The sequence below is a fragment of the Lotus japonicus genome, chromosome 1, assembly GCF_012489685.1.
Source record: "Lotus japonicus ecotype B-129 chromosome 1, LjGifu_v1.2".
Lineage (NCBI taxonomy): Eukaryota > Viridiplantae > Streptophyta > Magnoliopsida > Fabales > Fabaceae > Lotus > Lotus japonicus.
This window is the reverse complement of record NC_080041.1, coordinates 29276135-29347309: the sequence shown is the minus strand read 5'-3', so window position 1 is coordinate 29347309 and position 71175 is coordinate 29276135. Positions and strand designations below refer to the sequence as shown.

Sequence of the window (71175 nt, the reverse complement as noted above, 5' to 3'; positions counted from 1 at the left end):
AGTCATCAATAAAAGTCACAAAGTATTTATATTTAGCATGAGATAAAACAGGAGACACACCCCAAACATCACTATGAATGATATCAAAACACTTAGCAGCACGGTGACCATGAGACGGAAAAGGTAAAGATTTGCTTTTAGCCAATTTGCATGTAGAACAAGAAATTCAGAAATAACAGTTTTAGTGCCCAACAAACCATGTTTTAACAAATGAGACAAAACTGTGGAATTCGGATGACCTAACTTTCTATGCCAATCCTCACACTTATTAGGAATAGCATTACAAGCGAAAGACGAAATACTAGGAAAACAAAACTGGAGTGGAAACAATCTGCCCACTTTAGGCCCCCTCGCTATCACCTTCCTCGATGCTTGATCCTGCACAGAACATCCAACAAGAGAAAAATTAACATTACAATTATCATCCACTAATTGGCCAACTGAAATTAAGTTGGAAGTAAGTCCAGGGGACACAAACACATCTCGAAATGAGGAATTAATATCGCCAACAGTGGAAATAGGAAGCATATTACCATCTGCAATCTGAATGTGTTGTGTGCCATTGTAAGGGTGAACATTGTGCAAATGTTCAGAGGAACTAGTCATGTGATTGGAAGCACCAGAATCAACAAACCAAGGTTGAGAGATGGTATTGGACTTACCCCGAATGCCCAAGGCAGAAAGAGCAGATAATACCATTTGCTGCACACTCTCCGGAGTCAAGGAACCATTTGCAGGAGCTACCTGAGGATTGTCCACGCCTGCAGAAGTGGTAGCAGCATGTAAAGCCTGGACCGGTTTCCGCGGTGGTCGGATAGGACATGCAGAGATGATGTGACCACGTTGCTTACAATAGTTGCAAAATTTAGTGGTGCAATTTCGAGCAATATGGCCGAACTGCTTGCAGGTGTAGCATTGAACTTGTTTCTGATCTCTACCTGTCCCTTTTTGTTGAGCAGAATAGGCAGCCGCTGCAGTAGTAAAGTGGCGATCGCGTGACATTTCTCCATTAGTCAAGAGACGCTGCTCCTCTCGAAGCAGTTCCCCAAGACAAATATCCAAAGAAAGGGTTGGAGACCGATTCAGTAGAGCGGCACGCGCAGCTTCAAATTCAGGTCGGAGCTTCATGAGAAATTGATCCCTCTTACCAACTTCATAGACCGCTTGCACAGCAGCAAGAGAATCTTTGGAAACATCAGCATGCAAAATAGCAGAGTGGTCATCCCACAAGTTAAGAAATCCAGAATAATAGTCTTGAATGGAGAGATTCCCTTGATAATAGTTGGCGATGTTCAGCTCCAATTGAAAACGCTTTGCAGCATTATTCTGATTGTAAACACGTTTCAGGTAATCCCACATCTCCTTTGCAGTTGAGAAGAAACTCAAATTGTTAATCATTTGATGGTCAATTGAACCTAAGATCCAAGAAGCAACTTGGGCATCCTTTGTCTCCCATGCCTCCTTTGCTGCACTAACCTCTGGAGCCAAAGTAGTCCCATCCACATGGCCCCACAACCCTTTCCCTTTCACAAACAACTTGAGTTGAAACTCCCAAGCAGCATAGTTCTTTCCATTGAAACGAACAGTGATGTTGTTTGTGTTGTTGTTGTTGTTTTCAGTTGTCATTGCAAGCAACAGAAAGAAAGCAAGAGGGACAAACCAGAATTTCAAAACAGCACCGACGGCGCAGAAATAGAGCAACGAACCAGGTAGAACAACAGCACCCAAAACAGGGCAGGGAACAAGAAACAGGGTAGCGAACGACACGGCACGCACGATCCAGAAACAGAGCACAGAACCAGATAGAAAAAACAGCACCTAAAATAGGGCAACGAACAAGAAATAGAGTAGCGGAGGGTACGACACGAACCAGATGTGCAACAGTAGAACAAGAGGCACGAAACGACGGCAAGACGGCACGAGCAGGTTGTGCAAACACAAAAACAGAAGTTGCGCAACGACGACAGGCACAAACAGGATGTGCGACCTAGGACGAACCAGAAAAAAACAGAGGGCAAGAAAACTGATTGGGGTATCACGTCAATGGGCTCTGATACCATGTCAAAACGTTTTCTGGCTTGATGCCTTTCTCATCTTATTCCACACTAATATATAATACAGCAGATTTACAATTGTTAATGACATATAATTGTACTTCCTAATTTGTGCAATCTAAAATATGAATATAAATATCCTACAGTAAACCTATTGATTCTATTCTAAATAATACAATGTATAATAGGAAACACAACTAATAGCAGATTATATCTGCCTTAACAAATGGTACATTGAATGACAATGTACGTTAAAATTCATGTCTTTGAAGAACTAGTCCACATCAACACAGCATGCTCAATGAACGAGAGGGCACACTTCAAAAGGCACAAAAACAAGCTGAACTCTCTCAAATACATCTCGTCAAAAGTCATGTTAGCATAGCCTGCTACACCAAAGAAGAAGGTTTAACTGCATACACTTTCTATGCTACTGTTCGCATAAATTCCTTTGGAAGACTCTTTGTCCAAAGTTGTCAGCGTCAAATCAAAATATAGCAAGGAAACAATCAAGAATAGATCTGTTGACAAAGTTCTCATTCAGTCAAGACAAGCTCGTCGTCTACTAAGTAAAAACTTGGAAGGAAAGAGTTGTTTGAACTCAATCAGCATATTAGAAATGAGACTAAGTGTCACATCTTCTAATCAGAAAGACAAGAAACGTAATATATCTCAACAAATAGAATGCAAACATCCAATTTTCGGTGGTGAAGGTGAACGAACCGAAACAATGATGATTATCGTTCTCCAACGATCCCAATATAGTAGCATCTTCTAAGTTTTAGTGGCAGGCAAATATTAATGGCAAATACTCCCTCCGTTCTTTTTTATAAGATCCCTTCAGACAATTGAGCTTATTAAGAAAACATTTAATGAGACTAGTTAATGTATTCGTTTTACAAAAAAGAATTCAATCTTCCATTTTTACCCTTAATTGTTGCATTGATTATTTTTCACTATTAATAGTTGTATTAGTTGTTCACATTATTTCCGCTAGGAGAGTTAGCCTCACCATGATGTGGATATTCCCAGCTCGAACAGGATTGCCTCCGAAGGAGGACACCTGTCTAACACCAAAAAAAAATTGTTCACAATATATCTCCACAAAAATTTAGAATTTGAAAAGTTGAATTTGAAAATATGAAAGACACATAAATTTTATTTGAAAAGTTAAAATAATACTCCACAAAAAGAAATTTCAGTACCCACCAAAAAAATTTAGAGAACAGAAATGGTACTTTTTGAACCTCTGCTGCTTTTTTTTTGGCTTAGTTAAGTGTTTTGTCACTAATCTTTGCATATACCTGGTTTTAGTCCCTCGTCGGTAGAGCTAGGTACGCGGGTTGGTCCGCCCCGCGCAAGCCCGTCCCGCACAAGCCCGCCCCGTGCTGGCCCGCTCCGCATATGCCCGCATTTTAGCGATCCTCTATTTTTCGGGCTATAACACGCACTAGTCCGCGGTCTCGCGGACTGCGACTCGCTTACCCAGCTCTACTCGTCGAAGCAAGTGTGGGAGGTCAACGCCGAAGTGCTTACGTGCTCCGTTTTGCCTACGTGTACTTTATTTTTTTATATTAAAATTCCACATCGGATATGTAATTATTAAAAATAAATAAAAAAATTAATTAAAGTAAAAAACTCAAAAAACCCAGATTGTTTTTCTTTTAATAATTAATTAATTAATTTCAAAAAACCTAAATTTTTTCTTTTAATACTTTTTAGGCTTAAATAAGCTTTAGGTCCTTGAAGTTTTAAAGTGAATCAAATTAAGTCCCTGGAATATTTTTAATTAAATTGGGTCCCGACGTGTGCTTCAGTCTTATGTGGCTCGAATTTCGCCCAATCAGCATTTCCACGTGGATTTATTTTTTATTTTTAATGCTTAGGTGAAATTTTTAATTAATATTTTTATTACACGTGTGTAATTAATAAATAATACTAAATTATTAATTAAAAAATTCCCTTATATCTTTAAATTATTAATTAGATCCCATATTTTTTTTTGAAAGATATTAATTAGATCCCATAAATCCTAATTAAACTACTTTAAAAAAAATTAGACATTACATCTTCATCTTCACCAAACTTCTAAATATACATTTCTTCATCTTCATCAAAGACATCATCAAATTTCTTCATCATCTTCTTCTCCATACTCTTCCATCATCTTCACTTGCTGACATACCCAAAACCTCAACTCCAATCTCTTTCTTCACTTTCTTCGTTAAGATCAACCTCTTTTATCATCTTCCCAGAAAAACCCTAATCACCTTCAACTTCATCTTTATCAATCACTTGCTGCATGCCTAGAAAACACCCCACTGCAAATCCCAATGCAACCCCCACGCCCACCCATCCCTTAAACTCCCTCTCGTCCAACCCCAACCATCGCACAACCACGCTGAGCCATCACCCTAAACCTCTATTGAAATGGGTGGTGCCGCAAAGCTTCGATCCTTCATTTTGTGGGTTTGAGATTTAATTCTAGGTTTAGGATATTTTGTGGGTTTGAGAATTTTTCCTGGGTTTAGGATTTTGTCTGTGTTTGATTGATGATCGGAAAATGGATTTTGTGATTTTAGGTTAAACGTTTTTAATTTATGGGATGAAGAAGAAGATGATGATAAACATGAACATGAACATGAAGAGGAAGAACAAAGGAGATGATTAAAAAAGATTTTTTTTGCTATGTTTTATTTAAATTAATCTTTTTTTTAAATGAAAAAGAAAAAAAGCCAACTGGACTCATTAAACGATGTGGCCATGCAACATGAGCATCCCGGAGCTCCGACGTTGACTCAGGTGGTCGGAGAGACTAAAACCAAATATTAATACAAACGTTAGGGACCACTTCCCACACTTACGTCGGCGATGGGCTAAAATCTAGCATTATGCAAATGTTAGGGACCAAAAACTTAATTAAGTTTTTTTTTTCTAAGTGCTAACAATGGAGAACGAAAAAAATCAGAAAGAAAAATTTGCATATTAACTTGAATAAATCATTGTGCTCAAAATGAAGATATAGCATTCATGAAAACGATTGTACATAGGTTGGATTAGATGAATGTTTAGGTTAATTAGGATCCGGACCGATCAAAACTGTTTAGGTTGGGTTGTGTTGAATTTCGTGAATTTTCGGGCCCGAACCAACCCAATCTGATAATCTTCGGGTTGGTTTGGATGAATTGATTGAATCGCTATTAAAATAAAAATAAATATGGAATATTGAAAAATAGTAGAAAATAAGTACTCTAAGTCTCCAACATGCAATTACATCATAAATTCATAATTACCATCTACACACATTCATACAACAACACTTAACTAAACAAATACTCCAAAAATATGACAAATAATTACAAAAAAATTAGTCTTCAAGTCTCTTTAAAAAAAAGTCTCCAAATCTCCTAAAATCACTCTAGTACCATACTAGTAGGTTAGGTAAAAATTAAAATTATATTATTATTATATGATTGAATTTTGAGTTGGGTCGGGTTGGATAGATTATTATGGAATCTGTTATATGATCCAAAGATGATTGGATCGAAATAAAATTCGTTGTCACCTCCTCATAATTAAACAGCTTCCTCCGGTAACAGAACTGGTGAGAAAACTAACAATATTGTTATTGCTCAAGAACCAGTTTGGGAGTTAGGAAGAGAGGGTGAGATCAGAAGTGATTCTGCTGGGTGAGTATCAACCTCTATTTATAAGGGAAAAATAGCCCGACCCATGTGATGTGCCCGCAAGGGGGACAAATCGGAGGATTTACACTACGTTGGGCCACGTTGGCCCAACTCTCATGCGCGCGAGACCCTTCTCTTTATTAGACTCTTTTTCATACACAAGAGAGGTTTGATATATAAACTTTTAAAATGTCCAAAGCACAAGCAATGTGAGACTTAAAACTTTTGAAATATCAACAATTTTTCCAACACTAAGAACTTGAAAGAGTACAGAGAACTTGAACGATGTCATCTTTTTATTCTCACCATTGAGAATTTGAAAAGTCACACTTTAATTAATAGTTGACGGTAACCAAAATTAAAATTTTGGAATTGAAAAATAATTGATACAATGGATATATGTTAAAGAGTTAAATGGTTGTGTACTGTAAGTGTAAAACATTTTTACACAGACGTTCAATAACTGACTGTCATATATTTAAATCATTTATGATCCTTTTTATTTCAATTAAATTAAATGCTCTGATTTAGCAACTTATCATTAGATGTGTAAGATTGGATACTCTCACCACCAATTGTGTGTGAGGTAGTCAATATTATTTATAGTAATAAATTGATAGAATATGCTAAGAATATTCTGAGGCATATTACAAAATAAATCAATAATTAAAATAAAGGAATATCCCGTAGGATATTACGCCTATTTATCTCTAACACCCCCCGTCAAGCTTAGCGTTGGATTAAGACCAACTCGAAGCTTGGACCTAAAAAGGTCAAACAAAGGACGAGGCAACACCTTAGTGAGAATATCAGCAAGCTGGAGAGAAGTGGGCACATGGCTAACAACTAATCGACCAGAGGAAACCATTTCACGAATGAAGTGACAATCCAAGTCAATATGTTTGGCATGCTTATGAGCAACAAGATTCTGAGCCATAAACAAAGCACTCTAGTTGTCACTAAGAAGAAGAGGAGTCGCAGATAACCGAACACGAAGCTCATGAAGAAGATTGAGCAACCAAACCAGGTCAGAAGCAGTATTAGTCATAGCTCGGTACTCAGATTCACAACTAGAGGGAGCAACAGTAGGTTGTTTCTTGGCACTCTAAGACAATAGATTATCACCAAGAAAAATAGCATAGCCGTAAGTAGAGCGACGAGTGTCCATGCAGCGAGCCCAATCAGCATCACTATAACCAAGGACAGCGGGGGAAGGGGTACGAGGAAACGTAAGACCAAAATGTTGCGTGCCACAGACATAACGAAGAATTCGTTTGACAGCCTGAAAATGATCCACAGTCGGAGCCTGAAGGAACTGACTAACAGTGTTAACATCAAATGACAAGTCAGGGCGAGTAATAGTCAAGTACTGCAAGGCCCCAACCAGAGAGCAATAATGCGTAGGATCTGAGTAAGCCTCACTAGAACTGACAAGATGAGAGCCAGCAGCCAAGGGCGTAGAAACGTGATTGGCCTCAAGCATCATAGCACGCGAAAGCAAATCATGTGCATATTTGGCCTGTCCCAAGAACAAACCATCAGCAGTGTAAGTGATCTCAAGACCAAGGAAGTAGCCAAGCTTACCCATATATTTAATAGCGAACTCATCATTAAGGCGAGCAATAAACTGAGTCAGAAGAGAAGGATCACTATCGGTAAGGATGATGTCATCCACATACACAAGCAGATAAAGAGTAACATGTTCTTTGTAGAAAAAGAACAAGGAGGGATAAGCCCGACTACATGAAAAACCATTACGCAGGAGAAAAGAGCTCAAGCGCTGAAACCAAGCATGAGGTGCCTGTTTGAGGCCGTAGAGGGCCTTGTTCAACCGACACACATGAGTCGGGAAACGAGGATCAACAAATCCAGGAGGTTGTTCCATATAAACAGTTTCAGTGAGATGACCATAAAGAAAAGCATTTTTGACATCCAACTGATGAAGCTGCCAATTATTAAGCACGACAAGAGAGAAAATAAGGCGCACAGTAGTAGCTTTGACAACAGGACTGAAAGTAAGAGAGTAATCAAACCCTGGAATCTGAGTGAAACCCTGAGCCACCAAACGCGCTTTTAAGCGCTCAACAGTGCCGTCACTATGGAATTTAGTGCGAAAGACTCATTTACTTCCAACAACATTCGTAGTGGAAGGACGAGGAACCAAAGTCCAAGTACAATTTTTATGAAGGGCAGAAAGTTCATCCTCCATGGCTGCCAACCAATGAGGATGCTTCATAGCAGATTTGAATCCCTTAGGCTTAGTAACAGTATGTAAAGCAATAAGAATACCAGTAGGCTGAGAATGAACCAAGGCATAACGGGGATTCGGCTTAAAAATACCATTCTGAGAGCGAGTCTGCGGACGAGCAACAACAGGAGCAAGTGGAACCTGAGCCACAGGAGAAGCCGACGGAGCCTGAGTCACAATAGGAGGGGTGGCCGGCTGTGCTGGGGAAGAAGGAGCTGGCGAAGGGGAAGCAGCATCCGGAAGAACCGGCGAAGGTGGTGCATCATCAGGAGGAACCGGCAGAACATCTGGGTAAGCACAAGACGGACAAGGCAGAGAACTAGGCGGTGGGGAACTCTCCAGAACAACAGGAATATCAGGGAGTGAAGATGGAGAAGATCCCGCAACCGGTTCATAAAACGTAGAAATCACCAAGTCTTGGGGAGAAGAGTTTGAACCTGCAAAAGGGAAGCAAAATTCATCAAATTGAGCATGACGGGACACATAAGTGCGTGAAGTCGTCGGATCGAAGCATTTGAATCCCTTGTGGCTGCTGTTGTATCCTAGAAAAATGCAAGGAGTGCTCCGAGGACTAAATTTATTTTTCATGTAGGGGCGCAAGCACGGAAACACCCGACATCCAAAAGGATGGAAATTAGCATACGTAGGTGCAACCTGAAATAGGAGTTGAAATGGAATCTGAACAGATAACACCTTAGAGGGGACACGATTAATAATGTATACCGCAGAACTGAAGGCATCAACCTAATAGGCAGTAGGGACATGTGAGTGATACAACACAGCAAGGCCAAGTTCAAGAACATGTCTGTGTTTTCGTTCAACCCGACCATTCTGGGCCTGAGTATGAGGGCATGAATAACGATAGAGCACTCCAGAAGAAGTAAATAAAGTTTGTACTTTGTTATTTGTGAATTCAGTACCGTTGTCACTTTGAAAAACTTTGATCGACTGAGAAAACTGATTTTCCACAAACACTTTGAAGCGAAGAAGCACATCATAAAAATCAGGCTTACGCTTCAATGGATAAAACCAAGTAAAACGGGAGAAGTCATCAACAAATATAACAAAGTAAGAAAAACCATCAACAGAAGCAACGGGAGACGGTCCCCACAAGTCACAATGAATAAGGTCTAAAACTGCAGAAGCTCGCTTATTATTATCATAAAATACTAATCGTTTACTTTTGGCCATCTGACACGAAGTGCAACAAATGGGCTTAGGCAAAATATAGGAAACATTTAAACAACCATGTTTATGCAATTGTTTAATAACATCGAAATTGGCGTGTCCTAATCTTGAGTGCCACAATTCAAAGGAGGCACGGGGTAATGGAGAACTGGTCGTAAGCAACGCCTGCGAGTCCTGATTCAGCACATAAAGTCCTTGATCACATCTGCCCCTTCCCAGAACGACGCCTGTCTTTCGGTTTTGAATCACGAAAGAATCATCCAGAAAAATGGCTTTAGCATGATGGTCACAAGTCAATTTGTTAACAGAAACAAGATTTTTAGTTAACTGAGGCACAACCAAAACATTAGATAAAGGAACATAATGTGAAACAGAACGAGAACTAGTATGAGTAATGTGTAAACTAGCCCCATTACCCACAAAGACACGGTCATTACCAGAATAATCCTGAGAGTCCGTCAATTGAGATAGAGAAGGAGTCATATGAGAGGTGGTACATGTATCCATATACCAATCAGAACGGTTAGAGTTATCCAACGAACAACCTGCAGCAAACGATTCGGCAAGATTTGCAGACTCAGAAGAACGATCCCAGCGAACCGGACACTTATCAGCATAATGACCCTGCTCACGACAAATTTGATAGCGAGGCGTATAAGAACCACGGTGGCCAGAGCCACCATTGTTGCGTCGCTGACGAGATCCGCCATTAGAGTTGCCACGATGACCACCACGAGAACCTCCACCGGAGTTACCACGGTTGCCATTATGGGAAGACTGAGTACCAGAGGAGCGAGGCTGATTGCTCGCATGGAAGGCAGCAGGCGGAGGAGGAGTCACTGATTCCTCAAGAGATGCCTGAAAAATAGCATGGCTCTCGACCTTAGAAATAATGTCAATAAAAAAAGGTAGGGGTACCTGATCAAGTTGTCCCGTGGAGAAATTTGCATATGACGGGCCAAGACCACGAAGGAACCAGTGAACTTTATCATCATTAGGCACAGGTGCACCAATAGCAGCCAGCTGATCATAGATAGTGCAAAATTTCCGCCCGTACTCAGAAACTGATAAAGAACCACGACGCGTGAGTTGAAGTTCATCATGGAGACGGAGTTCACGTGCCTTGCTGCGTGAGGCCTAAGCAGAGTGTAAGGCAACCCAAACATCACGAGCAGCCGTTGCGCTTAGAGTCTCAGATAAGGCCTCCTCAGTGAGGGAGGAAAGAAGCAGACTATTGACATTACGATCACGAGCCTGCCACTCAGCATAAAGCGAATTTGGAGAAGGGGCACCAGTACGGAGAGGTTGAGTAACAGTTTGTGCAAATGTCTGTTGAGTAAATTCTGGCGGAGGATCGACGGTAGGGTCAACAATATCATACAAGTTCTGATTCTGAAGAAGAGCAGTAACCTGTTTACGCCAGAGAAGAAAATTATCGGGTTTAAGTTTCATCGTAAGCATATGCACCAAAGTGTTCATGGAAAAAGTTGGAGGAGTTGCATCGGAAGCCATGTGGAAAACGAGATAACAATCGCCCCCCAAAAAAAAATAGAATTAAACTGTGGTCAACCCTTGGTCAAGAGATGTAGTCAACCTGGTCAAAAAACTGAAATAAATTAATGAAGACCAAACCAGCGTGAAGACCGAGAGATGACGGCCGGAGGCAGATGTTGTTGCACCGCACAAGACACGAGGTCTGGCAGAAGGGGGAGCTGTCGGGTAGCTGTTGTAAGAGCCGGCGGCGTGGAAAGTGTGATAAGATGCTAGCAGCGCGAAGCACGATGCGGTCTGGCGGCGCGAAGCACTAGGTGGTCTGGCGGCGCGAGGACAAAACGGTCTGGCGGCTGGACAGAAAGACGACACAGGTGACAGCACGGAAAGCAAGGACAGAAAACGACGGCGCACGGAAGGCAAGGTGGGGACGCGCACAGGACACGAGGACTGCAAAGGAAAAGGAAAAAGCTGTTGCACAAAAATCAAGGCACCTTCACAAATGGAGAAAAGAGGGTGGCGGCATAGGGAGAGCCTAGAGGCTAGGGTTTCAATCAAAATCTGATATCATGTAAGATTGGATACTCTCACCACCAATTGTGTGTGAGGTAGTCAATATTATTTATAATAATAAAATGATAGAATATGCTAAGAATATTCTGAGGCATATTACAAAATAAATAAATAATTAAAATAAAGGAATATCCCGTAGGATATTACACCTATTTATCAATATTTACACTGACAGTGCATTTCCATTAAATTCTATGTTAAAAAGTCTATTTTTTTTATGAAGTCTAATAATGTCTCTAGAAGTCTTATATTTATGGCTAAATAATTCCAAAGTCTAATAAAAATTCATTAAAAATCGTTTTTTATTTTTTCATTTTCTTGGTCAGCCATTAAAACACACATCAATCTGCCAAGTGCCAACTGCCACCGGACCAAAACCTAGAGCCATAAAACAGACACGCCAGACTTTGCTCCATAATTTCATTGTCTCATCTTTTTCCTTTCATTTTCTATCTTCCCCTTTTCTTTCTTCCTATTTTCCCCCTTCATCACTTGCTTCACTCACACCCTTTTCTTCTTGAAATCATTGCAAGTTTGTAACTTTTTGCCCCTTTCTGATTAAACCATTTCCAACAAATGGATTTGAAATTCTGGGTATTAGCATCATCTTCATTGCACACAGTTTTGCTCTTTCTGGTATTTTCTTCCATTTTCCCACTCGCTTTCTCGGATGTCAATCAACCCCACAACGCCAAAAACCCCCGCAACACAGAGAATCGGCTTGGCTCCTCAGCTGTTTTCAAGGTTCAAGGGAATGTTTACCCTCTTGGGTATGTGACTCTTTGCTCTTTGTTCAACTTCAAACTTCATCCTCAACTTGCTTATTCATTTTTCTGCAATTTTTTTAGTATAATTAAAGTTCCTTTTTTTGTTCTAGTAATTAACTGTGTTCTGATTTGAGCTCTGCTTATGTTTTTATAATTTTTTTATGCATATCCACTTTATAAAAACAAAACTGATTCATGTTTCAGATTAGTTCTTCTAAGGGTTAGTTTCTTAGGAAATTTCAGATGTACCAACCATTCAATTTCTGAGTTTTTGAGGAAAACAAAGAAAGTAGTTTGACTCAACATTTTAACTGTTTTTTGGGGTCCTTTTTTGCTGTTTCTCCTTTTAAAGCTTCACAAGTTTCTTCTCTTTGCACACAATAAGTCACTTTTGGACCAGCTTTTTTTAGAAAAAAGAACATGATTGTTTAATTTCTAAAGTGAATCAGATATTTTTGTTAAGTTTAAATTACACTGATTTTGTGGAAAAACATATCTTTCTTCTTTATGCAGGTATTACACAGTGTTTATTAACATTGGCCATCCCCCCAAGTTTTACGACCTTGATATTGACTCAGGTAGTGACCTCACTTGGATTGAGTGTGATGGACCATGTAAAGGTTGCACCAAGGTAAAAACAAAACTTAGATTAGCTAGGCCTCATTCCAAAGAATGAATTGCAACCAATCTTTTTAGTTTTTAGTTTTTACCCCCATCATCATTAGTTCTTCATGTGGTTTTGATGTTTGCAGCCTCTGGATCAGCTTTATAGACCCAACAACAACCTCGTCAATTGTGTGGATCAGTTGTGTGATGGAGTGCGCCTATCAACAGACAATCAATGTGCTGCCCCAGATGAACAATGTGACTATGAGGTTGAGTATGCAGATCATGGATCATCTCTGGGTGTGCTAGTCCGAGACCACATTCACCTCCATTTCACCAATGGCTCAGTGGTGCGCCCTAAGATAGCTTTTGGGTGAGTCTTTTGCTGCTATCCTTATGTATGAAAGTAGCTGCACTTGTATTTACTACTTAAGATAATTGGTAATGGTGCAGTTGCCATGGCTAAAAAGAAGTTATGGTCAAATTGTGCTTGATAGTAAATAGGGCAACAAAATTTAATTGTATCGTTTCTGGATCAGATTTTGTTTCCTCCGAATCAATTCTGGCATGCTGGTAGCCAGAAGCTACTCTCATAGCCTTCTCAAAGAATTGATTTTGATTTCAAAATCCATTGTAGAAGGATTTACAATAATGCATGATACAATGGCTTCCAATTTGAACTGCAAATTTCCTATTCATCTTCTTGAATGATTTGATAGTTCATTTATCTGATGCATGGCTAGGTGTGGATATGATCAAAAGTATTCTGGTCCTATCACCCCACCTTCTACAGCAGGGGTCATTGGCCTTGGGAATGGCAGATCAAGCATTGTGTCCCAACTTCATTCTCTGGGTCTGATTCGCAATGTGGTTGGCCACTGCTTAAGTGCGCAAGGAGGAGGGTTTTTATTCTTTGGAGATGATCTTATTCCGTCATCAGGAATTGTTTGGACACCCATGTTGCCTAGTTCTATGGAGTAAGTTTCAAAACAATGACAATTTTTCGCTTCTGAGGTCCTTTGTTCCATACACGTATCATGTGTTTTCACTCATGAGATCTTACACATTCCATTGCTTCAGAAAACACTATAGCTCAGGACCAGCAGAACTTCTGTTCAATGGAAAGCCTACTACTGTTAAGGGTCTTGAACTAATCTTTGACAGTGGGAGCTCTTACACATATTTCAATGCCCAAACATATCAAGCTATAGTTGATTTGGTAAGATGGAAACTTAATTCTCAATCATCAGTTCCATTGCCTTATATGGCCTAAAGATAAATGTTCCACCATCTTCAGTTTATAATCTCTGATCCATGATTCAGGTAAGTAGTGATTTAAAGGGAAAACAGTTGAAAAGAGCAACAGATGATCAAACACTTCCAATATGTTGGAAGGGTACAAAGTCTTTCAAATCTGCAAGTGATGTCAAGAACCATTTCAAGCCCCTAGCATTGAGATTCACAAAAACAAAGAACTTGCAAATGCTAATACCGCCCGAAGCTTATCTTATTGTCACGGTGAGCACCTTTTAAGACTATGAGCAACACCATTACCTCTTTAGTGAAGGGAAAAAAATGAAATTGTCTTTCATACTGTCCTTTTTCTAGAAACATGGCAATGTTTGCTTGGGGATTCTAAATGGTTCTGAAGTAGGGCTTGGAGATCTCAACATAATAGGCGGTAAGGCATGCTGCATCCCAGCAGAATATAAGTAATCCCACTTTTCTTGTCCTTTTTTATTCGATAATCTGATGTTAATACACTTCCTTTTTCATTAAACAGACATCTCTCTACAAGATAAAATGGTGATTTATGACAACGAGAAGCAGCTTATTGGATGGGTTTCTTCCAACTGTGATACGCTTCCCAGGTCATAACCCTATATCTTTTGTTCTCATCTATAATTGTGAACGCCAATTAGTCTTACAAAAGGTTTTTTTCTTTTTTATTTTCCCTGTTAATTAACAACAGTGTTGATCGTGATTTTGAAGGCCGTTTTTCACACCCACAAGCAGCTAATATCTTTGCTGAGAGGTGCCCAGCAACTTATGAAGTAACAGACAGTTAATGAGTCATTTGGCAGAGGATGTTCAGATAAATTAGATAGCATATATAATTCCATTGTACAACATATGTACAAAGGTTTTTTTGTCAGCATATACATATACTTCGTAAGCTACAATTAGTGAATATGTAAGCAAGCTACAAGCTACTGAGTTCACTGATCCTTCATTGTTGCTTCCATATACCTCAAGGATGATTGAGAGGTGATTGTCAGTATTTGTAAGTGTACGGATCATACTGTAACTACCATAAAAGAGCATACGATTTAAAAGATCCCAACTTATTGAAATTAGGAACATTATTCCCGGAGTGCCATGTTTCTGTTGATTGATTTGGAACCACCTTCAAAACTATAATACAGGAGCCAATGGCAAGATGCTAGAAGCCTTGATTTGCATACTGCAAGTGTTAGAATAACTTTCATCAGTCATGCAAGTTGGTTGCAAGAGATCATAACATGATATTGGGCAGAAGATTACAGACAAATTGGTATATTCAAAATACAAACATGGGTATATTGTTCAAGTTGGTGTATTAAGCAAGTGAGAAATGTTACCTTTGCTTGGCAAATATTTGTTATTGCCTCAATATGAAGGTTTTGAAGCTCTTCAAGGGCCATAACATCCATCCCAGCAATGTCTTCACCCTATTGCGCAAATAAAAGTGATGTCATTTGCAATTTTTCTCTTCACGTCATGAATTCAGAAAACTAAGATTAAGATTATGTGCCATATAGAATTCATAATCTTCAAGATCCATATTATGCGAGCAAGTAGAAGATGGCAACCGAGCAATCAAACTAAGGGCACCAACAAAAGCAATAACTTAACTAGTAATTTCTCTATTGAAATCAAATCCGAAGAATAGTGAGGGAGGTTTCCTAATTCAACCAGTAATTTGCCTACCGTCAGGAAAACTGGAATGGAACCCTTTAATTTTTTCAGTCTTCTTCAAACCCTAAGCCATATTCGTTATTCTTGCTGTTACATTGTCTTCCTAAAAAAAATCCTAACCATAGCCATTTGAAAAGGATAAGTGCTGTTAGAGGTTTACTATAATAGATTCCAGTTATCTACAACTTTATTTTTTTCATTTATGAAATCGCAGGTTTCCTTGATTCAATGTCTAAATTCCCATTTCAAAAAAAAGTCCAAAATTCCAAATAGGTAATAGAATCATTAAGCCACTATTGACATTTAAGTCATTATCCATCATGCAGCTGTGCTTGGAGTCGGTTAATGCATGTATTTTTTACCTGTCAATTTTTTTTAGATAGAAAAATCTAGTTAGTATTAGTTATAGTCTGATAGAGTTTGCTATATAGATTATTATATCACGAGAGTACATCTGATTGATGTTCCCTTTCCGATCTACGTATCCCAATTATCTCTTTCTTCATCATCTCTCTTTTTGATAAAAACAAGCCCATTTAAACTTATTTCTCACCCCTGATCTAAGTTAAAAAGACAACCAGAAATTCAATCAAACAATGCGTATTATGAGAGCTAGCAACACTCCCCTTTTAACTCTCACTCATTGATTGGTTGAAATTTATGTGGCTCCCACTAAGTTGGATGTGTGGCTCATATTTTTAGTGACCCTATATAAATTTCAACCGATTATGGAGTGTTGGAAAGAGTGTTGAATAGAGTATAGCTAGCATTTTTCTTAATATTATATTGCACATTGATGAAATATGAGAATGAGATACCTTCATTCTAGAAATTAGCCTTTCTAGCTCTTTGCATCTTCTTCTTTCTCTTTGAAAACCAGCCTTCAGTTCTTCCAATGCAATCATATCTTCCATGCTCCCTGAAGTTTCATCCTCTTTGTATTGTTTTCTAAAAGAGTAACCATTAGATGGGGGAAGTCTATTTTTAGCCTTAGTTTGTATATCATTAGGCATATGAACAATGGACTTATCCTCAATATTAGTGCCAGACTTTCTCATTTTTGCTACCAGCACATGCATGCTTCTGAGTTCATCTTCCAAATCATGTTTCTGATGTTTTATTTCATCAAGTGCTATTCTTAGGTCAGCTTCTATTTCATCTTTGAGTGATAGAGCTGCTTCTAATGCAGCTTCTCTTTGGAATCTAGCACTAAGGTTCTTCTTCAACTCCTCAGTAAGAACTTCAGTTCCAAACTTTTCCGGTTGCCCATCTCGTTGAAAACTATTATTGCTACTTTGCTTGGAATCATATGAAGATATATGACAAAAGTTAGATTTGCAACGGGCCTCTTTTGCGTCTTCCAAATCCCCAGTGAGTTCTGCATTTTCATAAGTAAGTTTAGTTACTTCTTCAGCCAGGTTTCGTAATTCAAATGCAGCAGCTGATGCCAACTCTTTTGCATATGAAGCTTCCTCTGCAAGCTTCTGGGTTTGAATTTCAAGCCCATCTTTCTCTTCAACCAATCTCACATTTTCTTGCCTTAAATTCTCTATTTCAGCTGCCTGCACATTGTAATGGTATAAGAGTAAATCCCAAAACACAAAATACCAAAAGAGTTTAGGAAAATGTACTAATGATTATCTGTTATGCCAACAGTATTCAAGTTCCTGAGAGAGAGAGAGAGAGAGAGAGAGAGAGAGAGAGAGAGAGAGAGATAACCTGCATAAGAATTTGGGAATTTTTTATTGAATCACTACTTCCTTGGTTGAAGTGTGCTGGAGAAACTACTGCATTCATGTTTTTTACCATATGTGTTTCATCACTCTTTCTCTCTTTAAAATAGTCAATCTCCCTATCATAAAACTGTTGAGAATTGGTTGAGGTTTCATCAAGCAACAAATTTATCTGTTTCCTTAGTGAAAGAATTGTTTCTTGCATCTCCACATTCTCTGAATTCTGTAGAATGTTAGCAAATGTTAGAGGTCGCAACAAGTCCCGTAAAAGCAAGTCATACAATTATGTGATGTACCTTCAACTGCAGTTGCTCTTGAAGTATCCTATTGTCGGCTGACTTGATCTTGAATACTCAAATAACAACAGGACAACCTTAGTATGATACTCACAGCATTTCTTCTAGGTAAATGCAATTGAAACCATCATAACTATCAAGAAGATAAGGCAACCAACCTCAAGTTCACAAATTTTTTCATTGAGCTCAGTGGTAAGCTTGGACAGGGTCTACAACAGAGATTAATTGTTATGTTAGTTGAATTTTATCAATGAATAACCTAGGATTTTAAAAAAGTAAAACAAATTGTTATCAACATTTCAATAAAAGCTATCCTTAACAACTATGTGAACCAAACAAAATATTAACAGAGACTACAAAATGTTTTTGCCATAACCTTGGGTAGGATAGGTCTTATCTTTACCCAAAAAGGGAGAAAATAAAATAAAATGACAGGTCATCATGGGTCAAGCATAGGACACTGTAGAAAGTACCATGAACAAATAGAAGCAGTGCCCATTAGGTTAATGGCCATGATCAACTACAGAAATTTCTATCACAAATAGTCTAGCAACACCCTCCCCCTAGATTTCTTGTTCAACTCTACATTAACCTTCAAGACTATGTATTATTAAGCCACACAATAAAACAACTTATTTATAAAACAATACTGAATAATACATAAGTCCCAAGCATTAAAAAGAAAAAGCAAATCCAAATACTTAACTCCAGAGCGAGGGATGTTTAAAAGAAGAGGACAAGTCATAGTAAATAGAGGAAATGAGGGCCACAAATATAAGTAACGTTGACCGTGGGATAACAAGAATGAAATGAGGATATGGCGGTTGATGATGAAAATCATTAGTTTTAAAATGAACTCAAGAAGCTTGATTAAGATAAATGATCCGGTCATGTTATTTGACTATTACTTTATTCCTATTTTTGGATTAAATATACCTACCTGTTTACTGTAGTTGTAGCATACTGCATTAGACACAATTATATTCTTTTGTTTATCATGATGACCATGCACTGGACTATAAAACATTTATGCTTATCATGATATTTGGTTCTATTGAACTCAACACGATGCAAGTTTATATGACATGAAATAAGAGTTATGATACAAATTTCGTATAAGAATTCTTTGAATTGTCTTTCACTGAGTAACACTAAATATATAAGGGCGCTTTAAGAAGATTTTAGTCTCATTACCAGGGATATTTCACTGTTACTTGGTGCATGTCCTAGTGATCCAATCATCCGTTGCTCCAAAATATGGATTTGTTTCTTTTTTTGGTAAATTTCATCCTTCAACTTATGCATGCCCTCCTATCATCAACACCAAATTTCATTATGAAATATTAATTTTGTTCTTCATTTATCAATCTTAAGTAAAAAACATACTTGTACTTGGATATCTTCAGGGTTGTTAGCTGCTTGTTCAGATAGTCTCTTCAGAGAACTAATACAGAATGCCACCTCCCCAGCCAACATCTTTACTTGTTCACGAAGAAGATCCATTTGATCTGTAATAGTAGTCCCTGACTGCAAGAGAGTCATTCAGCATAATTATGACTCATCCATAAGATTCACCCATAATTCAAGATACATGGGTGTCTTTCCAGCAACATGGATTCATTTGAAATCTCACCGGAGGAAGTTGACGACCTCCAACAGTTACACTGAACAAGTCACCTGCTTGGGTTCTTCCTGGAAAAGAATTGAGAGCTGAAGCATTATCCTTTCTACTGACTGAATTCCTGCGTGAATCTTTCATATCATGAAGCATAACTCTATTTGGTGTTAATGATGAAGGTGACCCATTTGTAGAGCCCTCACTATCAACATTAGGCGATAATCCATCGAGATTATCAGGTTTCTGCATAGGAGGCATGTACTCTTTATCGGCTGGATAACAAATATAAGATGCTAATTTGTTTTCAGCTTGGCAAAAATTCCCTGATCTATCCCATATTGATCTTAATCACAGTGATCTATCATTTTTGAATTGTTATTTGATTATCTTGTACATTAATATTAACCTTTAATATGTATCAATCAGTTAGTTAATTATTTTGAAGATAATTAATATATAATATCTAGGAAAATAACTTACTCTCAGCTTCAACCAACCAAGCATTCCACGTCTTTTGTTCCTTTTATATTCCTTAACCAGTTCATCTAAATTGGTAACATCATCCTTTTCTTCCCCTGAAGGAGCTGAAGGATGGCTCCCAACGTCATCCTCAATCAAGGTACCACGTTTTCTATCAGGCAAATATGCTAGCTGCATTCATAAAAGAACAACATTTGCCATCATCACGAATAATATTAATGATTGTACTATTAATTCTAAGTAACTGGAAATTTGTGTTCTAAGATCAAATCCCAAAGCATATAACTGACTATTGCACAGACTGAAGAACCCTTGTAAAAAAACACACCTCGTCTTCCCCAAAAGAATGCCTTCGCCTATAGCTAGGCCTTTCAGGAGTGCTTGATGACATTGTATTCTTTGTAGAAACTAAGATTAATTTGGTTAATCGCTGAATTCTTCCCATTAAAGCTGCTTTAGCTTGTTCCTCCTCTTCCAATCTTGACTTTAATTTGGATTGGCCAGCTTCCAACTATTACATGAAGTGAAGCTTATTAAGGGCAAGTGAAGAAACAAAACAGCAACTAAAAACATGCCCTGTGCTCTGAGGAAAGTAAACATGAACTGGTTAAGATTCAAGAAATAGCATGATATATGCATCAACACAAACCTGGATCTTCAGAGTCACCAGATCTTCTTGTGAAGACGCGACCATATGGGGATTCTCAATCATGCCACGCTTCAACTGCTGAAGCTCCTGCTTTAACTCAGAAATTTCCCTCTGATACCTTTTGATCAGAGACTTATCATCTACAATCTAATACAAGAAAATCGGCTGAAAGTTAGTAGTATGAAATAACTGTGCCTAGAGGTCATGACATTATTAGCAGTTCACAGACTCGCCTTATTCTGAGAGGCCTTGATTTCAACATGCTTACTCCGGTGTGCAAATTTTAATGTGTTGTGTGTCTCTTCACCACTGCTAGAGGCAGGAGTAACTGTGCAAATGAGCTTCAAAAACCAAACCATAGTAAATTATTTGCAAACAAGAGTTAACCATGCTAATGTTTACAACTAGCCCAAAAGTCAAAGAGCAACTGTACTAACAGAAATTCTTCCATGGCCACTAAGGGATGATTGCAACAAACGGGTGAGCTTTGAATCTCGATAAGGAACATGAGTTGCCTTCCCATCTGTTAATTTAGCGATCACCTGCAATGTAGAAACAGGAAGATAGAGAAATTTAAATTCTCCATTAAACAAAATTTGAGAAGTGGATTGTTATACACCTAAGAATAGAAAACAACAGTGTTCCCCCAAACAGCTATATAAATACAATGGAGCAAGCTACAAGTTGTCATCCTAGTAATAGAAATACAACCAAGATAACTCACTACTCACTAGTATAGATCCTGACATTATTGACTTAATGCACTGACTAAGATGCCCTCCAAAAGATTAGGAGATTAAGGTACTTATTAAATCATCCAGTGTCCGGAGGGCAAATAAGCATTTTTAATGTCTAAGTTGATGAAGAAAATCAAACATAAAAATGAATAGTTACCAAAGCTACAGTTGAAGACTGGAGAAGAATCAAATTTTTATTGTTACACATTTCAATAAGAACCTAACTGCAAAAGTAAGCCCAAGAAACATGCACAGTAACTATCAACAAAAATACCTTGAATATCAAATATGACACGTACAACATAAGAAGAGAAGAACTACCATTCAAAATCTAGGATAGCAGCTATTATGGTGAAAAGTGTTAAGAAAATTAAAGACAAACAAAATTAGCATATCATTACCGTTCCAAGAGTAAGCAAACTTTTATTAATATAGGAACCCTCTTTCCTCCGCAAACCAGTTGTCTCAGTTTTTGAACTTTCAGACCCCGCAAGATCAATTAAGTGCTGGAAAAGAAGAAAAGTAAAAAGGAAAAAAGCTTTTAGAAGTGATTTCAGACAGAACACTGAAGGTATTACTGGAGAAATATAGTAATGTAGTATAATGTTGGGAATCGTAGATTAATGAGTCTTACCAGTTGGGACAATGTCACATCCTCTTCCCCAATATTTTCCCCTCGCGGACTGCTTTCGATAGTCTGATTGAAGCAATGTATTCAGTAAGCCATACAAAGAAATTGAAACAATAAGGTGTACTCCCAGTTCGTTACCATTGGTTAAAACAGAAATTCACTTGGCATTATAGCTGATCCAATGCTTTAAAAACACTTAATAAAAATTGATGAATCACTGAAGCCACAAAAAGTAGTTTAAAAGAGTGCCAAAAATGGAGGCAAAGAAAATGAGATATATGTTAATTTCTCTTACATAGAGATAACTATATTATTAGCAAACATCAAATGTCAAACACATTTTAGAGATAAGCCCACTAGATAGCTTTTCATAATTCAACAAAAGGCAGCAAAGCATGCTTTCAAATCTTAAACATATGGAGATTACTCGACATACCAAGGTGAATATAGTGTGGCTTCGACTGCTAACTAGATTGAAATTATTTGAACCCACATGTCTATGCTCTGCATTATATCACAAACTATATATGAATCAAAAGAAATAAGCATCAATAAAAAACAAATAAAAAAGACAATAAGCGAACCATAGATATCTTTTGGAAGATCATATAATTTGCAGTAGGCAGGAACTTGGAGTGAAAAAAATGGTCATGCTCAAGTTCGAGCACGAAGGTGTTGTAAAGTAAATTTAGACATGCAATTGCAATGCTACCAATGGTTTTAACGCAGAAAAAAAGGGAAGAAAAACATCAAAGAGTTTGTTATACTATACCTTCTCCTGTAGCGATCAAAGAAAGGCCATGAGCAGGGGATAGAACAACTTCCTCCTTGATTCCTTCAACATAAGTCCCCTGTTATCATTAAATACCTCGTAGTGTCATTATTAAGAGACAAATAATTGGAATATAAAGTCTTCTTTATGAAAGGTCTATGATACTAGAATTAAGTACACACATATTATGTTTGTTTGTAACAAGTTCCAACATCAAAATCATAGAACTTACAACCACTTAGAGCAACGGTGATAGATTAGAAGCTTAAAATTTAACCATGAACTGATGGTGATAATTCACAAAATAAAATGATATATAAACTGGATGAATGCCATAACTACACAACTTGATGAACATGAGAACGTAATTAGACTGAAACTTGACAAAGGGAAGGGACCTTGAAACTATGTTTGTCAGAAATTATATTTTGTTTTTTTATCTCAATTTAACAACTTAGTGTATAGTATTTTTAGAAAATATTTTATTATTATAATGAATATAATTTAATTCAGCTTCACAAGTAAAGTATTTTCCACAGCTCACTAGAATAAGGATTACGGAGGAGATACCCTATGCAGGCATCGAGGACTAGCTTGTATTTTAATTAACCCAATGCATTTTCTATATTAAGTAGAAAAGCATGAATACTATTCTAATACTAACATAATTGTGAAAATTAAATATAATGAGGACAATGATTAAAATATAACCAATTGAAAATTTACTTCAAGATCATCGAAACCCTGAGCTGTCTGGTTAAGAGGAGGGGACGTGAAATGAGAGGTTAGGTTCATGAGGGGAGGGGAGGGATTTTAAAAACTTTAACCTCCCTTACTTTTAAAATACAGTTTTGAGTTTTAAAACATCAGAAAGGGTATTATATCATACAAATTATTATTCTTCAAATTTTCCACTTTTGGAGGAGAGACAAATTTGAGTTGTGAGGGGTCTTGACCCCCTCCGTTCCCCTGCCCTCCCATCCTAAAATTTGAACTGAAGTTACCAAACAAGTTTAAAAAAAGCACTTCACTCCATTCCCCTCCAACCAAACACTATGTATGTTAAAACACTATAATAAAGTTCAAATCAGAATGTGCAGAATGTGCAGGGAAGTGTATGGAGATCATTAGCTCCTCTCTCTCTGGCACAAAATACAGATTTCTCATTAATGGCACTAATGTCAATAAGTGAAAAGTCAATATTAGAATTTGAAGAATACAATGAGTAGGCTTGCACAAAAAGAGTGGCCAAACCAGAGTAATACAATAAATATACTACATCAATCTAATATCATATTATTCAAAGTCTCAATTCTCTCTTTCCCCCCTTCCCTATATAAACCATATAATCTAAACAGCAAGCCTTCAGATTAAAGAGTTGTAATATGAATTGACTCGTAAAACTTACCCAAGTGAAACTTTATACAATGAGAACAAGGAGCTAAAACCTAGCGTGCTTGAGGAAAAAGAAGCCAAAAGTCCCTAATCTAAGCAACTGTTGATATCAAGAACAGAAAATTGACAATGACAAAATGACCAGTGCTTGACTTTCAAATATTAATAAATATAAAACCTGAGCATCCTCTCGTATTCTTAGGTTCTGCCCAAGTGGATCCAGCAAGTCGTTAATGACCTACAACAAGACCATTAGATCACAGAGTCAAGCCAGTAGGCCTTATTTACATAGAAATTTGAGGGGAGGAGAACAGGAAATAAAATAAATAGTTTCAAAGGCTAGGCTTGTATTTGCATGTCAATTTGGAGATAATATTGTATCCTTAGATAAGTTGAAACATTTTTTCTCAATGTTCACCTTCCTAATATGGTTATATTTGGCAATAAGTAACAACTAATGCAACCAAGATAATCTTTGCCAAAATTATTTCAAGTCCATCACAAGGATTACTTACGACCATATGATTGATTACACTTAAATAAGTATCCTACACTTTATTCTGTTTAATTAGTCTGCTTACAAACTTCTACCTGTATGGATCACTCACATAAGAGTCAACTATTACTGAAAATAGATGGCCATCCTATTTCACTTGCAATCAATTCAAATCAAGTTTACATAACTCTCCATTTGACCAAACTTCATTTATTTATCATTTCCAACGCCATCACTTATCTAGATTGTGTCCCTCATACAGCATGAGCCTATTCTCAGACAATAATGGAGTTAATCTGGCCATCATTCTACTCAATGTGATGATGAATTCCACAATATGGGTACAAGTTACAACAAGATTCATAAAGATAAGAGAGGTCAAGAGAACACTACATCATGCTAACCTCATTGTAAATCTCAAGATATGAGACACGGAGTAGGAATTCCCGTCCAGGAGTCTGAAAATGACAAATACAACCTGTCAAGGATATAAAAGGATTTATAGCTAAGTCTAGAAAACTTGATTCATTACCTCCTGTATAATACTAAACACATCCTTTATTGAAAGAGGGATTATTCCAGGTGACTTTTGCTCCCCCTGGTAAAAAATATATGCAAAAATTGAGAAGTAATACGGCAACAGAAAATTAGATTTTTCAAATTGAAAGGGGTGGACCAGCTATTCAACAATCAACCAACAAAAGAGTCTTTAAACAGAAAGAACGGCTGTTGTTATAAGAATGATCTCCTTAGTATTATTTTAAGAAGAACAATTTTTACTTTTCATGGGACAAAAGCCCCATGCTAATATGCTTGAAGAAAATTTTATAGAGAATCTATGTTTTACATGTTCGAGGGTCAGGATTAAATGACTAACAATTTAGCATCATATTGTCATATGACCTGGCCTCTTTCTTCATCCCTAATATTTCTGTTTCTGAAATTAACTCAGCTATGCTTTAACAGAACTGCTTACCTGAACTGAAATAGATGGTTCAGAGATGGTAAAAAGTGGATTGCCCTTGGAAGATTATACCATTTTGTTTTAAGTTGATTGTTTAGCTCTTATGAATATTGTAATCATTTTACAATTACTAATTTTCTTAGTGACTAGGCGCTTACAAACGAATCAGAACAACTAAGGAGATAAAAGTTTTACTCAGAATGCAAATATCAAGGATACTTAGAATCCAAGTATCCAACTTCTATTTTGACTACTTCGACCATAAACTAGTGATGCGTCCCATTACATTGGTTTTCCTCACTGCTGTGTCAAAAAGTGTCGTCAACTACGGTTGGGCCATGAACACATTACCATAATCATAGAAAAAAGATAATCCGAAGTCTTGGAGCCACACATGATGTCACTTATAGTCCTACAGAGATGATTAAACATTTAGACTAACTTACATGCATGGTATGAGTCTTTCCACTACTCGTAACACCATATGCAAAAACGGTACCTGCAGATTTGCAAATCAACTGTTAGCCAATAACCATGTTAGGGTGCCAATATAGTTTACCAATATGTTTTGCAAGAAAAATAATAACAAATAACTCCCCGAAAACAACATAATAATTTATTAGACCAAACCAGTGCCGTATTTAGGAGGAAGCTAGTCAGCATTCCTTCTCATAAATGTCTAATTATGAACATGAACTGCAGTTGGCTAGTTATTCCATGTTTAATGAAGTAATATCGTGCTTATTGATGCCAAAAGAGTACTAATTCGAAAAATGTGTAGTACGCTGACCAAGTACTCAAAAGGGAACAGAAAAGTGAACGGATGGAACGAGAACATAGTCTCCTCATTTAACTATAAATTATATATTTGTGGGATATTTATATTTCTTAGTTGGAAATGATTGAGCAAATGGCTGGAAAATTCGTATTCCAGCTTATATTCTTCAATCCATAAGTTAACTAGTTTGTGTTAAATAAGGAGCCTAAAGATAGGTTCTTGACCAACTTACAATCTGTGTTGTTCTTTGGAATTGTACATTCTTAATGAGCAAGTGGTCAGGAGTTTTAATCTAATTTTAGTTATATAAACGGTTTATAATAGACCAACCAAGCTACCGTCACCAGTTGGGATTATTAGTATTGAATTACTTATCCATGTAATAAACACCAATGTGAAAGAGCATTAAAACTCAAAAGGAAAACACAGATAAAATTGAAAATGTGGTAGAGGCTATCCATTCCAACCATTAATTCCCTCCTCTTTCCAAAAACTGTTCATAATGCACAAGTATAAACAACAGACAAAGCATTACCATTAATCCCTTCCATGGCACCACTTACAATATGCTGAGCAGCCACATCATAAACATGCCGAGTTGTTGTTGCAGGCCCAAATACCCTATCTGCCATACGAAAAATATAATAACAAGAATTACCAGAGAAACAAAGCAAAAATCCAACCAGTAATGTACCCTTCAATTCAGTTATGCTGGTGACACAATTCTTAAACCACAGAAAAAGCCACCACTCCCAACTATATATTTGTTTACCATTTGATCTATGAAACAGCTTTCCAGATTAATGACACATATAAAATGTTTTTGAAAATTTAAACTTGTGATCATAGCCAGACTACAAGGAAGTCTAACTTGCTTAATCAACAGACCTCGCTCCAAATATAAATAAAAAAATGCTGGAATATGTTACTTTTATGTACGCATGGAAGGATTACATGAATAAAAATAAACCAAAATTTTGATTCACCCCAAAATGTTTCCACTTTCAATATGTCTATTGATTAACAAAGTGTCAAACTAACTCAACCCATTATTTGGTTATGTATAAGTAGAAATAGTTAAATTAGTTTGATATTACATTAACAGGAATGCCAATTTCAACACGTCATGTTCCCTCGTGTTGAAATTTTATGCCTATCTCTCTTTATACCTATTAAATAGCTGGGACTCTTCTAATATTTTATGAACAAAAATATTGACAAATATTCCCCTTGACATTATAATGCCCACATGAGAGGATCATGATCCAAGCTTAGCCAGGTGTTACTTTTTCAGTACTTTTTAGAACCAAACCAAAACACTTCCAAAGTGTGAACATGAATAGAAATAAAAGATTAGAATACATATAATTACAAAATCAGCAACAAAGTAATAGAGTCATCTCAAAAAAGTTAGTAATAGAGTGTTTTTCATTTTTCTGAACAGTGAGTAAATAAATATATACTAACCAAAACCATAAGCAAGTTCAGGATTGTATTCATTTCTCACTGCACGATCACCATCCGCATACCACGCTACCTCGTCCCCTTTACTCACTTCTCTGCCACTGCTCAAAACCAACGCACAAAATCAAAAAAAAAAAAAAAAAATTCAGAAAAGCATCACAAGAAGCTACACAAACAACAGAAGAGATGAAATGGACGAACTTGAGGGGTCGGAATCGGACGGTGACGGTTACATTCTCCTTCGCCGCGGCAGCAGCTGCAACCACCACAGGAGATACGGAAGCTCTCGACGACGGCCTTGGCGGCGTGGAGGAGGAAGACGGAGTGGTAGGTCTTCCGCCAGGTTTCGCAACGGCCGCCGGCGAGTTTCGTGACGCGGTGGCGGAGGCTCGTTGGGAGGAGCGGCGGTGACCGGCGGTGGAAGACATTGACGGAGAAGTAGAGGTAAGAGAGGTCCAAGAAGGTTTCAGGTTATGGAGAGCGAGAGGGAGAGAGAGGGGGTTCACGTGCCGGCCATGGAAATGCAGGCTTTCTTCGGAGTTTGAACTGTGTTGTTTGTTTTGGCTTTGGCTCCAAAAGGAGGTAATTAATTTTATTTTTATTTTTTATTACAAGTATTTTCTTATGGGCACGTTCGAGCCGGGAACATTCAGATCCTGATAAGATTAATTTTTTAGGGTTTTTTTTCGTACCACTCGAACGGGACCTTGCATAACAGCCTAACTTTTCGTATTCGGATTTTTTTTATCAAGACTCGAACAAGACATTACTTAAGCAGAATCGATTAAACTTTTTATTGTTTATTTTTGTGGAGTTGAAATTTTTTATTGGAGTGAAATTGAGTGAGGACAGTGGTGTTGACAGTGTGGTGTGTTATGGTAATGGAGTATATGTTTGTTTATGGAGTGTTGCTGTTGTATATTGGCAAATGGCAATGGAATGAGAGCTTTTCTGCAAATAGAGTTAATAAACTGTGTTAAGTGGTTAATAAACAAGGGTTTTTGTCTGTTTTCTTTCACAGACAAATTGACACCTTCAAGAGTTTAACCGTTTAAACAAAGATTCTAAGACAAATAAGTGAATTTGGTTTTGATAAGATTTTGCCTGAGACCCACATGCTATGCAGTTTAGTGGAGTGAAGTAATATCAATAAACAATAGAGGGTAAAAAATGCGCATAACCAAAATAAAAAATTATATAACTTCTTGGTCAAGCTATGGTGTGAAAGATTAATCTCACGACTACCGGTCGTTGGAAATATCTTAGCAAAGACCAATTTTTTATGTTTAATTGTACCTTTAATGTTTGATAAATGTATAATTTGGCTCCCCTATGTTTAAAATGAGCGAATTTAATCCCTCATGTTCCAATTTGTGAAAATTGGGTCCAACACCTAAAATGCTTCTAAAATATTGAATAGAACGTTGGAGAAATAGCCTAAGCTCAAATTCTCATCCTAGCTTATGTCATAATATATTCACATGGACGATTTTAGTCTGAAACTGGATAGCAACTTAACGGCTGGACCCAATTTTCATAAATTGGAACATGAGGGATTAAATTCGCTCATTTTAAACATAAGGGAGATAAAATAAACATTCGTTATAGATCAGAGATCAAAAGTACCATTAAGCCTAAAAAATGAAAGCTTTTATCGCCTGATTTTCCTCATATGGTTTGATTATTTTAAAAACCCCATTCTATACAGATAAAAAAAAATTTGTGAATAACGAATAGGACCCTAAAGAATACTCAAAATTATATATATGAGAGATCAACATTGATACAAGCTGCACCAATCGCAATTAAAGTGAGCATAAACCCCCAATACATAGACTAGCAAAATATTAAAACCACCCAAAGAAATAAATGGTGCCAAAATAACACCCAAATTAAAGAACAATTTTAAACAAGAGAATTGGATCCATGGCAGCTCAGATGTTCAAACTATCTAAGATGATTGCTTTAGCATAACAGGTTTTCAATGACAGCAGCTAAACCATAAACTTTGCTCCCATTTAAAATACCCCCTGTTGTACAAACTCTTATACAGTCCTAGACAAATAGATTAAATCAACATAATTTTCATCCATCCAAGGTAGCAAATATGAAAATCCAGAACAATTCAAAAACAGTATCCTATAAAGGTACTAAAAACATTGTAACAATATTGTATTCATTCATATTACTTGAGAACGACATAGTGGACATGAGTGTGACGCTTGACAACTAGTACATTGTTGCATCCACTTAACAATACACCCTCTATGAAAAATATGTGAGCATTTAGTAGAAACAATTTCTGACTTCAAGCCCCCACCACTGCTAAGATCTTCTAAACAAATTGCGCACTGTTCTGAAGGATGATAATCTTCCTCCTCCTCCTCATCTTCTTCACACCATGTGAAGACTAAGAGCATGAAATTTATGTCCCTTGTGAGACGCCCTTCGGTGTTTGGTGTCAGCATACCCCTAGCATGTTCAACTATGTGAGGTAGAACTCCGTCTACTACATTGGGATCAATAGTAGGCATTTGTGAGGAGAATAATTGATGGAAGTCCCTAGCGTTATCCCACTCTAAGATTGTGCGCTCATCACAATTGCGGAACTTGTCACAAGGGATCGAGAAGATGAGTTCACATGTAACTACAGATCTAGTAGTTGGGGTGTGAATTGTATGTTTGCAGTGAAAAGAAAGGTTGAAATAATCTCTAGCCGGACTATCTTGAGCGATGGATTGACTTGCAGGCCTTACACCCAAGAAATAAGTTGAGGACTCCATTGCCAAGTGATTAATAATCTGTTGTAACAGGAAAGGACGAGAAAGAGTGAGTAAGGGTTTTAACTTTTAATCTTATGAGTTGGATTTAATAGGCTTTCACATAAACATTGGATATTTATAAAGTAGCAAGAGATCATATGAGAAGCTGTCAAAAAAAAAAGAGATCATATGAGAAGATCACGGAAAAGATCTCAAACTAATATATTTTTTGGTAAAATCAATCTAATATATGGATTTACTTTGAGGTAGTTTTTTTTTTTAAATTCTGATTTACTTTTAGGTAGTTCAGATAAGGAAAACAGATTTTTTATTTATTTAAAAAAGTAATATTTTATGATGATTTGATTTTTTTTGGTCTCATTCTTGTAACTAGTACGGATATACATGTCATATTTATCTCTTTTCAGGACTTATTTATGAGCTTAAAAAAATGGTGTACTTATTTAATTTTCTTTTAAATATTTAAAAGTAAATTTTAAATATTTAAGATTTTCACAGTCAATTTAGATTAGGAATTTCTTCAGTTGATTGCAAATCTTTAAAAAAAAGCTGGATCGAGGTGACTTACTATAACTGATTTTCATGCACCTAACTTTCTGTTAGTAATTTTGATCTTTATTTACCCAAGAAAAATCCAAGAGACTAACCCAAAAATAAGATATTTTAATTTTAGTTCACCTTCTAAAAAAATTTTATGGAGTGTTACTGTTGTATATTGGCAAATGGCAATGGAATGTAAGCTTTTTCTGGCAAATAGAGTTAATAAACTGTGTTAAGTGTTTATAAACAAAGGTGTTTGTCTCTTGTCTTTCATATACAAATTGACCCCTTCAACAGTTTAACCCTTTAAACAAAAATTCCAAGACAAATTGGTGAATTTGGTTTTTGCAGTAGGAGGAAACAGAGAGAAGGGTGTGCCTGAGCAGAGACCCACATGCTATGCAGTCCAGTGAAGTGAAGTAATATTAATAAAAAATGCGCTTAATTTGTTTGGTAAAGAAAGGAGGGTAAAGAAGAGAGAAGACAAGTAGAGATAAAGAAATGAAAAATATGATAGATTTATAAGTTATTTGGTACGATAGAATGAGAAAACGGTCAAAAAAGAGAGAAATATACATATACATTTTATATCCAAAAATACTTTTATCGAAGTTTAATGGATTTGCAGCAATTCAGTTCCACACATTATGACAGTGTCAAACCGCTATTAATGTACAAAAGGTAAAATAAAATGTGAGTCATATTACTTTTTTCCCACAAAAAGTAGTAGGACCCACCATCCCTCTATCTCTCTCATCTCACTCACTAAACAAAGAGAGATGTTCCATTTTCCCTCTATGTATCTCTCCCCTATCTTTCTTTACTATCTCTTCCTTCCCTAACACACAAATTGTCCCCGTTTTGGAGTTAAGATAAAATGTTACTAGAATATTTTTATTTTTGAAAATTTTGTCTGTAATTAATTATAAAAAAATTATATAACTTATGTAACAAAAAATATAGTAACCAAAAAAAATTATATAACTTCTTGGTGAGCCATGTGAGAAAGATTAATCTCACGACTGCTTAATGTTTTTTTGCCAAGACCAAATTTTTTTGCTTAATTGTACTTTCGATCCCTGACGAATGTGTAGTTTGGCTCCCCTATATTTAAAATGAGCGAATTTAATCCCTCATGTTCCAATTTGTGAAAATTGGGTCCAACACCTAAAATGCTTCTACAATATTGAATAGAACGTTGGAGAAATAACCTAAGCTCAAATTCTCATCCTAGCTTATGCCATAATATATTCACATGGACGATTTTGGTATGAAATTGGATAGCAACTTAACGGATGGATCCAATTTTCATAAATTGGAATATGAGGGATTAAATTCGCTCATTTGAAACACAAGGAGATAAAATACACATTCATAATAGATCAAAGATCAAAAGTACCTGGTCAAACACGAGAACCTCGCCTCACACTGCACAATCCAGGAAGGCTTGGACAGAGCTTTGGCAAACAATAGATGGCTACAGGTCTGGCCTCACATGGGGGTAACTCACCTTGTCAGGTTTGCTTCAGACCACAATCCTATTTCTATTACCTTTTCAAATGTCAAAAGGAGAAAGAAGAGAAGGGTAAGGGTGTATCATTTTAAAGAAAAGTGGTTGAGTAATGAAGACTATGGCCAAGTAGTTCAACACTCATGGCCTGGTGGTAGAAGAAATATCACTTCCAAACTAGGTAATGTGTCGGCTAACCTAGTAAAGTGGGCAGATGAGACATTTGGTAGCCTTCCAAACAAAATTAAGAACTTGCTAGCTACCCTAAAGAGCCTACAGGCAGCTGACCAAACCGAGGAGGTTATAAAAAGTGAAAATAGCTGAAAAAGAACTGGAAAAGCTTCTGAAAATGGAGGAAATCATGTGGAGCCAACGCTTCAGAACAACTTGGTTAGCTCATGGAGACAAGAACACAAGCTTTTTCCATAGGAAAGCCTCTCAACGGCAATCCAGGAACTCAATCACCAAGCTAAAAGATGACAGAGGAATGATATGGACAGAGGAGGAAGACGTGGAAGAAGTCCTAACTAATTACTTTGAAGAACTTTTCACAGCAACAAATCCAGCCGATTGTGAAACTGTCACACAGCTTGTACAGAGCAGAGTCAAGGTGGAACATATGCAGATCATGGATGAGCCTTTCGCTGAAGAAGATGTAAAGGAACCCCTCAAGCAAATGCATCCAACCAAAGCACCTAGAATTGATGGCATGCCTGCACTTTTTTATCAAAAAATTCTGGAACGTGGTTTGAAAGGATGTGACCTCTCATGTGCTAAGAATCCTCAATGATGGCTCAGACATGACTAACATAAACCAATGCTTCCATTACATGAGGAGGAAAACGAGGGGAGTAAAAGGTGTTATGGCCCTCAAAACCGACATGTCCAAAGCCTATGATAGGGTGGAATGGAGGTTCTTAAGAAGCACACTTGAGCAAATGGGCTTCACACAAAAGTGGACTAATCTTATAATGAATTATGTTTCAACTGTTTCATTTCAGGTTCTCTTGAATGGGCAACCATGCCGAAGCTTCCAACCGGCAAGAGGCCTTCACCAAGGCGATCCACTTTCACCATACCTCTTCATCCTATGTGCGGAGGTGTTTTCAGCGATGATTAAGAAAAAAGTAGCTGAGGGGTGCCTCCATGGAGTGAAAATAACACCAAGAGCACCATGTGTTTCACACCTTTTCTTCGTAGATGATAGCATCCTCTTAGCGAGAGCTATAAGAGAGGAAGCATTGGTCTTGCATGGGATGATAAGGGACTATGAGACTTTTTCGGGCCAGAAAATTAATCTTGACAAATCAGAACTTTCCATGAGCCGAAATGTGCCTAGTTCCCGAGTACATGAGCTTGAGCAACTTCTTAGAGTAAAGGCGATGGAAATACATGAGAAATATCTAGGGCTACCTACAATTGTGGGGAGATCAAAGACCCAAGTTCAATTTTGTCAGAGATAGGATCTGGAAGAAACTCAAAGGATGGAAAGAAAATGCCCTATCAATATCCGGAAGAGATGTACTCATAAAATCCATAGCACAAGCCATTCCCTCATATGTTATGGGCCTTTTCCTACTACCCTCTACCCTGTGCACTCAATTGGAAAGGATGATTAACAACTTCTATTAGGGAGGTGGTGCGGATGCAAGGAAAATGAACTGGACAAGGTGGGATTCCTTGGCTACCCCAAAGAAATTTGGCGGCCTTGGTTTTAGATCCTTCCACGATTTCAACCGAGCACTCCTAGAGAAACAGTGGTGGAGGTTAATTAACAGGGAAAACTCTCACATGGCTCAAATTATCAAGGCCAGATACTACCCAAAATGCCCAGTCTTAGAAGCAAACATAGGAACAAATTCCAGCTTTTTTTGGAAGAGTGTGCACTCAGCCAAAGAGGTCATAACCTGAGGAAGCATATGGAAGGTTGGAGAGGGAGACAAGATTGATATCTGGTCTGATTGTTGGCTACCAAATTCAGCTACTGGGAAAATCACCACAACAAGAATAACTTCCGAGGGTCCACAACGCTTGAAGGATTTAATCCTGGAAGACAGTAGAATGTGGAACATGAGGCTCATCAGGTCTGTGTTCTCTAGGTATGACTCCTCAAAAATCCTTCAAATTCAACTGGGAGCAAGGCCTGGGAAAGACCGTTCGATTTGGAAGGACAGTATCATTGGACAGTACAACGTGAAGGCTGGCTACCGCTTGCTCAGAACCCATGTACCCTCACCTTAAGTGAGTGGCCCCTCTTGATCAAATGCTTCCCACCTCTGGAACAAAATCTGGGCCATAAAAACTCTGCCAAGGTGCAATGAACTAGTGTGGAGGGCTTGCAAAGGAGTTCTACCGGTAAGAATGAATTTAAGGAGAAGGGTTATAGAGCTCGACACAAATTTTCCATGTTGTGGAGAGGCAGAAGAAACAACAACCCACACCCTTCTCACCTGCAACAGTATAAGAAGAATCTGGTTTGCTTCCCATCTCAACATCCACATTAATGGAGAGACCCCGGAGAATTTCCTAGGCTGGCTGGAACTGGTCCTCGAACACCCAAATGAGGACACCATGGCTGATATTTTTAACTTGATCTGAGAAATATGGAAGAGAAGAAATGCATGGATTTTTTTATGGGCAGCTGTGGAAATTTGAAAAAACTTTGGCAAGGGCAGTAGCAATATGCACCAGAGCTGACTCAGAGAACGAAAACCTGCGCCTAGAGGTGGACAATCCCAACTGGTCCTTGCCCCCCAAGGTCGCGTGAAGTTAAATGTTGACTCCTCCATTCGCACAAACGTAGGTGCAAGCCATGGAGCAATAATAAGGGACGCCAATGGAAATACCCTTGCTGCGGCGGTATGGAGGAGTAATGCAATAGAGGATCCCACCATGGCTGAAGCTCTAGGCATCAAGAAGGCATTGGAATGGGCTGGAAGGCTTCATTTTGATAACATTCTACTGGAAAGTGACTGTCAAATTGCTATCCAGGAATGGAACTACAATGATTCTGCTATTTCCTACATTGATGATGTAATTAGAGAATGCAAGAGCATTTCTTCTAATTTTAGTTTCCTTTCTGTTTCCCATGTTAGAAGATCCTGTAGTAGGGTAGCTGACTTCTTAGCCCAACAAGCTTTTAAGATCCAGGAAACCTTTTGGCTTGATGAAGTGTAACACCCCGATTTCGGTGGCGTCACTTTAGTAACCAAAAATCAAATAAAGCGGAAAAACGTGAATATTTTTTTTTCATTTTGTTTAAATAAAAAGACTTGTCGAAATAAAGACTCCACATCGAAAGATAAACATAACTGATGTACAATATATTTACAGCCCCCGCTGTAAGTAGCAAGCCACGTCACGAGTAACCTCCAGTGATGGGAAGAGTGACGGAAAGTATCTGAAAGTAGTGCCAACAGGAAAATATGTACAAACCAAAGTAAAGGTCAAGTATTCGAAATACAGTCCTCCAAACGAAAGTAAGTCAGCCCAAAACGGCCTAAACAAGACCACCTAGTCCGACCAACTATCTGTGATTCCCATAAAGAGAACCACACAAAAAGCTAAAGGTCGGGAACCTACCCTGCCCCAAAATGAGAACATGACGACCAGAGCTGTTATGCTACCCTACTTTATCCTTCCTAGAGAAGCGCACCACAACACTCCTCAAACTACACGCTGGCATGGTCGTCGCCTGAATCAGAATCCAGAACGACTAGCTCACGGTCTGCATCTATCTCCTCTCTCGCTACTGACTGGGTCTCAAACCTAGGAACTCTCGTCACCGCATCCACTACGCGAACGGACACGTCCTCCTCCATCAGGTGCACCGAAGGCACAACAAGATAACCACGGGGAGAAGTCGATGTCCTCAAGCGAAGGGTGGCTATAGCAACACGTTCCTCTGCTGGTCTCGCGGGTCCAGAACCCGATCCAATATCATCAGCGTCAGCAACGGTGGGTGAGCTCGACCCCGAAGAAGTCCCTCCCACAGACTCCTCCTCCGAGGGGTCCTCGTCGTCGGAAGACGGCGGCGGTGGTGGTGCTCCTACACCAGGCCCGCAGTGCACGCCGGGCGGTAGGTTAAAGCTGACAGTGTCATGCCTCAGTACTCCCTCTGTCAAGTGTCCCAGACTGTCGACACGGTCCTCCATTATTCTCCCCGAATAAATAGTTCGGTGGCCGGCGGGGTCAACCACCCATGATTCGGGGATATCCTTATCTAACATCTCGAACCTAGTCCCCCCGAAGGGTGGACCATTGTGAACCAGTCCGCCATGGACATCTGACAATGGGCGTATTCGGCCAAAACACAAACAGCAGGCGCGAGGATCAACTCAAAGAATTACATAATTAATACACCCAGTAGATAAAGTTTACGGGATAGCTACTTAGGCTCAAAGATTTATAATAACATTATAAGTAATATATCTTCCAATTGAATATAAATGACAATTACTGACAATTAACAAATATCAAGTAAGATTAACAAATATCAATCACTCTTGATGACTTAAGGGTCATCTCACTCATCTATATCGATGGTCAAAAACTGCTCAGCGAGCGAAAGAGTATCAATGTACTTGGAAACTTATAGTTCTCTGGCTTGTCTTTTAGATTGCCAAACGAAAACTTATTAGTTTCCCTTAAACTTGGATTCGGCGAGCAAAAGAGTATAAACATACTCTGAAACTTATTAGTTTCCCTTAAACTTGGATTCGACGACACTTCTCATTTTTCCAAAACTAATATCCTAACCCTAAGCTTCCATCTGAGATTGTTATCATTATTTAAAAGGGTTCAGAGGTTGTTTAGTGTATTATGAATTTTTCTTGTAAAATGGTTTCCATTTAGGTTTATCTCTAATCTTATAAGTTTACAAGATCCCATCATCCCAAGTAATTCCGAGAGAAGGTCTCGATCCACTAAAATAATAATAAGGGTATGAACCTCGGTATGTCCCGTCAAACTCTCCCAAAATCTCATGACGAGTATGGCACAATCGCCTATGTTCCTCACGCTGACGTATAACAGATATATATATATATATATATATATATATATATATATATATATATATATATATATATATAATTGCATAACCAAATGGCACAATCAAACAGTCATGGTACATATATCAACACATCCTAAGATTAACCATTTAGCACATAGCATGTGAATCAATCAACAACAATTCAAGCGATAAACAATCAACAATGTCGGTCGAAGCCTCAGAAAACGGAGACACACGTCTCAATTAGTTCACTCGGCCGAAGCCCCCAAAAAATATTTCCCAGTCAATCACAATCAAGTGCATAAACAATAAATCAAGTCGAATTCGTCGACACCTAAAGCATTAGCTAGTATTCAGTGAGTGGCCTTCACCTCTAGTTCCTCCAGTGCGTTCCTCAGGGTTCCTTCACGATCATCTCCTTCCGCTCCACGGAATTCTCCAAATGAACCTTTGATCAAAATCACAGAATTTCATCACAACAAGTCAGAACAACCAAACAACAATTACTAACGTTACACGAAGCATCCTAAGCTCCGGAGTACGATAACCTAATGCGATAAGACGAGTTTTCGAAAAAGGGAAATTTTCTCGTCCCCCTTAAGGAGCTCTCGGCCATGGCACATGAAAATGTGTTCCGACGCTTTTTCTTCGATTAAACTTTATTCCTAGGTTATCATCAGTCGTAACTAAGGTGAATCGAAGCTCGGAAAAATTATCGGATCAAAAACTGAAGCAGGGGTATTTTGGTCAGTGTTTTTAGCTCGAAAATTCAAAATAGGAATTTCGAAAAACAAATTGGATGGGGACGTCACCAACGACGTTTATGACGACTAATCCTACTAGCACTAAGTTCAGTCGAGAGTTTTCAGTCAAAAGAGCGAAACTTTTGTCAGAAAATGGGTATTGGAGCAGAATCGAAGCTCTGCGACGATTCGGCAAGATTCGGCGAAATGTAATCCGCTAGAAGTACTCTTGGGTTAGTAGAGAATAAGTTTAGACACTGAAATCAAGTTATTTGGACAGTTTTACAAAAAGCTCGAAACTTTGAGTACAGAAAGACATAGACAAAAGAGACAGAATTTACGATCAGAGGTAAGGAATAGCATCAATACCTCGAGGTCTACGCGTAGCAACTGTCAGTGTGACGACCAGGCAAGAAACGGAGAAAATCTTTTCTCCTCCTCCCTCCTTGGTGCTCGCGAGTTTGATGGTGAGGATTTTTTATTTCTCACCTATTTATAGGTGAGGGAAAATGCGGGAAAATGAAAATTTCGCGATTCTGATTTTTCCTGAAGAGAGATTAGAAACATCGAAAGAAATCAGTACACACGTGTGGAATCTTTCTTCTGAAGAAAGATTAGAAACATTGAAAGAAATCAGTACACACGTGTGGAATCTTCATTTGAAGCTCCGAATGGAAAAAGTCTTCATTGATAGTTTATTTTAGGGTTCTTGAGCTATCAGAGATTCAGTTTCGGCAAACTTCCGAGAATTGAAATCGGACGTTCGTACGTTCTAGGGTTTCGTTACAGAACGCTTGTCATGGAAATGAATAAGAGAAATTCTTATATTTCTCTGAAGATTTTTGGAATTAGTTTCTATAGTGCTTTTAAGGGTAAATTAGTCGTTTACTAATGCTCTTGTCCTAGGCATAAGCGAATACGACTTGCGCTATAACTTACATGGATTCTAATGTTATCCTTAGCCTTTTCCTAAAGTTTCTCCTTCATAAATTTATTTCATTTGATGAATACTTGTTCAGTTTTCCTTCATGTTACACTGAACATAATCGTGAATAGGAATTTCACCAATTTATTCTAAGCTTAAAAACTTGAGTCTCACATTAAGCTCCCCCTGGGATTTCCATTTTGTTATCCGAGGATGTAAAGCTTGTAGGCTCTTCTGCTACTTGAATGGAATCAGAAGTTGAAAATAAATAAAAAAAGATCAAAAGTACCATTAAACCTAAAAAAATGAAAGCTTTTATCGTTTGATTTTCCTCATACGGTTTGATTATTTAAAAAACCCCGTTCTATACAAATAAAAAGGAATTTGTGAATAAAGAATATGACCCTAAAGAATACTCGAAATTATATATATGACAGATCAACACTGATACAAGCTGCACCGATCGCAATTAAAGTGAGCATAAACCCCCAATACCTAACTAGCAAAATATTAAAACCACCTAAAGAAATAAATGGTGCCAAATTAAAGAACAATTTTAAACAAGAGAATTGGATCCATGACAGCATAGTGGAGGCTGCAATAGATAGACACGCTCAGATGTTCAAACTATCTGATTGCTTTAGCATAACAGGTTTTCAATAACAGCAGCTAAACCAGAAACTTTGCTCCCTTTTAAAATACCCCCTACTGTACAAACTCTTATACAGTCCTAGACAAATAGATTAAATCAAGGCTTAAATAAGTTTTTGGTCCCTAACCTTTACTAAATGCTTGGTTTTCGTCCTTCGCCGGAGTAAAGGTGGGTTTTAGTCCCCAACATTTGTCAAAATGTTTGGTTTTCATCCCTCCGGAGCTCTGGGTCAACGGCGGAGCTCCAGTGGCCCATGTGGCAATGCCACATAGATTAATGAGCTGACGTGGAATTTGTTTTTTTCATTTTCATTTAAACTAATAAAAAACATAATTAATTAAGTAAATAAAAACAATTAGGGTTTCTTCTCCCTAGACGCTTTGCTCCTTGTTGTCGCACCATCAACACCTCTCTATGACCAAATCGCAGTGATTCCATCGCCACCACGCCGGAGATGCGCCGTCCTCCTCCCTGAAAACACCACCGCATCAACCATATTCACGCCGATCTGACCCAAAACGCGACCAATGTTTCTTTTCTCTGCCTCTCATCTCTTTGGGTTTTTTCCCTGCGCCGTTACAGCGTTTCGTCGCCGCCGTAGAGCGCCGCCATGGTCCTGGTCGTGCGTCGTTTTGGTCCCAAAGAAAAAACATGGTTTCTCATTCCGATTTGGTGAAAAAAGGTGTGCTTGATGGTGGTTAGGGGAGGGTTGGGTCCAGATTGGTGAAAAAATGTGATCTTGGTGGTGGTTGGGGGCGGAAATGGTGGCTGTTGGGGGTTTTGGAGGGGTTGGTGGCGTTGGGGGTTCTGGAGGGGGAGAAGAGATGAAGCAGAAGAAAAGGGGAAGAAGAAGATTCGATCGTGTTGTGTCATTGCTATCATTGTGTCATTGCTAGCTACCAGTACGTACTCTTCTTAATAGTAGGTTTAGTTTTTTAAATTTGAACAGCAGGTAAAATTGGAATGCTCAAGATCATGATTATGAACTTTTTGCATCAGAAGTTGGAATAGTAATTTTTAAATTTAAGAAAAATTAGATATGGTTGTGAATAAAGATCGGTAAAGAAAGAAAGAAAGGGAAGATGGGGTTGAGGTTGGGGGTGGTGGTGGGGTTGGTGTTGTGTGAAGAATCAGTGGTGAAGATGGGGTTGGGGTTGGGGATGGAGTGTTTGTAAATTTCTGGGTTTGGGAGTGTGAAGGAGAAGAAGATGAGGAAGGATGATGGTGTTGAAATTTCTGGGTTAGAGATGGTAGATCTGGGTTGGAATTTCGTTTTCCTATTTTTTTTATTTAAAAAATAGTTTTTTTTTTAAATAATAACACCTGACCTAATTAATCCCATGTGGCATTGCCACATCAGCCACCGGAGCTCCGGCGTTGACCCAGAGCTCCGGAGGGATGAAAACCAAATCTTGTGGCAAAGGTTAGGGACTAAAACCCACCTTTACTCCGGCGAGGGACGAAAACCAAGCATTTGGTAAAGGTTAGGGACCAAAAACTTATTTAAGCCTTAAATCAACATTATTTTCATCTGTCCAAGGTACCAAATATGAAAATCCAAGAACAATTTAAAAACAATATCCTATAAGAGGTCCTAAAAATATTGTAACATTGTATTCATCCATATTATTTGAGAACGACATTTAGTAGAAACAATTTCTGACTTCAATCCTCCATCACTGCTAAAATCTTCTAAACAAATTGCGCATTGTTCTGAAGGATGATAATACGGTCTCTAGCAAATTCGAAATTTGTTTGGATGATGTCAAAGCAGCGGCCTCCTCCTCATCTTGCGCATAATCATTATCTTCACACCTTGTGGTTACCTTGAGCATCAAATTTATGTCCCTTGTGAGACGCCCTTCGGTGTTGGGTGTCAGCATACCCCTAGCACGTTCAACTATGTGAGGTAGAACTCCGTCTACTACGTTGGGATCAATAGTAGGCATTTGTGAGGAGAATAATTGATGGAAGTACCTAGCGTTATCCCACTCTAAGATTGTGCGCTCATCACAATTGTGGAACTTGTCACAAGGGATCCAGAAGATGCGTTCATATGTAAGTACAGATCTAGTAGTTGGGGGTGTGAAAAATTGTATGATCGCAGTGAAAAAAAAGGTTGAAATCTCTGGCAGGACTATCTTGAGCGATGGAATGACTTGTAGGCATGAAAGTCAAGGAATAACTTGAGGACTCCATTGCCAAGTGATCAATAATCTCTTGTTCGTAACAAGAAAGGACGAGAAAGAGCAAGGGTTTTACGTTCAATCTTATGAGTTGGATTTAATAGGTTTTGACATAATTAAACATGAATATTTATAGAGTTGCTGGAGGTCATGTGAGAAGATCATGGAAAAGATCTCAATCTAATATATCTTTTGGTAAAATCAATCTAGTGTGTGTTTGGAAAACTTCTGCAGATCCACGTTTGGCCCTGATCCACGTTTGCAGAAGCAAGAAATAGTTGCTTTTGGATTTCTGGATCCACGTTTGGCCTCTCCAGATTTGAAACCAAACACACCTAATATATGAATTTACTTTAGGTAGTTTTTTTTTTTTAAAATCTGATTTACTTTTAGGTAGTTCAGATAAGGAAATTAAAACAGATTTTTTATTTATTTATAAAAGTAATATTTTATGAGGATTTGATTTTTTTTCGGTGGTCTTATTTATGTGCTTAAAAAAATGATGTGCTTATTTAATTTTCTTTTAAATATTTAAAAGTAAATTTTAAACATTTTAGATTTTCACAATCAATTTAGATTAGGCATTTCTTCAGTTGATTGCAAATCTTTAAAAAAAAAGCTGGATCGAGGTGACTTACTATAACTGATTTTTTTTCTGTCAAAAAAAATACTATAACTGATTTTAATGCACCTAACTTTCTGTTAGAAATTTTGATCTTTATTTACCAAAGAAAAATCAAAGATACTAACCCGAAAAAAAGATATTTTGATTTTAGTTCACCTTCTAAAAATTTTTTATTTCCACTTGTAAACAAAAAAAAAAACTTTTTTAAGATATTTCGGATCGACCAATTAATTAGTTATCATATTATCATTCTATATTTCTATGATAATTAAAATCGGGCTTTGTCGATATTCTTTATTCCTTTCAATATTGTCATATACTTTTCTTAATTTTGGTGTTCACCAAAAAAAAAAAAGTTTAGAAGGTCTATTATTGATTTTATCATTGGCGTATAAGTTTTTCTAGTTTGTAAATAAAATATATTAGCGTATATACTTTTCTCTCAATAATTATTTGTTCACGTAGATAAAACTTTTTTGAGATTAAATTCCCTAATATTATCAAAAAAAATTCCCTACTAAATTATATTACTAAGACTTTATACAAATCCTACAACTAATAATATCATTATTTAAAGGATTTACCGATCAAAATGCCAAAATAATATATTAAGTTTTTTCTTAAGTTAAAATAATATATTAAGTTTCCTAATGTTAATAACAACCTCAGGCAAATTGAAAAACGAACATTGGACAACAAGGGAAACGAATAATTACAAATTAAACGGCTAAAAGAGGGGGATTTCCCCGTAGTATTGTAAATGATAACCCGCATGAGCTAAGAATGAAAAACATTTGAGACAATCCATGAAAAAATGGAGAATATCCTCTATGGGGTGAGAACAACGTATGGAAGCAGGGCTAACTGCCAACTTACAATGAAAACAATGAGCATTGGAAGGAACAGAAGAATTTTATGTTTCTCGGGAATCTTCAGCTTGTTGGTGACTCTGCGCATTGTTCATGCTTCAAGTTCAAACGAGTTCTTGCGTGAGAAGAGTGTGTTAGAAACATAATATAAAACCTTTCGGTTGTTCTTTACGACATCCCTCAATCACGGTCGAGTCTCTCCTCCACCCAACATCTCTCAATCTCAACCTCTATTTTGAACTTTGGTGCTCAAAAAGATTAGAACTTAGGAGAAACAAATGGTAACTTTATGTTCCCAAAGTCAAGCTACGCACAACCCTTCTCATGTCAAAGCCTTCGAGGAGGAGGCCGCAAATGAATGGTTCGTCTTTTGCGTGGACAATGACGAAGCTCTAATCATGTGTAGGGTGGCTGTTGTGAGGTGCTTGAAGGTGGGGAAAATAAGTTTGGGTTATGGTTTTGTCGTCAAGGTGGGGTTTGCGACAATGGAAAGGTGTCTGATGAAGGTTCGAGGTGGCGTGGTTTTCTGGGGAGCAATAGAAAAGCAAAAGGGGGGCTCGAATATGAGCTTGTGTTTGATGAAGAAGCAATAGCTGCAGTGTGAGCTAGGGGTTGTGGGTTTGATGTGTGTGATTGGTGAATGGCTTGATTGGGAAGGAAGCATGGCGCCATGGCCATTTTGCTGGGTTGCTAGGTTGGAAAGACAGAAGCTGGGTTCTGGGTTATTATTGAGAAAGAATTTGCTTTGTTTTGGGTGGAGGTAAATGGGAGTGGGGAGGTTTGAGATTGAGGAAGAAGAAAAAGAAGATGATGGAGTGGAAATAAGGTGAGATTGAGTGCGTTACTGTTAGGTTCTAGGTTATGATTGTTTAATGAAGATGGGGAACATTTTAATTTGGTAGTTGATTGAGGGGTTGATTACTAAATTTTAATTGGGCATTAGGGTTAGGGTTTTTAATTTTTAAATTATTTTAGTTACACACTTGTAAAATAAATATTAATAAAAAATTATACTTGGAAGTGACACATCATCTTGGTCAGATACATGTAACATGGTTACATGGGTTCATTCTCATGCGAAGACTAAAACTTGGATATTTCTCTAAATATAAAGATGTTTTTACAACTTTGCTCGGGTGAAATCTCAATTTACAGGTCCCAAAAGCATAGTTAAGTCTATTATTTAAAATGGAATTCAACCCTGCATTGGAAACAGAATAAACTATAAAATGATTTTGGTTGGGAGCCAATACTTTGCACAAAAAACATGCTCCCTACAGAAGTGGAAAATGGCATACTTGTGGGTGTATCTTCTTGTGGTTTGCAAGCATAAACAAAGCCACTTTACAACATTAGCTAGTGTATGTTCCAACATCTTACAAACATCAGCAACTAAATAAGAAAAACTTTTGACATAAATTTAATTAAAATGGTATTTCTTCATATGATTCAAGCTTATAATTCCTATGGACTAACCTGTACAATTCTGAACATATCTTTTTCTTATTTTCCTTAGCCGGAGAAACCTCCTTCTCGAACGCTTTCCCCATCCCATGACATTAATAATTTAATTTACACTTACAACGAAGAAACTTCATCTGCCAGCCTACAAAATTGGATCTTCCAATATGTTGATAATTTATAAGCAAAACCATGTCCAACATATGAAGCATGCTGCAGAGCACTTTCTATGCTTCCATCTGGAAAAGCAGCTCGCTACATGTCTCAAATGTCATCGTTAGAAATCCTGTTGGACCATACGATCTCAATTTCAAGGGTTCGGGAAGAACCATCTTTGTTGCGATCATGATTAAGACTGAATAATCCGCTATAAACACCTTCAGTCACAACTTTATCAATTTGGATAGTGACTCTTCCGAGAGTTGCCTGGAGAGAAAGAACAACACTTAAGTCAGTCATTAAAGCAACAGATTTTTAGCAAGTGCTTGGTTAGTAAGTGGAAAGGTGAAAATAAGTAGAACTTTCAACCAAGAGTGAAGTGCATTTTATTGTCTACCACCTAAATTTTCACCTACTCAAACAAGCACAGACTATGTATGTCACCCTCAAAAGCAAATAGTATACAGATTAAGAAAGCAAGGTTATAATTGACAGAATAATATTAATATCCATAACACAATATAGGTTGAGATCCTTCCAGTCATCAACAAAATAATATTAGTATCCATCACACAAAGAAATATAGTTATCAATCCCTTCAGAAAAGGAAGGGGTAAGCACTTACCAGTACCATAAAGAACATTAGAGAATGAGTAATCAATCATTTAGAGAATTCTTGCTTTAGAGAATGAGAAATCCAGTTACCTTCGCAAAAGTATTCTTGCTTTTGCATACTATATGAAGCTTTTGGCCCTTTGGAGGTACATCGAATGACCATGTGAATCCTTCTTTCCATTCAGGAGAAGTACTATGATTCACAACCTAACAGAAGAAACAATAAAGAAAGACATCAGTAATCTTGTATGATAAAATCTAATCCTCACTAGACAGAACACAAATAAAAATAACTTCATAAGTCAAAAATAAATTTTTTGCAAATGTAGAACTGGAAAATCAAAACCCTGAGTGATTCATTGAAGTGGAATTCATACTATCATTTTTGGCCGTTGGAAATTTTGAGAAATTGAAAAATGTGGCAGGAATGCTGAAGTGTGTCGTACTCTTAAGTATTAATGATCTATCCATATTTTAAATAAAATAAAATGTTTTGAAAATTTATGTTGCCTTATTGAACACCATTGGTAATCAGTGTGGTGCTTCTATGAGAACTAGGAACACTAAAAAATGAAACTCAAAATTATAAACAGAAAAAAGAGAAAAAAAAAATAGACTGTAAAGAACAATAGACCAACACTTTCACCTTCCAAATTAATTGTAACTTTAACCAAATAAAGCTAAGAGACATAATATTGTTGCTTCTACAAAATTTCTCAATTAAGCATGGGAATACCTTGGTTTGTTTCGGTGGAGAATTGCCTAAAGTTAACCGGCAGAATGCATTAGTGCTTCCCATGGTTTGCTTGAGGTTGCTTCCACGCTTAATGATGACAGTCAAACAACCTGGTAAACAGTGCAGAAGAGTATCTGCTCTCTCGTGGAAACTTGGTGGGCAGGTTTTCATGAGCATTTGCAAGATGGGGATAGCTTCAGCAGCAATCATAGCTTGAGACTTTGCTATTTCTATTGGCATGGTTGACCAAGATTGTTTAAGCAAGCAAAAGGTGTCAAGTACAGAGTCCTGAGCCACTTCACCACCAGATTTAAGTGCCCCTACTAAATGAGGAATGCAAAGGGTTGCTGCTTCAGATATGTGGAGCTTAGGGAAGTTCATGAACATCACATGCAAAGTTTTCAAAACCTCCTCATTGATAGTGGCAGTTGACCACAACTCTCTTTCCAGAGCAGCTGCATAACAAGACAACAGTATAATGAAATACATAATTTCTTTTAAAATATAAAAGAAAAACATAAATAATACACCAGGATCTATATATGAAGATTTATATTTGTAGATACGCAATACGAATTTAAGATTGCTATAACAAAAAAGGAAAGAAGCCATTTCATTGTTGTCATGCAGCAGAAAATCTTTGATACATTCTCCATTTCTACAAAATGAAACTACAAACAGTAATATATATTTGTACATGTTATTATTTTAATGAATTCCAATTCCTCTGAAAAAGTCTATTGTGGAGATTAACTTGCTAATGATTGTAAGAAAGACTCATCGAAACTCAGTTGTTTTTGTAGTTCCAAAATGTCTAAAATCCAAACATTGCTGAATCATCTAACCACATTGGGTCAAAAGCAAAATTAAAAGAAGCAGTTCAAATGAAGTAGTTCCCTATAGTTAACAACTACAATTAATTCTCAAAACCTGATCCTTGAAATTAAAATAAAACATTAACACAGGATTTGAATACATATTGCAGAACATGTGAGAAGCCTGTCACCCGAAAAGTGGAATAAGAATCCACGAAGACCCTGTGAAAAACACAAAATACAACTTCGCTGCTACTGTTCCAATGTTATCTTTTCTTCAAACATATCTGAAGTAAAGATATCTGAAGATTACTTGAAGGGTTATTTAAACTGGACTTTGGACTTCCTACATGTATACACTAGTGCAAAGTCTAGGCAAATCATGAAATTTCATAGTAAGACGATGTATTAGCTTTGGTATGCACGAAACAAGGTAAAAACTAATCTTCCAGGGACTTGATCCATGAAAAAGTGTGCTATTAATTGAATTTCACTATTTACACTATTGAATCAAAGACAACATGTATGAACTTGCATCTGAAATAAGAACAGCAGATGAGGTAAAACAGTCATGATTGCAGTATTGACACATGCCAAAATTTGATCTTGAAAGAAAGCATAAGTGTTGATCGGGTAATGCTGTAAATAGGGACAAATACAATGTACCTGTCAAAGATCTAATCAACTCATTTGACACATATTCTTGTAGCGTGTGGGTAGAAAACAAAAATTTGATCAGTAACGCTGCTTGTCCAGCAATGTCAGTATTTGGAGACATTAGCAATTCCTGAATCACCAGTATGCCCCCAGCTTCCGCAACAGCTCGTCTATTTGTCCTGCTGTTCATGACAAAGTTTTGCAATGCGCATATAGCCACCATCGTCATTTCTTCAGTTGGCTGATCTTCAAGTATACTTATCAATGCACGACATGCAGATACAGAGTTACTAGCTCTAGCATGTCCTTCATGCTGCGAAATATTTCCCAGAGCTAAAGCAGCAAGAAGCTTGCCAGACTGTGATCTGGTTTGTGGATCTAAAAGATACTGGGATAAAGGCGCTATAGCATACTTAGATATCTTCATCTTCCGTACTCTCCCATTGTTAAATAACCCTTCAAGTAATCTACCAGATTCTTCTTGACATTGATGAGATCTTAAGAGGTCCAACAGAACATCTATAGCTCCAGCTTCCACCATCTGTTCAGCACTCGAGGCATCGCTTCTTTCATGAACTATTAAAGCATTAAGGGCTATGCTAATTGTACTCTCATGTGTTGAGTGCAAGAGTTTCACAAGAACTACCACAGGAACTTTAAAATAGTAATCAGCATTGGAACGTAATACATTAGAGAGAACTAAGGCAGCTGACTCCCAAAGTGCGTGTGGTGGTTGAGGGTCATCTTGAATAATAACTTTTGCAAGCTCAAAAACACCTCCTGCATCAGCAACGGCCTTTGGCCAGCTTGTCGAAATTTTTTCCAATGCTTTTATTGCTGTTTGCTGTAAGTTTAATATTCCAATTCCTGCAAGCTGTACAAGGGGCACAACTGCATTCTTTGTTGTAATATCTTGCTGAAAATGTTCCTGAGCAAGAAGATGAGATAATAATTCTGTGCCAAGCTGCTGGATAGCTTGGTTTTCGGATTCCAGAAAGGAAATCAAGGGTTCAATGACTTGGCTAGGAGTAAGCTTTAAAGTTGCAAGACTTTGTGGCTTCTCCAATATATTTACAAGTGCTTGTAAGGCACTATGCTGTCCCAATAAGTCGAAATCTCGACGGAGCAAAACATAGAAAAGGGGTTCTACAATTTCTGCAGCATCCGAACTTCTAGCAATTGCATTACTGTTTGTCAAAATGCGAAACAACTCAGCTATTGTGGAGCATAATGAGCTAGGTGCTGATTGGAGTAGCTTGAGACAATTACCAATAATGCCGGCTTTGACCATGTCTAGTTTGCTTGGAGTCCTGTCTTTTCCTAATTTGATGAGAGCAGATATGGCAGCCTCAATAAGCTGATAGTTTGTACCAGAAACCAAGCTGACAATGAGATCCACAACATTAAAGGCTGCTGCAAGCTCTACCTGTTGTTCATCTTCTAACAGTCTCTCAACAGCGCAAATCCCGTATTCTATTGCTGTCCCAGAGCTAGACTGCATCAGTGAGATAAGGGGTTCTAGGCATTTTGAGGCAACTGGATTTGCTCTGGTCTTGCTATTACCGAAAAGAGTAAAGCAGAGTTGTGCAGCCTGGCTTTTCAGTTCCAGGGATGAAGCAGAAGACAATACACTGAATAAACTTTCAAGTGGGTTTCCTTCTACTTCAGCAAAAAGACATGCTTTTGAAGAATCTCCTGAAGTTAACTTGATCAAAGCCATGAGAGCAGCCTCTTGTTCACTCCCTGATGTTGTGTTAAGCATGTCAACTAATGGCTGAATGGTCTGTTTAGCTAATTCTGAGTCTCTAATGTTGTCAGCATCAAAAAGTTCACTAATTGCTCTTGCTGCACTATATCTAGCATTTCTTGATCCAAGACGCAAAACAGCTATGAGTTGGTTCAATGAACTTATTGATGCTTCATGTTTAATAAGGTCAGAGTTGCAAAATAATATTCTCAACAACTCGGAAATGGCAGTCTCAGTCGAGTCTTGAGGGCTCAAGGACAGGTATTTGTTCAAAGCTTCAAGAGCTCCAGCTTCAGCCAGCATTAGTTTATTTGTATCACTTCCATCTGCAATGCATATCAAGAGCCTAACAGCAACTGGTGGAGCACTAGGCCTTTCTGGTATTGGTCTCAAGAGATCCACTAAGAGGGGTATAGATTTCCGGGCAGCAGATCCCAATCTCACATCTTCAATTTCAAAAAGGTGATCCAAAACAATTTGATCCGGGTTTCGCACCAAACAAAATTCTTCTTGTAAATCTATTAGATTGGGCATATCTGACTCTACATGCCCAATAATGGTTATCAATCCAGCAATGGCTCCTGAATTTGCAATGGCAAGATCTATTCCCTTATTACCATGACAAACAAGACTAGCCATAGCCTGGGCAGCAAAATATTTATCAACGATTTCATCAGATCTTAGCAGAAGAGCAATAGAAGGTATGATGCGCACAGTTGCAGGAGATAGAATGATGTCTGCATCTTGAAACAAAACCGCCAAAAGCAAGGCCGTGATCCAAATTCCTTCTGTATCCTCATATTCTGCCTGTCAATAGGGGGGGAGGGAATCTACTTGAATCAGTAACTCAATTTTTACATTTAAACAAGACTGAAAGAAAGTTATAATTCAGAGTTTCAGACAAATCATCAACACAAATCATCAGCCTTATGAATTAAATCTAGTAACACAATCTTCAGTCTTTTCACTCTTAAACTAATTATGCTTCAGAATTCAGGCCTAAGCTAAGCCTTCATAGAAATTAGAAGGCCTGAAGCCCAAACTAAAACAAAACTAGAAGTTGTGTTGAAATTCAAAAGGAAAAAAAAAATCACAATATGTACTTAAGAAAAATAATACATAGTTTAGTAAAGCATACATGATAAAATTATATGAGAATAGGAATTTTTATATTAGAAAATATAATCCATATTTGAAAAAAATTAAAATCTGTAAATATTTAGTAGATTTAGGTCAGGCTGGCATGGCCTGGATATTTTTTACAAAGCTCAGCCCATAATTTTTCAAATATCCTGGCTCAACACTGTTCAGTCAATCTCTAATTCTGACTTTCCTTTTCCTTTGGTGAAAACTTTTCCAATAATTTCCTTCCACGAAAAAAGTTAAAATGGTTTTAAAAAATCCATCTATTTCAATATGCAATACACCCAAATGATCTTTAGAATATTGCTGTCTTCATTCTTCCCAAATGTGCTTTCTTTTCGACATGCAATCCAAGAGTTCGATCCACTCATGATGGATTTTAAAATTGAAAATTCATACAGCCTGAAGTTATTGTTGTTTGTCCAACTGCAAAGAGATACTTTCCACAAGTATAAAGCATTGCCATCGCAATCTGAGATGGTCCATTTCATTTTTCCTATGTACAGGGATGAGCTCTAGAACTGGCTAGCAAAAAGATAAAGATAAAGGGAATTTTGATAAAATAAAGTTTAAAATTACCATACCTGAGGATTTGAAGTATGTCTAGCAAGTTTGTTACATAGAGCTTCTAGTCCACCAGCTTCTATAATTGTGAGCTTGCTCTTCATATGAAAACAAGCAATAACTGAGAGCAACCAGAGGGCAACAGTACCTCCCAAGACTGTGGCTGGATCAGGGATATCAAACTCATCAACTTCTTGAAATGCATTTCTCTCCATAAAACCTCCATAAGTGAGAACTGCAATATCTAATGAAGAACAACTACAACTCTGCTTCACCATATCAACTAACGAATATATTAATGGTTTCAGATACCCAGAAGTGTCAAGTGAATCCATTGAAAGCTCTTTCTTCTCCTTTGCTGCACAAATTAGTAAGGCAGCCCCTCCAACTTTTACTTCTAAACTGGAGGAGTTTATTACTCTATTAGCTAATGAACCAACCGATCTAAAACTGGCAAATAACAAATCACCAAGAACAGCCGGCTGATCTCCGCAAAGTCTAGACAGAATTTCAATTGCCTTGTCTTGCACAGGGGAGGGCCCATCAGTAAGGCAGCAGACGAGAAATTCTAAGCTTGATGGTTTTTCAGCCAAAGCAGATCTTGGAGGGTAAGTGAAGTTGATACCCTGTTTAGTCCTGGCTAGCAGTGCAATTACTTCTAAAGCATCTGCAGCATCAGTTCCATCCATATCCATAGCTCTTAATGAATCAACAAGTGCAAGCACAGTGAAACGACATTGAGCATTCCCCTTGAGAACGTCGCTGACTGGAAAATGCTTCAATAATTGATGAAGTGCACGAGATGCATTTTGTTTACCTTCCAAGGTTCCTTCTGCCAGAACTCTTGTTAGAGCTGAAACAACATCTTCGGCTAGAGCCTCAGCAGCAATAAAAGGATCAAAGAGAAGATTGGCCAATGCAGCAACAGCAGTTTCGGCAGCATCAACAGATGATGTTTTAGCTAACTTGATTAGTGGCTCAACGTCACCCTCTAAAATATAAGACATCTTATTTGCAGCTTTGCTCTTTGTTGGACGGGACAGAGCACTTAATGCTCTGGCAGACTGAGTGGCAACAGCCTGAGTTTTGCTAGTCAAAAGCTTCATGCAAGAAAACACAATCTCATCAGTTGCGAGACTATCACAAATGTCTTGTCTTGTGATAAATAAATCAGCTAGGACAGAAGCTGCATGTTCTTGGGTTTCCTCATTTGATGAGTTGAGAATCTGAACAAGAGATCTCAGGCCTTTATTAGCTGCAGAACCATTTTGAAGGAGATCTTTTTGTGAAGCCAGAGAAAGTATATGACCTAAAACTCGAATTATATGGGCCTTTGAGCTTGGAGAGTCCCCTAGGAGCAATGCTAATAGCTGATTAATAGTGGCAGAGTCAGCTATGCGGACGAGCTTTGTGAGTGCCATAGCAGAAGCTTCTTGTCCTTTCGGTCCACCACTCTTAAGAAGCCACAAAAATGCGGGGATGGCTCCAGCACTTTCAACACAAGCACGAATATCTTCACTGTGACAGCACAAACTCCACAGAACATTAGCTGCATCCTCTTTTGCTTTCTGTGATCCTGTCTCCAACAACTGCACCAATGGTGGAATCCCTCCAGCCGCAGTAATTGCCCACTTGCTGTCATCAACCTGGTCAGTTAAGATTACTAGCAACTGAACTGAGTACTCTTGATGCTGCTCGCTCGATAAACCCACCAATGATATCAGTAATTGGATACCTTCTCGTTTTTTAATGGCCTCCCATATTCCAGTCTTATCACAACACAAGCTTGTCAATGAAAGTATCAGATACTCTTGCACATCAGGGGCAGCCATCGTTATAAGTCCAATAAGAACCCTCTTTGAATCTGCTTGAATGAGCCACTTCGAGAGACAGACATTTCCATAGAGGCTAGCCATGGCCTCAAGGACACGCTCTTGAATAAGTTTGTTATCTCGAGGCTTTAGAAGACTTACTAGAATATCTTCAATCTGAGTTGCATCAATGTGTTCCTCATCGACATCAAGTTTTTCCTCAAAGACCATGAGTGTGTAAGCAAGAGCACCAATTATATCACCAACTGGTGCAGAAAGGCGAGAAGAATGGGAAAGTTCTCCGAGATATAGTATTAAAGCAGACATGCCACCATAAATGTTGGCTAAAGCTCGAGTTGCGTGTTCTTGCAACAATTGGCCACCATTGCCTTGCATACACTCTTTAGAAGGAGCAACTATAGCTCCAATAAGGATTGGAACCCCATCTGCACTAACAATAGCCTTTTTAGCCGTAGTAGACTTGGAAGAAAGGGCCTCTAAGGCATCAGCAGCACTAGCTCTCACAGAAATATCATTTTCTTGACCAACAAGTCGAAGTAAAGCTTCTACTGCTCCAGAGTCTATTACTTTGGGGATGCTATCACTAAAAGCAAGCATTAAGCGTGCCAATAAAGAAGCAGCATTTGACTGAGAAACAGCATTATCTGAAGACAAGAGACCCACAATAATATCCACACCTCCAGCTTCTAATGTTGCTTTCCAATAGCCATCTTTGTCGCCACAAAGATTTCTCAATGCTCCAGTGATAAAACCCTCGACAACTTTGTCTTCCCTGTTTTTCGGATTTAGTTGATTCCATAAGGTTGGAACTACACCTTCTGTAGTAAAAATTTTCATACCCACGTGATCATCTGAAAGACTACCAGCGGAAACTTCATATATTGCTTCCGCTGCTGCCTTCCGAGCATCAGCGGATTCATGTCTTAAAAGTGACAGCAATGGTGGGATACAGCCACCAAGAAGTACTTTTAACCTCAAGTCTTCATCTTTGCACAGGACACTGAGAGTAGAAGCAACATTAACTTTTGCAAGAGGGGTTCCACTTCGGAGAATGTTTACAAACAATGGCATGGCTTGAGCATGAGAACCAATAAGTGCTCTGGCATCCTTTCTTCTACTGGCAATGCCTAACAAGCGTGCTGTAATAAGTTCTTTCTCAGGTGGTGACGACAAGTTGGCATGCAGCTGCTCCAAAAAATTAGCAACTGTTGCCATTGTAGATTCTGGATCGTCCATTCCTGTTTCCTCATCGAATTCCCTGCATATAATTGGGTATATAACTGCCACTCATTAGCATTTTGTCGGCTATCACCTTTGCAAGTGAAAGGTGTGGCGTAAAACTCAAATAACTCCAAACCAGCCGTCAATAAAACATAAAATTACAAACAAATCGTAGACTAATTTCCGTTACTAAATTTTTTAGCAACTATTCATTATTAATTAATATTATTTCCAGTTTTTATAACACAAAAATTTCCTAATGAAGACAGAATTACTAACATGGGTTGAGAAGCAGAATAAATCGACCGCCGTTGTTCAGCAGAGGGAGACTTTGACATTTGCACCACCAATAAGACAGTTTACCCTCCTTGCAGGACGGACGCCTGAAAATGTAAGCATTCTAATATTCAAGCATTCCAAAAAATATTCCCAAATTAACATCCCACAAAAAATGCTGATAAAAGAAGACACTTAGACATAAGAATGACTTCGGTTTACTATACTACATTGAAGCAATCACAGCCATAACTTACTGATCCAAAAACAAATCTATAGATATTTCAATTTTTCAAATTCTATATATGACACTAAAAATCACAGTCCAAAAATCAATTCTGAATCACTTCAGAAATCAGCAGAATGCAGATTAATTCCGCACAAACTCATCAAAATTCACCTGAAATTCGAACCTCGGTGGGATGTAAATGCCGCAGATCCCCTCCGTGGTTGTAACTACCACCAACACCACCACATCCTCAGCTCATTCACTGCCAATTCTCTGAAAAACACTGCAAATTGGATGAATTACAGCACAGAATTCAGATCTTGAAGAATTGAAGCAACGAAACAGAGAAGAACGAAGATCAGGTCAAAGGAACATGGATCGAAGCAATGACGAATCAAGCGTGCTTGGGAAGTAGAAATTGAATGACAGAGAAAAAAAAAAGTAAGAATTATATTAACAATTATTGTTATTATTATTTATATATTATTACTCACCTTGAAATTCAGAAGATAGAGAAGAACCTGAACTAGAGCAATGTGAATGAATGAATGAGTGTAATGGAGGATAGTGAAACGGAGAGAAAGAGTAGAGAGAGTGTGTTTAGTGCTCTCAGTCTTTTCATTTCTTTTTCTTTTTTTTAAACAACATTTGTGCTGTTTTTTTTCATGTATCATTCATTGACGCGATGCAATAGTTCTAGCAGGGAACATCTACATTATAATGAAATTAACTCTCTTCGCACAATATTTAATGTGAGTTGGAAATACATTAATAAATAAATTATAGAAATTTCAACTCACTTATGTTTAATGTGATTGGATGATGAGTTATTTAACTTAATCGTTATCATAAATCATTTAGACAACTTTTTTTCTATCTATAAAACTCAAATCCGACACTTTAATAAAAGTAATTTTTTAAACCAGCTAATTTGTGTATTTTGGTTTTTTTTATTATTCGGTCATTAATGTTTTGGTTTTAATTTTGACGGCGTTGTTGGGGGTAAAAATAAAATATACGTGTCCGGATCTGGTCTGTACTGAATGTCTGAGGGACAAAGTTGGTTCCCCTTGCATCTATGACTATGAGTCCATTTTCTCTAACCAATTTTTCCTTGATTGGGATTTGTGCATCTTTTGGATTTTTGTTACTGCTGCAGTTTTACTTGGATGTTTTTTTTTTGTTGGTTTCTTTTTAGAAGATGTGTTAGGAGTTAGGACAATGTTTAAAGTATCTAAAAATTACATTTGGACTTTATTTTAGATTTTTTTTTATAAACATTAGGTACCCGTCCCCCTTTGGATGTCTTAATCACAGTTAAGTACTTAAGTCTTTTTATCACTCCTTTAGAGTGTATTATGTAGGAATCAAACCTGAGAGCTCTTCTCACACGCTCAGTCTACGTTGACAATTTAGCTACCTCTCTTAGATGACTTTATTTTAGACATTGAGCACATTTTTGCATAGATGGAGCACTTACAATTAAATCAAGGAGCAGACTAGTCATGTCATCTTTATCCATTTTAATATCATCTCCTCTCTTCTCAATCTTACCCTCTTTCAACTCATTCACCATCTTCTTCCCCCACTATCTCCCTTATTCTCTCTCATCTTCCTAACAAGTGAGAGATCAAGAAAAGCACCTGAAGAAGGGTGTTAGTCTTCTTCTCCTCAGTAGTTTTAAGTTGTGGGGTACATATTTCATGTACTCACAAATTAGAAAAGCAGAATGCAAATTCTCACCACATTTAATTTGTGATTTGTATATATAGAGATGTTCCGCAATTATAAAAATGTGAAGGGGTATGTTCGGCTTCATTATCAAAAAAAAAAATGTTCGGCGGCTTCTGCAATCTAATTTGTTGTACACATTATTTTGCATTTTGCAATTTAATTTGCCAAATGTAAAAAAAATGTATTCCGCTATTTAGATTATTGGCTAAAAAGCACTTTTGGCTCATGATGTTTCAAGTTTTTGCAAATTCTGCCCCTACTCTATTTTTGTCGATGTTTCTACCCCTCATGTTTTCAAACAGTGCACCGTCTACCCCTCCGTCAGTCAGACGTTAAAAAACTAACGGAATGAGCTGATTTGGCTTTTTTTTAAATATTTTTTGGACCTGCCACGTGGAAATTACAAGTGAAATTGGAAAAATGGGACATGGGAGATTCAAACTCAAGAACTGTAAGTACCAAAACATGCATTTAACCAGTTCAGTTACATACATAATTGATATATACATCAAGCAAATTTAATTTATATCATTTATTTGATCATCATCAACTCCATATACTCATCTTCATCTCTCCAATCCACTCAGGAATCTCTCCTGAGAAAGCCTGACTGACGAAGGGGTAGACGATGCACTGTTTGAAAACATAAGGGGTAGTAACGTCGACAAAAATAGAGTAAGGGCAGAATTTGCACAAACTTAAAACATCAGGGGCCAAAAGTGTTTTATAGCCTAGATTATTTCATCACTTAAATCTACCTCCACCTTGAGAAAAATAGGAATAGGAAAGAGAAAAGTTAAAAGATTAGTAGATGAAACATCATTATTGACATTTGTAGTTTTAAATTCCAATGTCATCTCATTCGGACTGGTCGGTTCAACCGGTTGAATTGGGAATCGTACTAGTGACCGGTCCAATATGCTCATAGAGCCGTATGAAAAAGAACTGGTCAAAAACAAAAAAAAAAACAACTAGAAAAATTGGTGGCGGTTAAAATCGGTTGAACAAAAAATGAAGATGGAGCCAACAGGACCACGAAGAGATGAAGTGAAAGGTTTCAGAAACAGAGTGGGAGAAAACGGAGGCGATCTCCAGTTAAGGTTAGAGGAGATCAGAGGTGAGCTGCACATGTCGGTGCAGTTAATGGAAGTTAAACTGTGATCAGATCGGTTCATCACATTATTCGGTTCTTGGAGTGTATTTCTCTCCATCTAAGAATTGTTATGATCGGATCAGTTCATCACTAGCAGAAGAAAATATTTTTTCTATACGCAAATGTTAGTTGTTAATAATGTTAGTAAATTAGTCTATTCTCAGAGCTTGAACTCTGGACCCCCTTCATCTCACTCAACCTTTATGTCCCCTAACTCTTACCATCTAAGCTAACCCTCAGGGGCATATATGGTGAGGTGGAACTGTAAAATCAGATTTGGGCCCTTTCAGCCCAAGCTTTACACACGGTCATGACCTTCTTCATTTTACTTCATTGATGCTAAAAACAATTGCCCCTTGTCTTATAGCATCAAATTGACTTCTCAAATTATTTTAGACTAAAATACTGATGAATTTTATCATAAAAAGTTGAAATGAATATTTAAAACTTTAAAAATATGTGATGTGATTTTGTTTTTCAAATGACTACTATATAATTATTTAAATAAATATTATTTAATTATTAAATAGTTTGACTATGGTTCAATGCGGTTGGACCATGAACCGTGAACCGATATCTTTACCGGTTTAATAACCAGTCTGATTTTCAAAACATTAGTAATACTTCTCTCTATAGGGCAATGAAAACTTCTTAACACCAAACAAGGAATTGATGAAAATAGATAATTTGATTTTCAAACAATTGTCTATCATGAAACATCAATCTTATGTCGTTCGTTATGTTACAAAGTATATGTGCTGATTTTATTTTGTGAACTATTTTCATTCAAATTCAGATTGCACAACTTTTCTACACACAAATTTCACAATTGCTATCTAAACAATGAAAGGATCTTTAATTCATCATATTCTTGGGAACCGAAATTTCACTGCTGCAAATTGGGCAAACCTTCTTGATTTGAAGCCACTTGCTTATGCAATCTGTATGATAAGGGTGGTCACATTGAAGTGCCACCAGGGCTTCACCTTCTTCATATTCAACCTGACAAATTACACAAAGATCAGTAGTACCACTTTTGCTTTCCACATGGTAATTTTGAGAGTGCAAGCATGAAGCAATTTCGTTGGCCCTTAGTCCTCTCTTCTCTTTTCCTATAAAATCTCCCAACTCAATCAACTCTTCATAAGTGAGTTCATCCACATCAATGCCATCATCATCATCTTCTTCTTCCATTTCCACATCATCACTGCTTCCTTCACTCTCAAGAAACTGAAGGTCTGATTCAAACTCTTGGCTCAGGAAAAAGTCAGCATCATTATCATAATCATTATTATCAGAAGAAGAATCACCCTCAGTATCACTTTCAAATGTTGCAAGTGCTGTGAATGCTCCATCTTGCTCTTGCAAGCCAATTGCTAGCATAAAATCAGAGTTAGCTTGCTCAAGTTGAGTGTATGGGGTTTTCTCAGGAGATTGAGATTGTTTGTCTTCATGTTCCATTGAAGGACAAAAAGGGGTTAGCACTTAACAGACAGAATTGATGGTTTGGGATCAGAACAAAGTGATTGTGGTATTTGAGGAGATGAAAGAAATTAATGAAGCATGACTTTATGAGATTTCTTTGAGGATGAACAAAACTTTCATGTCAAGTAATGGAAAACCATTGCCATGGATTCTTAATATTCCAGATTCTTTGCTATTTCTAGGTTTACCCATAAAGGGTTCTGTTTTTTTTTTTTTTTTGGATAAGGCAGCTTACGTGCAAAGCAATCACAAAACATTCACCAGAAGTAGCAATATACCTTATTCCAAAATTGAAGATGTCAGCTAACAGTTGTTGCTTCTTGGAACCTCAGTTGTGATTGTGAACCATTCATTAGATGCATATCAAATTATCAACATAGCTTGGTTTTATTTTGTGTTCTGATTTCTCAATTTCTTGAGACAAAATATGAATGTAAAAACTTATCATTATACTAGTTTTTCCATCAGAGAATATTATGTTAACAAAACTCCTATCATTATCAAAGAAACAATAGTGGCCCTTTCACCTTTCAACAGGCGAGTGATCAAACATTTTAGTGCAAGTTTATTTCAGCGCCGGAGCCAATGTCAACGTGATTTCACGTATATCAAACAACCGACAGAGATGCAAGAGTTTGCCACATGAATCGGAGAAGCAAGATTTAAACATGTTGGCTTTAATATAGATCCACTTTGAGTATAACGAAAACTCAAACACCCACATGTTCATCCTCAAAGTTATGTTCTCTTATTGCCTTTGTCCCTTTAATTAAAAATGTACTTTTTCCTCTTTCCTTTAACAAATCATTAACATTTGTTGATCGGAAATGGTATGTATATGTAGTATGTACCATGTGACAATTTCTACAACCTCGTCTTAATTTGAATAAAAAAAGTATGGAAAACTCGGTACTCAGTGAGGACTATAAAATTTTCCCATTTGAAGAATCAGATCGGAGAAAAATAGATTTGAGGGCAATTTTGTTGTATCATTCTGGTTGCATGTCAGTCTCCAATTAACATTCCAATGTCACTCAATTCAATTCACAGCATGCAAGACTCCAGGCTCTCCTTTCACTTATAACAGAAATAGAAATACAGAACAAGTGAACCTGTTTGTAAATAATTTTGAGGATACGTTTAATTGAAGTTCTGCAGTAACAAAGTACCCAACAATGGGTGGTAAATTTGAACTAAACATTCGATCCCAAAATACAAAGCCCTGAACTAGAAAGAAAACAAAGTGGTGTGAGATGCATGACCAGGTGGCTTAAAAGTTAATCCATTCTTCCCTTCAAAATCCTTTCCTTCACTTCAGTTGGCGTGCTGCAACATACAAATTAAAATACCAATAAGTGACTACTATAATATATTATGGATAAGTAAAGAATGAACCCTAAAATGTCCTTATTTCAAGGACGAGAAATAATCAAATAAGCAAAATAGAGAGATGAAAGAGACCAACATTTTGAAGAACCTAGACTATTGCAAGTTTCTCTTTCAAAGTCATTAAAGCAATAAGACGAAGCGTAAAAATGAACGGGTAACTACTATAAACCGGTGCTACTAAGCCATGTAGCCTAGTCACACATCCCTGTCAGGATTTGGTTTCATCATCATGCTCTCTTGTAAAAATTATTTTCCATGGATGCAAAAGCCACACCAACCAGTAGGGCATATAATATGGACAAAGTGCATAAAAAAACTACTAAATATATTGTTTACTTAACTCCAGGATTAAAAACAACAGTGTAAAATCATAAGATCAAACCGCTAAGAGAAATAAAGAAATTGTATGCTTACACGACATAGACATGCCCGCCCCAGCCACTTAAACAGTCACGATCTACTGATGATAGCAGTGCTTGGGAGATGGTCTCAAACAATTCCTCTGGTTCCTGTGTCAGGATAAGAAACCAATATTGAACATAAAGAAACTAAATTAAAAATATCTTTTAAGCAAAATCATAAGTTATGATAATGTGCAAAACTTTGATGGTGAGACAAGATGCAAATTTTAGACACTACTAATGTTCTTTTCTATTTGAACCACAAACTCCTCCGACACACCATGAAAACATCATATTTCCATTCAGCAACTCCGTTCCCATAGAAATTGCACAGCTATTGTTGCAGGTTTGTAACTTGCTAACTACTTTACCTCATATATGTCTGCACATGTAATAGCATTTTAAAATTCATTTATGCAGACTTCACCCCTTCTCCAAGAAAATATCATTGTGAATTAACTTGTTCATCGTAGAACTATGCCAAAATGTTCATGTCACAACATTTTAAAGATTCTGATGGGAATTTGCTCCTACCCTGAGCAGAAGATTCAGTTCTACAATAATTTTTCAAACATAACCTTATAGAAAAAAAAATTCTGGTACAGGTTCGATCCATCAACTTACTAGTCAAGCGAATTGAGGTTTAAAACCTAAGATGACTTATTTTTTCATCTACACTTCGACAGTGAAGCTTACTCTACAACCATGCAGCAATATGATGTCTACAATACATGGATGACGTTCTGGTTTGGATCTATGGCAAGATTCTACCCAGGTGAAAGTACGCTAGTTTGTGCATATGTCAATTTAGAGATGTCCATAAACATGACTGCATCAATTCGCAAGATCACACAAGCGAGTTGAATAAAAGACAAAACATGTAGCTACGTCACAAACCATGTCAGGCTTAAACATTGCCTCACAAGCACCGTATAGAGACTCAGATGCACTGCCAGCAACAACAAAATCTTTTGCAAGCTCCCTGCATACAAGAAATTAGAACGATATTAGTGTTAGTATCAGATGCATAACATCTCATATGAAATTATATAAAGCCTCAGATTACTCTAATGATGAAAGGGAAGAATAAACTTGCATAAAAGGCACCTTCAAATTAACATGCAATATATTGTCATATTAGAGGACAAAGAAGTCAAAGGGCAGATTCAATCATAACGTATCTCTAGCTTAGTTGTCAAAAGTAGTGAACAATGATGCATAAACCTTGATTTATTTAGCAACCCCCTTGCAGGAGTTCACCATAAATCGCAAACACCAATTCTCCAGGAAATGCTTTTCTGGGGTGGGGGGATAAATAAACCAAAATCATATTCAGTGGTAGAAACTAACATTAGCCTATGACAATCATACCACTTCATTTTCTTCCACATAAGAAAATATTAGGGTTGTTTTTCTCCTACATCCAAGAACTGTTCGGGCATTGAAGTAGCCCAATTGAAAATGGTTTCAACATTTATTTTATAATATAAAAGGATACTCATATCTTAAGGTCATTTGGTTTTTGATCGAGCGCAATGCATCATGAGATTCATATAGCCGACCTCACTTAGTGGGATAAAACTTTTGTTTCTGTATTGTTGTATAGTAATTTATGGTAACTTGGATTATTCTTTAGGATCGGTCTCCTTATTTCCTTATTTATATTGATTTGTTTTTCAACTAGAATAAGGAGCCTATCATTACAACAGATAAAGGGTAAGTGCTATGTCTTTTGTAAGATCACACCCTATATATAATACAATTTTATTCTTTGTATTATTTTTCACCTTAAATACGAAATCCTCTAATTTCATCTATTTACAAGTTTTAACTCATTAATCTCTCTCAACAAGAAAATATGGACTGTAGAACAAATGAACTTACTTTGCTCCAATGCAATCCATTGTGCAAATGAATGGTTTGTCTTCATCCCCTAATCCGGCAATTACAGGCTGGCAAAAGTATGGACCAAACCTGAAAGGCAAAAGAATGCATACTTTGTGTTCAAAGTTTTAACATATTGAGTTTATTAAGATAAACTACATAACAAGAGAATCTAAAATATTATAATTAATTGTGATTTGTTGTAACACAAACAACCGAAAGGAAGAAAAAAATAATAGATATAGAATTTAACATGGTTCAATTCAACTTGCAACAAGCTGTAGGTCTACGCCAATCAGCAAGAAAGAGAGAAAAATTCAAGCATGTTCAATAAAGATTACAAGAAGTAGATGCTCAATGCTTAAACCCCAATCCTCGTACATTCCTAAGCCCGCACTGTTACTGAGACTTAGATCATTCTACGACCTAACTAATGACTCAATCCCTCAACTTCCACTAGGTGTCGAAGAAAAACGCTTGCGGAGTCACATCAAGCTCATTGGGGGTTGAATCACATGTTTGGCTTAGCTCAAAAGGCTAAAACTCCACCATTCCCACAAATTGGAATTCAACACGGCTCATCTAAAATATTTATAATTACCAAACCCACCTTCCCCTCTTCTAGTGGAATAATAACAAAGCATTTAATCTAGTTCAGAAAATGAACTTCTGCTTTTCATATCTTTACCATCAGTTGGCCAAAACTGTTATGAAATAATCTGACTTAGCTCAAAATTTGAAAACTGGGCGTTCAATGTTCACTGGCTCAGTGGCTCTGCATTGCCAATTCTGGAAAAAGCTTCCAAACCCCATGGGGAAACAAAAGCAAGTTAAGTGAGACTGCAAGGCCAAGCACACAGTCCATTCACTTCCATACAAACTCCTCTATTAAAGTTAAAACAGCACTTTACCAATAACTAACAAATCTCTTCACTTTCTTTTCTTACCATAGATTGTTAATCTTTTCAGTCAAAGTCAAGCAAACTCAGTGTCTAAATCCACAGCATAAAAGAATTATAACTTCTAACTAGCAGTCAAATACAAGTAAGTAGCATATTCAAATGAAACTACACATTTTATCACTCTTTAGGCCAGCAAAGATTTCCTTCCACAAAAGGGTTTCAATCAATACTTTCAGAACTCACTACTACAAGGAGTAACCTATACTCAAATTCAATTAAAACAAGCAAACCCCAAATGAATCAATTAACCCTAGTTAGTAACTTGCCTTTCTTTCATCAACTGGATTAAGTTCTAATAGCAAACATGCTCCATTGTATTTATTTATTTATTTTTTTTTAATTTATTTCCACCAATTCCTGTTAAAAAAAAGTGATAATAGTAAATAAATAAAAATCATGTTTTTGCAGTAAATTAAAATGAAAAACCAAACATCCCACAATGTTTCTCTGCATAAGAATCTGGGATCCAAAGGGTGTTACCTTTTCTCGTAAAGAAGAGCAGAGACCAAGCTTGCAAAGGTCTCTGGTTTCATATCCCTCTCTTCACGAAGCTGATAAAGCTTGTGTCGGAAAACGAGACGCTGGTACCTTGAATCAGAAAACAAACAAAAATTAGGGAAAGAACAATAAAGTGAAGAAAATCATGAAAGGGGGTGAAAATTGAGAGAAGGGTATACTACAGTGTCTGAGCATCGGTGGCGAGACCAGAGAGAGCGATGAAGAGCTTGTCGTGAACTTTGAAGATCCTTTGGAAATCGGTGGCTACGGTTTGGAGCTGAACGCCGAGTCTGCGATCACTGGCAATGGCGAAGCAGTTCTTGCCAACCATGGCGACTATGGCACTTCCATTGTACTCGAAGATTGACATCTTTGGATTCCAACAAGACAAACCAGTGTTCCTCTACCTCTGCAAATGCAAGTGTACTATGAAAAAACGTTTTCGATTTGGTATTTGGTTTTAAAGCTCTCTCAAGTTTTAAGTTTTCTTTAGGAATAAGTCATAAAAAAAATTTAAAATAAAATAATAATAATTGTGAATAGTAAAAAATTAAATACAATGATAGTGTTTTTTTAAATTCTTTTTATACGCCAATAAATTCATCAAATAGAAGGTACAAAGGTGTTATTCTAGAAAATGAGTAGAGTTTACCTCTAAGTTCACTATGGTGGCTTTGGGACTTTGGGTTGTGCCGAATGTCCACGGTGGAGCACGATAGGGAAGGTGCTTGTGGAAGGAAAGCTGACATGTTAGTTAGTTTAAGATGAGAGAGAGAGAGAGATCAATGTTTAAGAGAATTAATAGTGAGCAAATGAGTAATATTTATATAATTGAACGATCAAACATGTATTTATAGAGTTTGACGTGAGTAGCAATGGAGACACTTAATCTTAGCTTAGCTATTGTGAATAGCTTTCGTGATGATGATTGCACCTACGCAACCTTTGGATCATTAATCGTGCTAACTTTGTCATTAGTCAGCTAGTTGCTGGAGGAGTTACTGTAAATCTTATCTTTGGCAGTTCTAGCCGACCAATATGATGTTCACTTAGCTGTAAATCCTTCATGCTGATCAGGATGATATTGGACCTTATGACAATTTGGACCAACCAGAATATATAGAAATCCTAGTAGACATGCAATATCAAGCTTGATAATATGTCGAATATCATGGAACTTTTGATAACTAAATAGTGAAATCTCAAGTTTGACAATATGTCAAATGTCATGGAACTTTTGATAACTAAATAGTGAAATCTCAGATGCAACGCAAGCGTTATGAGATCAACCCATTGCTAACATTCTGACCACATCAAAATACTAATAATCATGCTAATCAACTTCTATATCCACGTGATGAAACCATCTGACCACACAATCAACGAAGTGAATGATGGACTTGGTGTGCCTAGTTGCCTACATCCACAATTTAGGGCTTAGTTCTGAGATCAACCCATTGCTAACATTATAGAGAGCGGTGTGGGTTTTTCTACGATTCCAAAGCCAGTCATACCAAAGAAGAAAAGGAAGAGTCTAGAGATTCAAAAAGATGATGGCAATGGAAAGGCAAAAACTGCCATGGATGAGGTTAAGGAAAAGAAGTTACGAAAAATTCCTCCACAAAAGAGGTTCAGCTCTGGGATTCTAAATTCCTAAAAGATTCAATAGAATTTTCCCAAATTGATGCTTTGGTGCTATCTTGTCATGACCGCAATTGTCTAGTATTAAGAGTCTCAGTGCTCAAGAGGTTCCTGACCTAGTAACCAAACAAAAGAGAAACTAAACTCTTAAAGTCTACATACCAAGCTAAAACCTTAATACATTCTAGAATAAGTTATATACATAAATTAACATTGTCATTGCGTACATTCTAGATGGACCAAATAATTGCAAATCATAGAGCTGTCAAAACCTTCTTCGAAAACTTGCTGTAGAAAAACCTGATTAATTGTGAAAAATTAGCCCAACAGTCAATTTGAACTATGAATGAACTATGAAGTGTAAGCACCCAGCCAGTTACAGATGTGATCTTATGAGTTTTTATTTCTCATTTCTCCATTTAGCCTATACCAGTTTTGAACTGGTCACTTCATTATGCAGATGCTTGCTGCCCAAGGAGGTCAGACTCAGACATATACTTTGAACAGCAGCATCAAAATGTGTACTCTGCTGCATTAGCAATGTGTAAAACTACAGACATTGGAGAATGAAAATCAGTGGCAGCTTCCTGAACCAGGAGTGGAGAATGTGGAATGCCTGAAAATTTTATGAGAAAACCAAATAAATCAGGTCTTTATTCGTGATTGTTACTTAACTTTGAAAAATATAATTTGGAGACATGGGGAGTTTATTAGAACAACCCACATTTGATACTCCCTCATCATATTTTACAAATACAAAATTAAGGATACAAACAGTCACCTACTTTCTTCAATTTAATTAAGAAACAATGGGTGAGAAGCCAATACAAGGTTATTATATCTATAACCCATCAGTGTTTTCTAGTCTCTGAAGAATCAAGATCCCCCACTAAATCTGGTTCAAACAATGAATGATCATCACCTGAAGAAAATAAATAAACCGACAATCATACCCTGCACCCTCACTTCACTAGTTGCACGCTCAAATCCAAAGGCAATTCAATATTGAGCACTTTAATCTGTTGAAAGAACTCAAACTTGTTCCATCTCCACAGGGATGATTAAGAACACAAACAGTCGGGTGTTTATTCAATTGTATTAATAAACAACTTGGGTGCTCGATATAAAGCATTGTGTTGAATAATCATCACCAGAAGAAAATAATACACTGATAATCATGCCCACCAGCCTCACTTCACTGAAGTTCAAACTCAACAAATGAGCATCATGATTCATTGAGCACAAACCGTTCTTCCAAGAATTCAAACTGGCTCAATCTCAGGATAACCCTTGCGAGTCATAACCGGTTTAACCATCATCGTTTGCTTGTACCTCTTCCTCATGCCATTCTTTATCCTCTCATGCACTTCATCGCCCAACAAGCCATCCTCTCCGGCCAAGCAAAGCTTATCACAAACCAACCTATAAGTATATTCTCGAGGTACATTGCCGCCATCAACTAACTCAACAAGAAAACTCCAAGCCTCAGCAACCCTTCCAGCTTCACAAAGCGCGTGAATGATTGGCGTGTAAGAACTAGAACTAGGAATCCCATGATTCAACCTCTGCATATCCCTTAAAACCTCAACAGCCCTGTCAATCTCATTGGTAGCACTATAATACCTAATCAAAGAATCATAAGTAACCCGGTTCGGGGCACACCCCTTTTTCTTCATATCCTCAAACAACTCAAGAGCTCTCTGGATACGATACGTCTTGCAGCAGCCATCAATCAAGGCATTGTAAGTAACAACATCAGGAACAAAGCCTTTGAACAGCATGAGCCGGAAGAGGCGGCCGGCTTCATAGAGCCTCCTCCGCGTAGCCTTCCGGCAGCCTGTTAAAATGCCGTGCCTGCAATAAGAACTAATCAAAATCGTGTAAGTAAACGCATCCGGCGGGCACCAGAACCCGGGAAGCTCCATTTGCTCTAGTAAAAACTTCGCTCTCGCGAAATTCCCAACCCTGCAGAGCGCGTAGATTAAAGTGTTGTAAGCGCGAATGTCGGGTCTGCAATGATACTGTTTCATTCTGTAAAATGTGAGTGAGGCTTCACTGGCCAACCCTTGTTCACCTAGGAGTTTTATCAAACAGGTGATGGTCGCGGTGGTGATGGGGTTGTTACGGTGGTTGTTGTGGTGTTTGTTGGCGGTTTCTTTGAGAAAACCCCAGAGGGTTTTGGTGGCGTTGGCGCGGACGAGGACGCAGGCCATTTCGCGGCACGTGACCTCGTCGTGGGTGAAGCCGGAGTGGGCTTCGACCCAGCGGAAGAACTCGAGGGATTTACGGAGCCCGAGGTCGACGCGGTGGGGGTCCCTGTAGGCCGCCGGGCCGAGAAGGAGGAGGCCGTCGTGGAGCTTGCGGTGTTCGTCGTTGAGGTTGCGCTGGCGGAGGGGGGTGCGGTGGCGGAAGCCGTTCTGGCGGCCCATGGAGCGGTGGGATTGGAAGGAGAACCTGGCGATGGAGCGGAGGACGGCCGTGACGGCGTCGGTGGTCCATGACGGAGGAGACGGTGCGGCGTGGAATGGGAGGTCTTTGACGACGGCGACGAGTGCTTGGTTGACGAGGTGTTTGTGATGAGGGTTCATGCAAAACGGCGTCGGAGTACTGCTCAGGAGAACAAATGGCAAAATGCTAGGGACTAGGGAGTTTAGGTGTTGGTAAATTTTGCAAGAATATACAAACAACCAATTATCTAACGTTTTAAGGAAAGTGTTCCATATATTGTGGAGGGTTATCCTACCAAATGAAGAGTCTACAAAATGGCTCTCATCAAGAGATTGTGGAGGGTTATCCTATCAAATGTTTGAAGGAAAATTAAAAGCAATAGAAGTATAGAACTATAGAAGCAAGAGTGTGAGCCACATTGTTGGCTTGTCTATTCATTTGGAAGGTGCGCAAGAACTCAACAATCATGAGTATTTGTTGCAATATTAATGGGTTATTTGTAGAGTTCATAGCTTTGATCACGATTTCTGAGTTAGATTCTATCAAAATGTTCTCTATTGCATATCTTGCGTAATCCTCATACTCCAACGCGACGCTTCAACCATCGGGGAATCAAGTCGATGAGCTTGAAGATGAGTTGTCGGGACAAGCATCTCCGTCGTGGAAGATCTCGCTACAAGACCGAAGCCAGTGGAGTTTGTGTCTGACCAACCAACGTCTATGTTTATCTTGGTATATCATTGAGGAGGAGTTTTACAATGCACATTTTCCTATGTTATATGTTGAGTTCCTATATGCTTTATATGAGCTTCTGACTATTCATCCAACTGAGGTCGTTTGGTATGTCATATTATGTCTGATAGTATAAACTTATACAATCAATTATGAATTTATCAATTGTTTGGTGCTAAGAATGTATATTATAGGTAGTTCATCAATCTACTTGTATACATTAACACGGTGGATTATTTAATTTAGCATATAGAGGTGAAATAAGGTTTGATAAGATTGTGACGGATAAGTTACTCGAAAATATTTAATCCATTGTCATAGCCACCACCACCACCCTCCACCACTGTCACCATCACCCATGCAGGCCACCGCCCATGCCACCATTAACGCCTCCCTCGCCACCGCTGCCAACACCACCACCACCACTGCTACCACCACCCTAGAACACTGTCGCCACCACCATGACTGTCCTAAAACGCTATCGCCACCACCAGCACCCTCTACCACCACCACTCTACTGCCACCACCCACCACCTCTATTACCGCCACAACCGTCACCACAACCGCTGCCACTTCTACCACCACCGCCATGATAATCACCACAACCCTCCACTACCACCACCACCACCACTCTTAACCAAACATATGATTATATTGATTTAAATTAGTATGTTATACATTGTACGACAAAATAACGGAATAGTATTATTTTTTTATAAGGTCTTATTTTATAAGACATAATACTTTCATACTTAATACTATCAAGATTTACACTATACATCACATCAAACAGAGCCATAAACTTCAATAAATAGCATGGACAATGCCACATAAGCGCTCACATGACTCGTGAGCATTTCACCCGTAAACAAGGATTAAAATCAAACAATTTATAATCATATGGACCAAAATACAACTCTCGTCGTTGGAGAGACCAAAATAAATAAAACTACAATTTGAGAGATCAAATTGAGGTTTAACTCTAATTACAATTACATTATAACCCTCACTAGCTACATTGTTGGACCCGATTATCAAGTGCTTTAATGTTTCCCCCGCTAAGTATAGAGCCAGTCTATTTTCATCATAAAACCACAACTATATTCAAAACATAACATCTGCAATTTATATAGGCTTAATACATCAGAAGGCCCCTGTAATTGTAAAGGGAATCAAATCCAGGGCCTGGAAAATTTTTGCATCAAATTAGATTCCTATGAAAATTTTTTTAATTCAATTAAGGCCAAAGTGTGTCTGATGCTGAAGTGGCTTCAATTTTAGCCTACTCAACTTTTCCACGTGGCATTTAAAATTATTTTTAAATTGAAAAAATTTAAAACTTAATTTTTTAATTCCAAACCCTCTCAAATTAACCCCAAATCATCTTCTCATAACTTAAAAAAAAAACTTAATCTAACCTAATAACTTAAAAAAAACCTAATCTAACCAAATACTAATCCCTAATCTAATCTGAGAATCCTCAATTAAACCCTGACTATTCATCTTCATTCTTCATCCCCAATTTCTACCCTAGAGTGGAAGAAGATAGAACCATCTTCTCTCCACCTTCATCCCCATCTGGCCAACACAGGAACTGAGACAAGCAGATCTGGGTTATTTGCAAGAGATGCAAGGAAACGTTCATCCCCTCTTCCAATTCCTCTTCTTCGTGCCGTTTCCACCCTTCCTTTTCCGCACTCCCGAGGCCCTGTATTGCTTCTTCATCTGAACCTTCGTATTCAAGCCCCAAAACCTTCCCCAGCACCCACGATTTCTTGGCCCTGTTGAATAGAAAAGAAAGTTAGGGTTTGTGATTCAGGTAGCTATGAAGAAGAGGATCTGATTTGTGATATTGGGTTTTCTTTCTCCATTTCTTCTTCCCCTTTCTCCATTTCTTCCTCCCCTTCTCTTTTTCAGTGGTTCTCGATTGCAGGATCTTGAACACGATGGGGAAGAAGATGA

General features: G+C 37.7%; 6 protein-coding genes across 10 annotated transcripts; 1 reads left to right on the top strand and 5 right to left on the bottom strand.

The window, feature by feature from the left end:
• Positions 1–11605: 11605 nt before the first annotated feature.
• LOC130734333 (aspartic proteinase Asp1-like) lies at positions 11606–14979 on the top strand. 2 transcript variants are annotated; one of them, XM_057586697.1, is made up of 9 exons: positions 11606–12010; positions 12521–12638; positions 12760–12986; positions 13357–13590; positions 13694–13832; positions 13937–14131; positions 14222–14294; positions 14397–14484; positions 14606–14979. In XM_057586697.1, exons 1-9 carry the CDS (start codon positions 11817–11819, stop codon positions 14631–14633), a joined length of 1296 nt encoding a protein of 431 aa, XP_057442680.1. In that variant the 5' UTR covers positions 11606–11816; the 3' UTR covers positions 14634–14979. The 2 variants fall into 2 exon arrangements, with proteins under 2 accessions (XP_057442680.1, XP_057442679.1); XM_057586696.1 differs by having other exon boundaries at positions 14586–14979.
• Positions 14937–28125, bottom strand: LOC130734332 (kinesin-like protein KIN-7E, chloroplastic). Its single transcript, XM_057586695.1, has 25 exons — positions 27786–28125; positions 27588–27685; positions 26656–26745; positions 25789–25841; positions 24911–24976; positions 24783–24836; positions 24061–24120; positions 22488–22566; positions 22152–22219; positions 21719–21781; positions 21486–21590; positions 20785–20889; positions 20581–20688; positions 20348–20494; positions 20027–20209; positions 19699–19869; positions 19234–19461; positions 18987–19127; positions 18795–18911; positions 17759–17809; positions 17601–17648; positions 17291–17527; positions 16390–17133; positions 15235–15324; positions 14937–15077 (listed from the first exon to the last, which is right to left on the bottom strand). Exons 1-25 carry the CDS (start codon positions 28010–28012, stop codon positions 15057–15059), a joined length of 3354 nt encoding a protein of 1117 aa, XP_057442678.1. The 5' UTR covers positions 28013–28125; the 3' UTR covers positions 14937–15056.
• A 16529-nt stretch (positions 28126–44654) lies between these two features.
• Positions 44655–55534, bottom strand: LOC130734331 (protein CELLULOSE SYNTHASE INTERACTIVE 3). 3 transcript variants are annotated; one of them, XM_057586692.1, is made up of 8 exons: positions 55381–55534; positions 55058–55169; positions 54661–54764; positions 51349–54418; positions 47884–50428; positions 46403–46857; positions 45757–45873; positions 44655–45318 (listed from the first exon to the last, which is right to left on the bottom strand). In XM_057586692.1, exons 3-8 carry the CDS (start codon positions 54717–54719, stop codon positions 45157–45159), a joined length of 6408 nt encoding a protein of 2135 aa, XP_057442675.1. In that variant the 5' UTR covers positions 54720–54764; positions 55058–55169; positions 55381–55534; the 3' UTR covers positions 44655–45156. The 3 variants fall into 3 exon arrangements, with proteins under 3 accessions (XP_057442675.1, XP_057442677.1, XP_057442676.1); XM_057586694.1 differs by having other exon boundaries at positions 55071–55169; XM_057586693.1 differs by having other exon boundaries at positions 55058–55159; positions 55381–55505.
• Positions 55535–58459: 2925 nt separating this feature from the next.
• LOC130731773 (E3 ubiquitin ligase BIG BROTHER-related-like) lies at positions 58460–59323 on the bottom strand. The gene has a single exon (XM_057583997.1). The coding sequence runs from the start codon at positions 59232–59234 to the stop codon at positions 58629–58631; it is 606 nt and encodes a 201-aa protein (XP_057439980.1). The 5' UTR covers positions 59235–59323; the 3' UTR covers positions 58460–58628.
• Positions 59324–60301: 978 nt separating this feature from the next.
• On the bottom strand, positions 60302–64838 carry LOC130734330 (proteasome subunit beta type-3-A-like). Its single transcript, XM_057586691.1, has 6 exons — positions 64575–64838; positions 64375–64482; positions 62933–63022; positions 61946–62030; positions 61062–61156; positions 60302–60584 (listed from the first exon to the last, which is right to left on the bottom strand). The coding sequence occupies exons 1-6, from the start codon at positions 64760–64762 to the stop codon at positions 60536–60538; spliced, it is 615 nt and encodes a 204-aa protein (XP_057442674.1). The 5' UTR covers positions 64763–64838; the 3' UTR covers positions 60302–60535.
• An 837-nt stretch (positions 64839–65675) lies between these two features.
• On the bottom strand, positions 65676–69213 carry LOC130734329 (pentatricopeptide repeat-containing protein At1g77405). 2 transcript variants are annotated; one of them, XR_009017910.1, is made up of 2 exons: positions 66819–69213; positions 65676–66649 (listed from the first exon to the last, which is right to left on the bottom strand). XR_009017910.1 is itself a non-coding variant. In XM_057586690.1 (1 exon), the coding sequence occupies exon 1, from the start codon at positions 68619–68621 to the stop codon at positions 67296–67298; it is 1326 nt and encodes a 441-aa protein (XP_057442673.1). In that variant the 5' UTR covers positions 68622–69213; the 3' UTR covers positions 66802–67295. The 2 variants fall into 2 exon arrangements, 1 of the variants encoding a protein (XP_057442673.1); XM_057586690.1 differs by lacking the exon at positions 65676–66649 and having other exon boundaries at positions 66802–69213.
• Between the last annotated feature and the right edge of the window lie 1962 nt (positions 69214–71175).

Bases quoted from the DNA above. Each gene is read 5' to 3' on its own strand.
- LOC130734333 (XM_057586696.1), top strand. From the start codon at position 11,817: ATGGATTTGAAATTCTGGGTATTAGCATCATCTTCATTGCACACAGTT. The intron at 12,987-13,356 runs GTGAGTCTTTTG...ATGCATGGCTAG, and splicing joins CGCCCTAAGATAGCTTTTGG to GTGTGGATATGATCAAAAGT. The intron at 14,295-14,396 runs GTAAGGCATGCT...TTCATTAAACAG, and splicing joins AGATCTCAACATAATAGGCG to ACATCTCTCTACAAGATAAA.
- LOC130734332 (XM_057586695.1), bottom strand. From the start codon at position 28,012: ATGTCTTCCACCGCCGGTCACCGCCGCTCCTCCCAACGAGCCTCCGCC. The intron at 20,689-20,784 runs GTTAGTACAGTT...TGGTTTTTGAAG, and splicing joins GTGGCCATGGAAGAATTTCT to CTCATTTGCACAGTTACTCC. The intron at 20,495-20,580 runs GCGAGTCTGTGA...TTCTTGTATTAG, and splicing joins TCAAGGCCTCTCAGAATAAG to ATTGTAGATGATAAGTCTCT.
- LOC130734331 (XM_057586692.1), bottom strand. From the start codon at position 54,719: ATGTCAAAGTCTCCCTCTGCTGAACAACGGCGGTCGATTTATTCTGCT. The intron at 50,429-51,348 runs GTATGGTAATTT...CCCTATTGACAG, and splicing joins GACATACTTCAAATCCTCAG to GCAGAATATGAGGATACAGA. The intron at 46,858-47,883 runs GTACATTGTATT...CTTGTTATGCAG, and splicing joins GTTGATTAGATCTTTGACAG to CTGCTCTGGAAAGAGAGTTG.
- LOC130731773 (XM_057583997.1), bottom strand. From the start codon at position 59,234: ATGGAACATGAAGACAAACAATCTCAATCTCCTGAGAAAACCCCATAC.
- LOC130734330 (XM_057586691.1), bottom strand. From the start codon at position 64,762: ATGTCAATCTTCGAGTACAATGGAAGTGCCATAGTCGCCATGGTTGGC. The intron at 62,031-62,932 runs GTAAGTTCATTT...TCTTGTATGCAG, and splicing joins ATGGATTGCATTGGAGCAAA to GGAGCTTGCAAAAGATTTTG. The intron at 61,157-61,945 runs GTTTGTGACGTA...ATCCTGACACAG, and splicing joins CAATGTTTAAGCCTGACATG to GAACCAGAGGAATTGTTTGA.
- LOC130734329 (XM_057586690.1), bottom strand. From the start codon at position 68,621: ATGAACCCTCATCACAAACACCTCGTCAACCAAGCACTCGTCGCCGTC.